The 72,089-nt window shown below is 40.6% G+C and overlaps 2 protein-coding genes across 2 annotated transcripts; both read left to right on the top strand.

Moving 5' to 3' along the window:
* The first annotated feature begins 12,117 nt into the window (after positions 1-12,117).
* On the top strand, positions 12,118-35,097 carry LOC126482241 (proline-rich protein 2-like). Its single transcript, XM_050106220.1, has 4 exons — positions 12,118-12,178; positions 12,332-12,453; positions 14,037-14,330; positions 35,014-35,097. Exons 1-4 carry the CDS (start codon positions 12,118-12,120, stop codon positions 35,095-35,097), a joined length of 561 nt encoding a protein of 186 aa, XP_049962177.1.
* Positions 35,098-38,896: 3,799 nt separating this feature from the next.
* LOC126482240 (uncharacterized) lies at positions 38,897-63,110 on the top strand. Its single transcript, XM_050106219.1, has 2 exons — positions 38,897-39,277; positions 62,976-63,110. Exons 1-2 carry the CDS (start codon positions 38,897-38,899, stop codon positions 63,108-63,110), a joined length of 516 nt encoding a protein of 171 aa, XP_049962176.1.
* The last annotated feature ends 8,979 nt before the right edge of the window (positions 63,111-72,089 follow it).

The following is a 72,089-nucleotide window of genomic DNA, read 5'->3' as shown; positions in this document are numbered from 1 at the left end:
AGGAAGTGAAATGATAATTAAATGGACACCCTAGCTGCAAACAGGCGGTGATGTACTTCATTGGGGAAATGGTGAAAATGTGTGCCCCGACCGGGACTCGAACCCGGGATCTCCTGCTTACATGGCAGACGCTCCATCCATTTAATTATCATTTCATTTCATTTCATTTCTAGCAAAGCTGCATGGTCATCCACGGTAATTGTTCTTTCAGGAACAGATACTACCGTCATATACAGTTAAAATACGGCTTCCCGGCCATTGACCTTCTTGTGCGAACGCACACGCTATGCCCAAACTCGTACGGGACTTGGTAGATTAATTTGCCACGAGTAATGAGTACGATCGGCAAACATCTGTTAGGCACACTACGAATGTAGTGGGGTGGACATGTTGGGAATGTGGATCTCACGGGGAGTGTGCAAGGGATAAGTCCCTGCAGACGCACTATCCTCTGTGCCCGCGGTGGCTCAGATGGATAGAGCGTCTGCCATGTAAACAGACGATCCCGGGAACGAGTCCCGGTTGGGCCACACATTTTCAACATGTCCCCAATGAAGTACATCACCACCTGTTTGCAGCTAGGGTGTCCATTTAATTATTTCATTTCTAGCAAAGCTGCATGGTCATCCATGGTAATTGTTCTTTCGGGAACAGATACTGCCGTCATATATATTATAGGGAGTGGCAGGTAATACTGTTTTGTAAGCAGAATTCATCAGGCAGGGATCTGAGTACACTGAACATGGACTTTTCTTTGCATTACACCTGAATAATTAACACAGGGATGCATTTCAGCCCTTCCAAACTTGCCCAAGTCAACTGTCAGTGATTTGACAGTTGAGTGAAAATGTGAAGGAACAACCAATGCTACATGAAGTCCAGGCACACACAGTATGCTGATGGACAAGTGCTTCTATCATTGTGGTAGGAAATAGTAAAAACCAGCTTGCAGTTAGATGCTGCAGTCACTCTTCAGTTTTGAAGTGCAGCTAGGAGCCCGCTAAGGAAATGGCTGTGTACAGGGAGTTAGAAAAACTGGTTACAATGGCTGAGCAGCTTCTGGAAACAACATTTCTGTTCAACATAAAGTCACACTGACTGTAGCATAAAAACCTATGACTGCTGGTGAGTGGATGAGTGGAAACGAGATTTGGAGTGACAAACAGTGCTATACTCCGTGGGTATCTGACGGAAGAATTTGGATGTGGTGACTACTAAGCGAACATTATCCGCCATTACCTCTACTGCCAACAATGCAGTGCAGAGCAGGCAGTGTAACAATATGCAATTTCTCCTCTTTAACTTGTTCTCCCCTTATTGTACTTCAGGATATGATAAATGCAGAAGGGTAATTACATATTTGACATTATTGTGTACTATACACAGCAGGGGAACAGTTCACAGATAACGACCAATTTGATCAGCTCAATACTTGTACCTCTCATGGATCAGCATTGTTAGGCAAAGGCTTATAACCAGTGGCATTCCTGAAGAAGGTTTGCCTGCCGATGTTCCAACCTGAAAGCAATGGATCGTCTTAGGGATTAGTTATAAATGGCATTTTCACTCCATACCCTGTGTCTAATATTTCTACCTTGTCTGGTATCAGCTATTAAGGAAGAATGGGCTGGCATCCACCCACAGAGATTTCGAAATGTCAAGGTGTCCCCAGAAGAGTTCAAGTCCCCATAAAGGAGAACACAAAATCTTAATGTCCACTAATAGGTGTCCAGATACATTTGATTCTCTAGTGTACAGAGCAGGAATGTAAGCCTCGCACAGTGGGCTCTTACTCTTACTCACCAGGTGACTTTGCTGCAGCTGCAGTACTGGGTCCAGCCTCTGGTGACCGTAGCCGCTGTTGTTCTGCACTGCCTACTATTGTACACACAGAGAGTAAAACGTCTTTTAAGTACTTTATGTACTGCTTTAGTTAAGGCTGCAATTACGTGTAAAGTTACTCTTACTCACCAGGTGACTTCACTGCACGTATGTCCTCAGCCCCAGTACTGGTTCCAGGCTTGGGTGTCTGCAGCCGCTGTGGTTCTGCACTGGATACTATTGTACACACAGAGAGGAAAACATCTTTCAAGCACTTTATGTTCACTTTAGGGACATTCTCTTAAATTATGGCTGCAATTGAGGGTAAATTTGCGTATTTTATCATGGACAATGATGTACTGAGGCTATAACCAATCTCTGAAGCCATAGTTACAAAAAGAAATCCACATTCATGGCATATAGGAAAAAAAAATTTTAAAAAACTTTGGACTGTGTTCACTGGGCGCCATGTTCACAGACTGTGCTTGTACGTACCACTCCAGAGGAGAGATGCACATATCAATGACTTCTTATCAATGAATGCCATTTTGAAAGAAGTTTTGTGTACACATTATGAAAAGAGCAATAGAAAACAACATGTCAAACATAAATGTACAGAAATTGTTCATTAGTGTTATTTCTATTTTGTGTGTGGTGACTTACATCAGGGGACAATATGCACCTTCAGCACTGTACAGCTATCGCAGCAGCTTTGGGTGCCAAACTACATGTGTTGAAATAAGTATTCTGTGGGGTCACCACACTGTCCTGTAAAGCAATAGGCTGCTGAAGGAGTTATTTCAACAACTGATGTATGTTGTGAGACACAGAAGAGGAACCTTCAAAATTATTGTGAGTGTCTCTTTCATACTGAATGAAGGTGATCTTTTAGTGTAGTTCACGAGTGTGATGATGAAGGGAATAAATAATTTGTTAAGTCAAAAGTGACATAGTAAGTTATTTATTTAAATGTGATGCATCAAAGGCATCAATTTTGAATTTTAAAGTAATTATAACAGAGTTTGAGAAGAAGTATAGAAGATAAGGTACAGAATATAATACATCATTGTATTAAATAATTACACCACATGACACCTGACTGCAGTGTTAGGGGACAAACGACATGAAAGGGAAGCTGTGTTGACAGAGGAGTGAGACAAGTGTCAGAGTCCTGCACAACTGAGTAAGCGAGCACAAAATGTGAGATCAGGAGACCACAGCCTAACTTGATAGGCTGCCCACACCACCTGTCATAGACATGCACAGAAGTTGTGACTGAGCCTTATACAATGTACAGATATAGTTTAAGTCCTTTTGGTCACACATATTATAAACTTGCCAGTCAGTACTATAGGCAAAATGTCAAAGGTGGTGGTGTATGCATTTATCTAAATCCCAAGCTTAAATTTAAGATAAGATATGAGGCTAAACCATTAATCATAGAAAAGAAAGTAATTGTTGCAGCAATTTGCAGATCACCATCTGGAGATACTGAAGTCTCTCTTAAGAATTTGGAAGAAATGCTAGACATTTTTCTCAAATGAGAACTCTGCCATAATTCTTTGTGGTGACTTTAATATTAATCAATTGGTCCAGAGTTCAGTAAAATACTTGTTTTTAGACATACTAAAAGCTTCAACTTGTTTCCCCACGTATCAGCTCCCACTAGAACATCAGATTCCAGTGAAAGCCTAATAAATAACATCTTCTCAAATGTGGTCACACATGAAGTTGCAGTTACAAATGTGAATATAGGATTATCAGATCATAATGCACTAACCTTTAATCTCACTGCAACTCCCAAGGAGGGGAAAATAAAAAGGAGTACAAACGATTTTTCTCTACTGAAAATTGTAATCAGTTCAAAAATAATGTTAAAAATGCAGTTTGGCCAGAGGTCTTGGCACAAACAAACACAAAAGATGCTTACAATACATTTGCTTCCACTTTTATGGCATACTTTGAAATGTGCTTCCCAAAAAAGCTTTTGAGTTACAGATCATCTGGATCCAAAGGGACCTTGAGTACATCCGGAATTAAAACATCAAGTGAAACCATGATATTACTAAGTTTTAAGTTAAAAACATGTCATGATCAGCAGTTTGTTGAGTATGTGAGAACATACAAACAGACTTACCGCAAAGTAATATCAAAAGCAAAATTATTAAGTAATGATAGATTAATAAGGCAGGCTAGTAACAAGTCCAGAATGATGAGGTAAAAAAAAAAGAAAAAAAATTTGGGTCAAACTAAAGAACAGGAAATCCATCTTAAAAATAATGAAAGTATCCCCATAGAAAAAACGCCATGGCAAACAATGTAAACAATTATTTTGTTAATATTCCCCTTACTTTAAGCAACAATTAACAGTGATGTCTCCAATGGTAAATACCAGCATGATGGCAATCCCATCAGACGAGCATTAAGTTCTAAAAGTCATTAAATGCTTGAAATCCAAATTGTCCTCTGGTTTGGATGATGTACCTGTATCAATAATTAAAAAATTGTTCCACGTGTTGTCGAACCTATAGTGCACATAGCAAACTTGTCCCTTAGTGAAGAGATATTTCCGGATAAAATAAAATCTCTAAAGTGATACCTCTACACAAAAATGGTGACAGACATAAAATAGAAAATTACCAACCTATATCTCTTCTCCCATACTTCTCCAAAATACTTGAGGAATTTATGAAAATCAGGGTTACAAAATATCTAGAAAAACATAAACTAATAAATAACAGTCAACATGGCACAGTACAGAAACAGCCATATTGCACAGCAATAGTAAGAAATTTTGAGTCAAATAAACAGGTTGTTGGAATTAATCTAGATTTAGCCAAAGCCTTCAATACTGTGAACAATGTAATATTACTAGGGAAACTTGAAGCAATATGAATCAGGGGTACCGTTAAAAATTGGTTTGAATCCTATCTGCAAAACAGATCACAAGTTGTTGAGCTGAGGTCATCCAAGAATCTTCACAATTTTAAACCCATATCTGAACCAAAACAAATTTAAATAGTTGTTTCTCAGGGCAGCATTCTGGGCCCATTGTTATTTCTAGTTTATATCAATGACATACAGGCTCCAGACAGCCCAGCCAAAATTCTACTATTTGCAGATGACACGAGTATCGTAATTAGTGATAAAAAAGAATCACTGTGTACTACAGCAGAAAAAATGCTCTCATACATACAGTCATGGTTTTATTCAAAAAGTGATATCATGCTCCAATGTATTTACATCAGAGACGAAAATGGTAAAATAGGTCTAAGCAATAACCACACATGTAAATTACTAAGAAAGTACTTTGATCAATTCTTGAACTGTAGATAACTGAAGTGTTAGCTAGAATTTCCAGATATTTGATGAAAACATGGAAGCAGATCTACCACCTACAGCAAACAAACAAACAAACAAACAAAAACCCTGAAAAACAACAAAGCCAGTGGAGAAGAAATAAAATCATGTCAACCATAACTGGTGTCAAGCAGAAATGACAACTAACCTTCAGATTATGTCTGAAGAAATATGGGAAACTGAAAAGATTCCAGAAGACTGGAAAGTGGCTCCTATCCATCCCGTGCACAAAAAAGTCATAGGCATTATCTAAATAATTGCACAGGTATGTATCTGTTGCCAGTGGGCTGTATTATATTTTTAACAATATTACTAAACAAGGTAGAAGTAACACTTGACAGCCATTTGGGAAAATATCAGAGTGGATTTAGAAAGATCGAATCTGGCTCAGAACAGAATTTGAACTTTTAGTCCATACAAATTCTAAGACATAGTTTTAACATTTACAGGTTTTAGAAAAGCGTTTGATTGACAGGTAAAGAGTGGGTAAAGTGACTCAAAAACTTGGCATTACACTATACTAGCAAACCTTATTCGTGAAACACCCACACACTGAAGCATAAATAAAGTTTTGGTGTGAAACACCTAAGGCACTCAAAATAACAGGTGAAATGCAGGGTGACAACATGTTTCCACGCCACCTCAACTGCATCTTAGAGGAAATAGTAAGATAATTGAAACAAAAGGCAAAGAACATAAGCTGTCACAATGAGACTGGAGACTTCAGGAAAAAGAGATACTGAAATTCAGTGTCTAGTATTTGCAAATGATTATGCCATTCTTTATAAAAATATAACAAATTCAGAAATACAAATCAACCTCTTAGAAGGAATACCTAACAAAGCAGCTTTAAAAGCTTCTGTAGGAAAAATGTTTTAGGGCAAACATAAAAAAATGACCCAGAAATCCTAGTAACAGGTAATGAACTGATAAAGAGGGTTTATAAATTTAAATATTTGGGAGGAAAGATTCAAGGCAATGGCTTCAAAAATATTAGCTGTAGACAAAATAGTATGTAAAATGGAGAAAGCATATGATATAAACATGAACATTTACAACAAGGTGTGTGTGTCTAAAAATTTGAAAATACAGCACTACAGCACAGTAGTAAAACCAGAATGTCTCTATGCAAGTGAATGTTTAATGTTGAATTATGAGTTATACAAACTTCAAGTCCTAGAATTAAGAATCATTTGAAAAATACTCAGGCTGCTAGGAAATCCATGAGCAGATTGTTAAGCATCTTTGGGACAAGATGTCAACAACAGGACAGATTCAAGTAGTTAGGAAAGATTTGGAAAGAAATACAAGAAAAAGACCCAGCAGAATGATAGGATTTCAAGAAGAAAGTGTTGCAAATGGAAGCATTCCAAGGCAGGGAGAAGAAGAAGAAGACAGGGTCAGAATGGTCTGAGGAAGAAAAAAGGATAGATAGTGAAGATGAAGGAAACCTGGAAGAAGAACAAAGGAGGAAGCATTGAAATTAGTATGTGGTCATTAGATACCCCAAACAGAAAAACAAGAAGAAGAAGAATGTCTGATGTCATTAATATAAAACATCAATATCAAGGGCCCCACACACTTCCTTGGAGCACATCTACAGTTACATCTACAATGTTCCATACAGTTCTATGCAGTGTCCTATGTACCGATATATCTTCAGCCTTGTCACGAAACTCATTTCATTTGTACATATTTTTTATTTAAACTACCCACCATCAATGCATTATGATGTTGGTACATCATTAGAACATTAAATGTTGGGAGCAAAAACAGAGAGACATCTTAAGTGAACACTGTGCACTGTGTTATTGTTACTTATGCAGCCGATACCAATAATGTAAGAGTGAGCACACAATGTATGCTTTAAGTCAGCCTTTCCCATCATTGTGTTTTGTGTTGTTGGGGGCATTACATGTGATCTAAGACAAGTTCATATGCCTAGGGATCAAAGGATACAGTTGTCTTTTCCACCATTTTTACGAAGTACATTACCTTGTTCTCACTTAATGTTGACACATTCTTTTAGGTAAATTGTCATTCTATGAATATTATGTTGACACAAAGCACTGCTACATTTTAATTTAAAATGGCTAAGTCGGCAAAATGAGAACAGTGGAGTTTATGAATATGTGGTTTCAATGGTAATGTTTTCACCATGTATGGTGATAATGCCATGGGACAGAGCATGGCAAGGAAAGATTTTATAATTTAAAGGATGATTGTTTTGACATTATTGACCCTCCATTTTCAGAAAGACCTTCAACATTTGATGAAGATCATCTGGATGCATTAATCCACGATGATGCACATCATTGAACTCAAGAACCAGAAAATGTGATGAAGTATGACCATTCCGTCACTGTGCAGCATTTGAATACAAAGGAGAAGGTTCAACAATAAATCATACGGGTACCACATGCCAAACCATATAAATCAGTGGTTGGCCGTATGTACATTACCCTCTTGCTTGTTCTTGATTAGTGGGTGAATACCACTGACCATTTCTAACCTGTATTGTTACTGATGACTAGAAATTTTGTTTTTATGCTAATGTAAGAGAAAGAACGGAAAGGAATGCTTTAGTCCAAACAGAGCAGCAGTGCCACATAGACATTTGAGCATCCACACAAGATAATGTTATGGATATTGTGCAGAGGTCCGGTGTTAGAATATTGCTGCGGGGTGTGGGAGCCTTACCAGGTGGGATTGACGGAGGACATCGAAAGGGTGCAAAAAAGGGCAGCTCGTTTTGTATTATCACGTAATAGGGGAGAGAGTGTAGCAGATATGATATGCGAGTTGGGATGGAAGTCATTAAAACAAAGACGTTTTTCATTGCGGCGAGATCTATTTATGAATTTTCAATCACCAACTTTCTCTTCTGAAAGCGAAAATATTTTGTTGAGACCAATCTACATAGGTAGGAATGATCATCAAAATAAAATAAGAGAAATCAGAGCTCCAACAGAAAGGTTTAGGTGTTCGTTTTTGCCATGTGCTGTTCAGGAGTGGAATGGTAGAGAGACAGTATGATTGTGGTTGGATAAACCCTTTGCCAAGCACTTAAATGTGAATTGCAGAGTAATCATGTAGATGTAGATGTAGGTGACCATGTGGTGTACTACGAGTTGCTTGCATGAGGTGAAACTTTCCTGTTGGTATTTTTTGTCAACAACAGACATCTTGCAGATATAGTTCCAGAAAAACATCCAGGAAGACTGTGTGAAGTGGTGCTATTCCACAGTAACAGTCACCAGCATTCTGCTAGACTCTCAACAAACACTATAGAACAACTGGGCTGAGAAGTCATTTTGCACCCACCCTTTTCATCTGATCTTGCACCCTCAGATTTCATCTTCTCTGCTCTCTGTTCAATGATCTTGACATACTTCCTTTGGAGTGAAAATACACTTTGAACATGGCTCTTTGCTACAAAACCACATGATTTCTACAGTTGTGGATCCAGAAAGTTATCCCAACAGACTGAAGTGAACAGCGAAACAAATTATATTATTTATGATGATTTAAGTCTCCAGTATGTATAGTCTGAGTCGTTTTAACTTGTAGGAAACACTACAGTGTTATGCATCAGCCTAAGACGTTCGATTGGCCATGAAAGGGTTAATCTGGAAATAAGCAGTAAAAGGCTAAGCCAGGAATTACATTGTTGCGTTCTGTCCCTCTGCCAACCAGATAAATTGGCATAAACCTGCAGGCCAACTGCGTGAGGAGTTGTGATGGACAGATTTAATGCAAATGTCATAGAGGGGATGGGGTGGCAGAGGGTGTAACATAGGAGGTACAGGTACAGGTACAGGTACAGAGCTAGGCACGGGAAAGGGCAGTGTAGGGGTGGCTAGTACTGAGGGAAGGATTGTGAAACTTAAGTTAAGGGGAACTCCAAAATTTTCAAATTAGGGAAGCTGGTATGGGAGTAGAGGGGGCGAGAGGAGTATGAGATGGGTCTCGAGAATGCAGTACACAAGTTGTGAAGCCACCAACAAGTCAGCCACCTTGTACTCAGTAGCATGTTGTCACCGGGTAGTCAACAACACTCTTGGCAGGCGGGGGATTGAGAGTAACTGTGGCACCCAGATGGATCAGGCTATTTCACACATCAGTCAGGTGGCAAAATTCATTACTACTTATCGTAGTGTGCCTATTTGTAATGTTTGCTTAACATTACAATGACAAATTTCTAAATGTCAATTTGGTACTTAAAAATTTGTCTGTTTTCTCTTTGACCACATTTCCCTCACAATCTACCACAGTACACATTTTCAATGCAACTGTACATTTGTAACCAATCTTTCGTAGTTACAATAACACCACCAATTTTCAGTATGAATTATGTATGACATAATTAACATCCAGTGTTAAGTTATAGTATAGAGTTTTTAAAAACTGTTTCACAAAAACTATTTAGCACACCACCAATGGAATATTAATGTCAAAGAAAAAGATGAAAAATAAAGTACCACATAATAAAATATTAAAGTCGTAACTTTAATGTGTAATTAAGCTACTGAAGAAAGCAAATATCTCACCTGCCAACAGCTCCTCCATCCTCAACTTCTGCGGCATCTGCAAAAATATTAAGAAGCTGAATAACTTTACATCAACAGAATTTGAGTGTAAATCAAACATCTTGATATGTGGCAGTGGTTGTCTTCTCACTGCACATGCTCATTTTAATGTCAAGAAGTTGCTAAATTAAAATAGTGATGGAGATTAGGAATCAGGTGCTGTGGCAAGTACATACATGTGGAATTTTATAAAAGTGAGATTGATGAAAACTGCATAATGATCCAAGTGAAGAACCACAAAATATTTTAATTTTAATTGTCTGAATTCATTACAGCTGCCATATGGTTCAAATGGCTCAGAGCACTATGCGACTCAACTGCTGAGGTCATCAGTCGCCTAGAACTTAGAACTAATTAAACATAACTAACCTAAGGACAGCACACAACACCCAGCCATCACGAGGCAGAGAAAATCCCTGACCCCGCCGGGAATCGAACCCGGGAGTGGGAACACAGCTGCCATATACAGCCACTGTCACAGAGAAGGTCAAAGGTGCCCACAAAAAGCAAGGCAACATTGGTGTTTGGAGGCTGGTGTAAGGACACTGCCAGTGACCGAAATAATGGTACAGCTTTGTTTGCTGGAATGAACACCCCTCATGAAAGGGGAAAGGAATAACAGACCATTATAAAATTACAGACTGTCACAGTTACGAGATAGAGAAATTATGTCATGTACAATTCTGATAGTGTCTCCATTGGATTTCAAGTTACTGAGAACCAGCAGATCCCAAAGCGTTGAGCCACAGCAGTTCACGTAGTACACGTCGCAAATGACATGCCATGTAGTGTAGCAGAGTTGTGGCAGCTTACAACTATGTGACTCACTTTCTTTTGTATTAGTAGTGTGATGTTGATAGGAAGCCATAAAGGCCACATGAATACCGAGAATCCTGATCGAAACACTTTAAACTATCTGCAAGTACTGTAATGACTGCATACCTACAAAACTGGAGGACACTGGCCTCAACAATACATTATGATTTTATGAGCTTTGTCTATTTAGGGGTGTACTAACCTGTTCCAGAGTGTTGTTGTGTTAGAGTAATTCTTCATCAAAGTTCATATTTTGGATTCCAACATGCTAATAGCTGCCCCAGAGGTAAGGAAGTTTAATGTGTCGAGGGTATGCCCACAGATACTTAACATGCGTGGCCAGCACATAAGTTTTCATTTCAATTGAGTCACACTACCCTGTTAGGGGGCTTCTTACAGATGCAAGCAGTTCGTTCAAGGTACATTGTTGGTTAGGGTTTGGCTAGTTATTTTCTATGTATTTTGTGTTTATTAGCACATGCTCAGTTAGCCCCCAAACTACACTGAATAGCTCTTGTTGTTCACACTGCTACAGCAGACTGCAATGTGATTGAAATATAGCACTGTAGGCATCCAAATCGCTATTGATGGCATTCTCCTGTAAAAATGCATCAGTGGCAACTGGCATCAGTGTATCAGCCTCACTGATTTGTACCTGTACACACAGAACAAGTGAGACTTGTGTGTTTCATAGTGAATGACTAGGTGGAAGCCACTTCATACTGTGGACAGTGTTAAGGTGATATGCAGAAAAGTATATCTAATTTACAAAGAAGATAGTGTAGGTGTCTTGAAGTGTACTACGTGACATTGGTAGCAATGATATATGGCATCATAAATCACAAATACTGTAACAGCCTAGCACATGTTCATAGCAACACTGCAGAGAGCAACAATGACAGCATGAAGAACCAGCATAAAGGTGTGGGAGTTTAAACAATTGGAAAATTTTATATCCAGCAACTAAAGGAACTATATGCCAATTTGGATACACAGCTTAACCAACAAAACTATCATCAACAAGTGTGGTACTCAGTACTGATGACTTAACATCAGGCATTCCTGTCAGGGACTGCTGTTACAACTTTTACAAGAAACTAATGTAACATTTACACAAAATCCAACTGCAGTGCAAATTTGGATTCCTTGACATGCATAAGGCAAGTCCTACATCACTTGGAGGGGAAAGGAAATTTCAAAACTGAAGTCTTTAAAGTAATCTGTAAGAGCACAGTTTGACAGAACTACAGGCAATGCATCATTATCCCATTTTGGTATATTCGAGCATTTAATTGGGAAGCTGTTAGAGCAGTTGCTGTGGACAATTTTGAAGCAACTTTGTATTTTGGCCATGCATATCTCTGTGGTCATGGCTAACAGGGATGGAAGCTGATATTATGACAGCAGCAACACAATGTGACTAATGTGAACACATCCAATAAAGAGGAAACTGCAAATAAGAATTTTTTGCCGAGTAGTGACTTGAGTAAGAGCATAATTGGACTGGGGCAGCCCAACAACTAGGGTCCCAATGGCAGTCAAAACAAAGGAAATACAAGAAATTAAAATGGAAACAAAAAGTGGTAAAATAGGTAAAAACATCTGACTAAACACGTCCACAAATGTCCATAGCTCATTGAGGGGCTACAGCAGTGGTCTGGAATTAGTCCTCTGAAAGTGAACTAAATGGATTTTGGTCCACTCAGCTTGTGTCAGTTGCTAACAGGATGTGGCTTATCTTCCAGCACTGCAGTACCTCATGAGAAACAAGTACTTTTATTCACTCTGTGAAGGCAGTAAAGAATTCTCTGACCAGTCATTTGCACAGAAGTTGCTGGTGGTGACTGCACTGAAGTCATTCCATGTGGTACTGTGTTACAATCATTACTATATGCCTCCTACCAGATTTAAACACATGATAATGAATTTAATAACGGTTACCGAGAGCCAAGGATGCTTGCACACGGTAGACCAGAGTGGAGAACTGCATCAAACCCCATTCGGACTGACAACAACAACAAGAACAAGAACAAGAACAACTGCAGTCCATAAACTGAGTGAGTATGAGCCTAACACCAAGTGGTGCTTACTTTACAAACTGATTTTCTGCTACATCAGTTCCATACTGACTTCCCTCCTACCTCCCTCCCACCCACCCTACCTCCCTCCTTTCGCACTGCAGTTCTGCAAGTATGAAATGTCTGAGATGAGTGGCAGTATAGTTACTTCCCACTCACCAAATCTATCACTCTTACTGAAGGGTGCAGTGATGTAAGACAGATTGTGATTTAGTAAGCAAATTGAGTGCACGGTCTTGCTATTGTTAGGTACCACTGATTGGGACAAATGACTGACAGTCGAGATCAGATGGCCTCTAACAAAAGCTGTGTTTAGTCAGGCTGTGGAGGATGCATGGGGAAATTACATGATGCAGTGTCCACAGTTGCATTTTTCCTCCATTACATGAAGGAAGAACAATCTGTGGACAAAGTTCATTGCTGTAGCCCAGGATTCAGACAAGAAATAAACACGTTTTGTCCAACAGAAATTAAATGTCATATTGTTTCTCATTCTACATACAGCATGAGGAAACACATGTACTCCATCAAATAAATGCAGCATACAGACCAATTTCTATATATAAACACGATTTAGAAACTACAAATTATCCCACTGCCCTGTTTTCTTATTTGGTAATGAGAGACTTTCCAATTTGTAATTTGCCTGAGTGTGTGTGTGTGTGTGTGTGTGTGTGTGTGTGTGTGTGTGTGTGTGTGTGTGTGTGACAAAAAATAGCCCTAAAAAGGGGCACTCTTGATTTATTCATTTAATGTATATAGGCAGAGAGCAAGTAAAGAGAATGTAATACTCAAAATATTAAATTAAAATAAATTTATTTCAGGTACAAGGATAATGCCAACTAGAACTAGCTCAAATTTCCTTCTCTCATCTTTGATATTTTTCCGTCACCAAGAGATTTTGTGCTGGCTCTCACTGGCAGAACACTGCACAGCAGAACAAGGAAAGAAAGTAAAATGATCTCAGTCCATAACATTTTATCCAGAATGCCCCATTATTTCTGACTTCAGTCATTCACCCTGGCAATGAATCTGTGAGGCATTGGACCCATTTGTCAGAAGAGGCAACCCCACCGAGGCTTCAAAAAAAAGCAGTCCAAAAGAGCATCAGCCATAAATGGTGTGTTTCACAGCCAGTTCTCTGTGTGTTCCTGCTACTTACACACACATAATTTCCATTGTGTTCAAGTGAGCAGTCTCTCACAGCCAGTCCATTACATTAATGGATATCTTGGACAGCTGCAGTTGAATGAGCATACCTATACACAAGTGAATATTCTTCCTGTAGCATGAGATCCCCTCCACAATATAGCATTCACACTAAATGCAGCACCACTTTCTTAAAAATGTGGGCATACGGACTGCTACTGAGGCGGGGAAACCGGCGCCCCCGGCGGGGAAACCGGCGCCCCCGGCGGGGAAACCGGCGCCCCCGGCGGGGAAACCGGCGCCCCCGGCGGGGAAACCGGCGCCCCCGGCGGGGAAACCGGCGCCCCCGGCGGGGAAACCGGCGCCCCCGGCGGGGAAACCGGCGCCCCCGGCGGGGAAACCGGCGCCCCCGGCGGGGAAACCGGCGCCCCCGGCGGGGAAACCGGCGCCCCCGGCGGGGAAACCGGCGCCCCCGGCGGGGAAACCGGCGCCCCCGGCGGGGAAACCGGCGCCCCCGGCGGGGAAACCGGCGCCCCCGGGAAACTGGCAATCGGCTAGTACTACCTGTTGTCACCACTTATTTGCCATTATGTCTGGACCCTCGCGGCTGCTAAACTACTGTTTGGTCTTGGTAAGACAACTTATCTGTGAAAAAATACATTTTTTCACATTGCATTCAGATGTAGCTCTGTGGCTGCCAGCCAGTGTAACATTTCCTCACTGAGTTCCTGTTTTATAGTGGATCATTGTGCGTGCAGTACACCTTTCCTTGGCCCTCAACTAACTGCATCATTGGAACTGGGAAGTTGGTCACTCACTACAACTGCTTCGTATCTAGGGGAGGGATTAGTTGGCTCTTACAGGCAAGGTATGTGTTATCCTGCTGTGTGCTCAGTGTCTTGAGCCAGGCATTCTGCTGATAGTGCCTCCTTCAACAAAATTCTTTAAAATTCTGTTTACAGTAGGGGTAGACTTCTGACATTCCAAAGATTCATCAATCACACAGGTTGATATTTTATCCAAAGTTCCCAATACTCAGGCAACTTCCACTCCCATAGTCACCCTTGGGGTGAATTTGTATAGCTTTAAAAATGCACGTTACTACCCCTTAATATTTGTCATGTCAACACAGGATACACAGAAATTCACGACTCTGCCAGATATGTGACAAGCATGGATGGAAAGCCAAATCATCTGCATACTGCAGACGTTTGCTTAACCTTGCACAGCTTACACTGAGGACAGGCCACATATTTGAACAAAATTTCCTTAAACATTTTTGCCATTTATCAGCATGACAAGAGAGAAATCAGCATTGGACTAATATGCCATTTCTGATGACTAACACCTCTGACAATACCCCAATTACAGTCATCCACTCACAAGCAGCACCACAGAAATATCACAGTCAAGCAAACATTAATGGTTTGAGTTGGAGCCAGGGCATGGGTAACGACAATCAAAGGTGTATTCATTTCTTTCTTATGTCTGTTACTTGTAATTAGGGTCTCAGTGATGTTCTAAGGCCTTCCATGACATCTTCCACTGATCTGTGCCCGCAACTATTGTTGCTATGATGGTCTAACACAAGACTGCAACTCACCTCGCCATCATCTTCCTTATCTTCCCCTTCTCCCTGTTCCCGTTTTCAAGCACGATATGCAGTACACTAGGACTCCCGTACAAGACAAACATTGTGTGATGAAAACCTGAATAGTATTGTAAACCCCGTGAAGAAATTTGATCTCTTTTTGCTGTAGAAATGTTTGTGGAAGCGCACTTCACAATGTTGATATTGTGCTGGACTATACACAAGCACTGTAATGGAAAGTGAAGTTATAGTTTGGCACATGTGACAGATGAGATCTGATGGAATATGATCAAATGTTTTGTTGCAACACTTGGCTTACCTAGGCCTGCAACTGGATGATACTGTGAATCATTCGTTTTACTGTTTCTATTCTTTGCCATGAGGTCTGGTTTGTGTTCAAATAATTATATCAAACTTGGCACCCATTCTACATCTACATCAGTAAAGGCACATAATTGAGTACTTAAGATGCCAGCATCCGAGTTCAAATGCATCTGGAAGCTTTTAATTGTTGGCATTCTTTTTTCTGGTAGTTTATAATAGATTTAATAGATTATAGTTAATATTCTCTGACAAGTAGCTGACCCAGTAATGTTGATAACTAATTTGATAATGCTGCATGCCCATTCATTAGAGCTTTAATGGCTGTATGTAGGTGCAAAAGTACATCATTATTTGTTCACACTTTGTCAAAGTACTCTGGGAAATTTTAACCACTGCTTTAAACATTTAAGGATGGTAAGTATTAAGTGTGGTTATAGTAGTGTGTAACATTTCTTATCATGAACTGTTCAAGGTATCATGTTTCATTCTGTCTTTTAAGAAGAGCTCTTCAAATGTTGCTTTTGTTGTTGGTTATTTTCTCTATCATAAAACATTATAACTTTCATGACTTTAGCTACAGGTAGTTTAATAAATGTATCTGAAACAGAGTGAAGCCCATACACAACAAGAGCAGCTATTTCATTACTCAGACACACAATTCCATTATTTGCATAAATGTCAAAAAAATCTGTCTCTCTTTCTAGTGAATTTGCAAAAACAATTAAAAAATGGAAATGTGTAGCTTTGAACTCTGCACCTTCAGGTTACCGTGCAATGCTTCTATCATTTCACCATGGAGAATGGATTTGGGAAGAGCAGGTAATTTTGAGGCCTTAACCTTCATTCTAAATCATGCAGAGATATATTTTCAAGCTGCAAAATGAAGAATATGAGTGGCAGTGGAATACAAAAAACTTGTTTGTAAAACTGGTCTTCCATTCTTAGTTGCTTGAATGGTAGACAGTGAGCACTTAGAATCTGAATGCCAATAAATATACTAAGGCTAAGAGTGTGCTTATGTCAGTGATTTGAACCTTCTGAGAGTCAGGTCCATAACCTATGCAGTTAAGTAAGCGATCACTAGCATATGGGGCATACATGAATACTGAGTATCAGACACCTCACATTTACCACACCAATGACACTCATCTCCCCAAGATCAATCCCTGGTCTGGTTTTTACGGCACTATTACCAAATGGTCTGATCTTTCCTGGCTTTTGTCTAATAAGGCACAATTGTTTGTTTGCTGATGAGTGTACACTGACCCCTACCTCAGCACCTCAATGCCTCGAGCCATCGCAATTCTTCAGAAATGAATTTAACAATACCATGGAAAGCACACAGGCACGACAAAAAAAAAAAAAAAAAAAAAAACTGTAAGAAAGTGAGCTCTCAGTGAACAAGGCCTCTGTTATATATAGATAACATACACTCACATACTCACGCAAATGCAACTCTCACACACGTGATCACACTCTCTGGCAGCTGAAGCCAGGCTGCGAGCAGTTGCACATGATTAAACAGGCAATCACGTGGGGGTAAGGAGGAGGCTGGGACAAGGTGTGGGAGGGTAACAGGGTAGAGGTGAGCAACAGTAGATTGCTGGAGATGACCTGCAGGAGACAGGACATAATAAGGTTAAAGGCAATAGCAAAGAGGGTCACACTCAAATCAGTACCCTGAGGCACACCAACTTCCTGGTAAAGGTGTCTGACAAGGCAGTACCAACATCCCTTGAAAAATCAATACTTTAAAAATACCTGAAGGACATGGGGCATGTGACCTCAGAAGTGCCACATGTAGAGAGATCAAGAATACCCATCCTTCAGAAGGTGTTTTAGGCTTTCTGCAAATTTAAAAACACTGGCAGTGTCTGATATATCCACAGAAAACCATTCGCGACACACGTTGACAAAGTGATGAGATGGTCAGCTGCAGGACGGCCAGATCAAAATCCGCACAGTACAGTGGTCAGTGAATTGCCACACTCTAGTCACTATACCAGCCAGGCATGAATTACATGTTTCATCAGTTTGCAAACACAGCTTGTGGGAGAAATGGGGCAGTAACTAGAAGGAAGGTATTTTTCCGTACTGGGCTTGGGTATGGGTATGGGAATGACAGTGTCTTTATGCTGGCATCTGGCAAACGGCGCCCTCTGCCCAGATGCAGTTGTACATAAGAAAGAGCAAGTGCTTGCCCACAAAAGAAAGGTTTAGCAACATCTGAATGCAAACATCGTCCAGCACTGTGTTGGAGGATCGATAGGAAGTGAGAGCAAGTTCTCGCCCCCTCATACTAAAGGCAGCTTGTAGCACTCGCTAATCTGTCAAAATAAGGGTACTTCCCAAGCTTCCTCCACTTGTTTCTGGTGGAGGAAGGCAGAATGATAGTGGGTGGAGCTTGAAATCTCCGCAGAATAGCAGCCCAATGGATCTTGGTCCTGCAGGGCCCATACAACAGATGAGATAGTGGAACTGTTAGAAGAACTAGTTAAGGAAATCTAGCTAGATTTTTGCTATCCTGAAGGGTGCAATGACACTGTGCATGCAACTGTTCATAATGAATGCAGTTTGCCATCATAGAATGATGGTTAAAAACATGGAGAACACATCTCTGCATGTGAGTTGAGTCACAACACAGCTCAGTCAATCAAGGCACTGGGACATGGCACAGTAAAGATGAAGGGCGAGAATGGAATATTGTGTGGTGGTAATGATGGCATTTGTAAGATACTCTACCTGGCCATCACAACTGGAGAAATTATGTTACTCAAAGGGTGCCAGGGAACAGTAAATCTCGAGTCATCCCTAGAAAGTTGCCATTTGGGTGTGCATATATGTGGCGTAGGAGTCAGAAAATGGATAGCAAATGGTAAATGGTTGCTCGAGTACATACTAGAGACAGTGATGAGATGATGGGCAAATTGGGCAGTGCAGGAGATTTCCAGATATGGGTAGGAGTGCATGTGGTATAAAAGGAAGATGGGTACTCCCACGATAAGGCAAATGAGGTTAAGGTGACAGAAGTTCAGCCTAGAGGGCACCTCTCTGTCAGGTTCTGGGAGATTTCCAAAGAGAATGGTGTGCATTACAGTCAACGAGCAGCAGAAAGGGGTTAGGGAGTTGGCCAGTAAGGTGGATGAAGATTGTCCACGACACCGAATGACTGAGGGATGTAAACAGTACATATGGAAAAGTTCAGGAGAGGAATGTAAAACGCGGACAGGAATAGCTTCAAGCTGGGTAGTCAGGGAGAAAGGTTGACTTTGAACGTCCTTCCACATGAGCAGCATGACTCCCCTCTCTCCTCCTACGATATGGAATGCCATCTTTGGAGAGAGGGAGTCAAAGCAGACTGGGAAGAAACACAAAAGCTCAAATCAGTCAGGAGGATGCAATTTTGTTTCCTGCAGGCAGAGAACTAGCAGAGGCTGCGATTCCAAGAGCAGCCGCAAGTCATCTTTTTGGATTGAAGGCCACTAATATTCCATTGGAATAATGTCATGATTAGGAAAGAGGAGGAGGGAAGGAATGGAGAGGTGGCACCTCAGCGGCCATTCCTGTGTTACATTCTTGACTGCATTTACATAAACTTATGGCTCCTCTTTTTTGGTTTCTTAAACATTTTATTTTATCTGACACATTCCTGACCTTTAAGATTTGTGCCACATATTGGTCCTAAACAACAAGATGTATGAAAAAGAAACCACTTACTGGATAAAGGACTGTTTGCCATGGTCATGGGAGCTGGCAAGTAAGTCAATGCAAGATCTGAAAGATCACAAGAATGATCATTCAATTCTGTTTAATGTACCAGAGACCTATATTAATGTTACTGAAAGAAAATCCCTAACGACAAAAGTAACTAAACAGTTACTTTGAAATCACACTGCACAATTTGTGATGCACGTGCTTAAGTACACTAAGGTAGTTTTATTGAATTACTAATCAACACGTGTCAAACATAACAAACACTATGACAAGTATACCTCTCAAAGTAGTTTACTTGGTAGTTATTTCACAAGCAGGAGAGTATTTTCAGAAGAGTTTAGGAAGTTGGATAGGCCATGAATGTATGAAGGAGAATGAGTCTGATATCATTCTAGAAAGGTACTTTGAAATGTGTTTGCAATTGCGAGTACCTGTCATTTGTGTTTGTGATATTTGCTCAAAAATGGAGAAATCTCAGTTCCCAACTGCAATCAGTAAGCATTTTAGACAACAGTAAGTGATAAGTGTCGATTTTAAGGAATATTTATTGTCATGTTTAATGAGTATCAACTATGGTGTAACACATCGCTTTGGGAAAGGTGTACATCTCACAATGCCTATAGTACCGATGAACAATGGTCACCACCACAAAGTGATTATTTTTTTTTTTAATTCAAATGATGTCTTTAAACTTTTATACCCTTCTCTGTTGTGCATAATGTGGTGTCACCACCAGACACCACACTTGCTAGGTGGTAGCCTTTAAATCGGCCGCGGTCCGGTAGTATACGTCGGACCTGCGTGTCGCCACTATCAGTGATTGCAGACCGAGCGCCACCACACGGCAGGTCTAGAGAGACTTCCTAGCACTCGCCCCAGCTGTACAACCGTCTTTGTAGTGATGGTTCACTGACAAAATACGCTCTCATTTGCCGAGACGATAGTTTAGCATAGCCTTCAGCTACCTCATTTGCTACGACCTAGCAAGGGGCCAAAAACAGTTACTATTGATATTGTGAATCATGTACCATCAAGACAGACATTCATCATTAATCCATTAAAGTTAAGTATTCCACCAGTTAAGTCAGTTTTTCTAAATTCTAATTTCCTTGTCCTGTTCCAGACCTCACGCCAGCCTGCGTGAGTTAAAACGCATGCATTTTGGCCTCCTCTAGTAACACCTGCCAACCACAACACACAAAATCTAGTGGAGATTGCTGCAGCATATCTGCAGGGTGGGATAACGATAATTAGTTTATCGTTCTTCACAGTTCATGATGATTTCAGTGTTTTATTCAATCATGATGATGATGATGATACCTGGTTAGGGGGCACTCAATGGCGTGGTTATCAGCATCCACACGAATCCCCAAATTTTACATGGTCCAGCCATGCCACTTTCACAAATGATGATGGCAACACAAACAACCAGTCCATGGGTTTATTCCTTGCTGTCTCATTCTTGTTCAGCAATGTGCCTTCCCCCTAGATCTGTCAGCATCATGACAACTGCCATTACATCAGGAGAACGAAGATGAAGTCGAGCTGTCAGTAAGATTCTGTACACTAACCAATGACACATGACTTGACATTAATAATTAAAGAGAGTTACTTGTTTTAAATTAAGAGCCAGTATATGAGTGGTCTTTGAGATATTTTTTGGTTCATTTAGCAAGTAATTTAGACTTGAGATAGCATTTCAGTTAACAGTGCTAAAGAAGTTGCAAAGTTTGTGATGTCAGGAAACAGACTGCCATGAGAGATGCAATGAGACTGAAATGGAGATGAATAGGATATTAATAAAGGAGTTTATTTGATTAAGCAAGTTGGTAGTGTGCAGAGTAGCTCAGAATAGGAGGAAGTATTCTAACGGTTCAAAGCCCTGAGCTGATGAAATATGTCCTCACCCTGGGAGGAGGACAGGAAGCAGTGTGGGGTTCATTACATGCCACAGAACCAAACTTTATATGCTACTGGTGAAAATCACACTTGCTCTGCCAGTCTCATACGTGCATCCACTACTTTCACTCACCTGAGCGATGGGGCGCGTGCCTTCCTCCTCAGCAGGGCCTGATTGACAAAAAAAGAATTTGCGTGTTAATATAAAAAATACTTTATCTGCACAAGTAAAACAAACTAGTGATAAACTAAGTGTGTTTCAACATGACCTGATAAAGAACAGAATCAATTGTTTCTATCTTTTAGAAAAAGTACGGATCAGTGTATAATTGAGCATCTAATCTACTCAATTATAAACAACCATCAATATTATCGAGTTCCAGAAAGCGAGAACTTTATTCCGGTTGCACGCTTGCTATCTGAAGACTGGCAGGGACAAATAAATGTTTATTGTCATCATTTCACATAATTATTGATCAAATTTTAAAATCTGCTTAATAAAATATACAATCTTATGTTACACAGTTAACACAGTGTCACATTTAACATTTAGGAACTGTGTGTAAGCTTGTTTATGCACCTTCACTAATTGCATTCATGTACCGACATTATATTCATCCAGTATTTGGCAATGAGAGCACTTAGTGTTTTGCAGAAAACTTCACCATAATTTTAAATTATCATGAATTTCTCTCACAGATACCCCACAGAAAGTAATAGCAAAAATGTTTATCACTTACCACATTTTTGCTGTTTGTGCAGTAATAATGCCACATCAAACACATTCAATGTAACACTCCTTTCTTTACTTACAGATGGGTACAAGTAGTGAGGAGAATGAGTGGCAGGTGAGGCAGATTATTTCTCAGGTGGATATTTTGTAGAGGTGAGACAGAAAGAAAATCTGATGCGTATGGGAACAGGATGGATTAGGAGACATAGTAGGAATGAGGTGGAAGTGGGTTGTGTAGCATCTGGCTGGTGCTTTACAATCCTGCCTTATGCCACACAACAGAGGTATGTCAGTTGCTGGCATCTTAACAGGCTTGAAACTGAAACTCACCCTCAGTGCAGCGGATCTTGCCAATGACAGACACTGCACGGTTTCCACCCTGGAGCCATGCGACACTGGACAACTTAACAGTATTTCTCCGCTACATAGCCTTTGTAGGGGAATGTACAGTGGCTCACCAGCCAACCCAAGTTCCAGACTCGACATCAACTATCTACTTTGGAATGCATGACTATATTAATAAGAATGCGGCCCACAATATTGGCATTGCCAGTGCTACCTACAGCAGTGTTTGTCAGTTGTTACAGACAGAGTGCTCAACTGGAAGCTTCAAGAATAGTTTTCATATTAGTGGCAATCTTTTCATGCATCAGGGCATTCTCTTCCTTGCCTTCATCAGAAAGTTGTTTCATTTGCTTCATGTTGGCATGTACCATCTGTGCCACAATGAAACACTCTTCCTCTTGTCCACTCAGGAACATCTCTCTTCTAGTGCTTTTATAATTCCTTTTTTGTGTCTGGAAGCTTTTTACCAGTGTCTTGTGATCCATTAGGTAGCCTTCATCTCTGTGTTCAAGTGCTTCTGCATAGTGTTTGAATGGTTTTGCTCCGTGTTCAAATGCCTTGTGCCACTTCTTTCTTTCATCCTGGTATCTTTCTGCCTGCACCATTCCACATCATCATCCCTCCTTACTGATGTCTTGGCCCAATTTCTGTATTTTTCATCCAGGTGTGTGCCTCATGGTTGACACTGCCATCTCCTCCATGGGGATGACAGTTCATACTTTTGGCTGCTGTTACAGTCAAGACTTTTCCTCTGAGCACAGCAACATTGGAATCTAGGACATCATCAGTGCAGCTTGCAGTGCTCAGCTTAGCTCATATTAGTGACAACCTTACAGCATATCAGGAGTATTTTTATGTTGCTTGCACTAGGAAGCTGTTTCACTTGCCCAACATTATCATGTGCCTTCTGTGTTCCAATGAAGTTCTAATGTTCATGGCTACCTGAGCACATCTCTCTCCTTGTGCATGGATCATCCACATTAGGTGGGACATATGACCACGAGTGTGGGTGGCAGATGGGGCAAGGCAGCTCCCTGCTGGACTCCCTGTAGAGAGGTGAGGCAGAAAGATGAACAGATTGGTCTGGGATCAAACTGTAGTGAAAGTCTTGATGGGAAATATTTTATGAACAAAGGTACTGGCACCAGAGACAAATCTAGTGAACAGGAAGTGATACTGTATTATCAGCCATTCTCTCCAAAAGCATTGACACATTCATCCCACATGCTTCAGTTGTTTTCACTCTACTATACACTCCCAGCACCTTCATTTCAGAGGTGATCAGCTTTCATATGTTATAAAGTAGATCATAGAAACCTTATTTCTGCTGACTGTATTCTTCATAACCACCCTCCCCGTAATTCAAAAGACAGCTCCATAAATAATTGTAAACAATTAATTCCAAGAAACTATTGAGACATTCAAGACAAAATAAGGAAAAGAAAACAAATGTCTCCAGTACACTATCTCATGAGAAAGAAGAAAAACAGTACATCAAAAGAACAGTATCTGTACATTTGTGGTGGTAGATTTCCAACTACAGTCACGATTTTTATATGATTTTCATTAATAAAGACATGCATTAATTTTAGTTACAAGACACAGACATCAGTTTTCTTTAAGAATGAGTTATCAGTGAAAATAGATGTCAAATAGTATATACGTAGCAAATAATGTAACAAAGATAAATAATATCTACACTGTCTTTGCCATCCACAATTAAGCCAAAGATAGGAAGCTCCTTCTACAAAACATACTGTACTCACTTCTGTACCAACAAAGAAAAAAACACATTCTAGCATCACCTGTCAGCTTCGGGGTTCTAATTGTACATAAACTGAACAACAGATTACAGTACACAATGAAATGGAACATTCCTATGGTTGTGCAGATTCTGAAACAAACATTTTGGCAGGACCTTTATGTCTGATTGACCACAGAAAGGTTAAGGGAGTCCCTGAAAATGTTAGTATCAAATAACTTATGGTAGTGCTGAACGCATCAGCTATGACCATTTATAAACTAGATTCACACCCCAATATTTCCATTTAAGTTACTACCCTAATAGGGTGTACAAAAAGGTTCAGTTTTGAAATACAAATCATCCTCAGTTTCTTCTACTCACATCATTCATTCATTCATTCATTGGAGTCCCACTGTTTGATTAAGCCTCTTCCCTGGCTTCTCCTGGTATTCTGGTCTCAAGCTACAGGCATTGCAGCTTGTAGTCCATGTAGCCTGATATCCACTCAATGCCTCTCACCAGACTGTCACCTCAATGTTCCCCCCACTCACCTCTCTAGGATAGGAGCATGTAATTGTCTTATCCTATCTGTCACTCACCCCATCACTACATTTGTCACTCATCTCCACTACCTCCCCACTACGTCTCCTACTCCTGCCTGTTCCCTGTCCATTTTTCTGTTTCCTTTTCCCTCCCTGTAATTCTCAGCACACATATTTCCACAGCTATATAGGTAAACTTTGTATTTCTGTAAGTCAGTAAATACTCGCCCCAAATCAAAGTCCTCAATATTCAAAAACATAAATATAATAAAATATATTGTAATTTCTGGATTCTAATTAAATTGTGTATGGTGGACTGACTAAGGGGTTGCAGAAATCACATAGATAAGAACTATAAACCCACTATCCAATCAAAATACATGGGCACCCTTATGTAATGGGCAACTGAGCATTTTAATTCAATGAGAGGTGGAGCTACTGTTATAGGAAGTGAAATGATAAATGGACACCCTAGCTGCAAACAGGCGGTGATGTACTTCATTGGGGAAATGTTGAAAATGTGTGCCCCGACCGGTACTCGAACCCGGGATCTTCTGCTTACATGGCAGACGCTCCATCCATTTAATCATCATTTCATTTCTAGCAAAGCTGCATGGTTATCCATGGCAATTGTTCTTTCGGCAACAGATACTGCCGTCATATATATTATAGGAAGTGGCAGGTAATACTGTTTTGTAAGCAGAATTCATCAGTCAGGGATCTGAGTACACTGAACATGGACTTTTCTTTGCATTACACCTGAATAATTAACACAGGGATGAATTTCAGCCCTTCCAAACTTGCCCAAGTCAGCTGTCAGCGATGTGACAGTTAAGTGAAAATGTGAAGGAACAACCAATGCTACATGAAGTCCAGGCACACACAGTATGCTGATGGACAAGTGCTTCTATCATTGTGGTAGGAAATAGTAAAAACCAGCTTGCAGTTAGCTGCTGCAGTCACTCTTCAGTTTTGAGGTGCAGCTAGGAGCCCGCTAAGGAAATGGCTGTGTACAGGGAGTTAGAAAAACTGGTTACAGTGGCTGAGCAGCTTCTGGAAACAACATTTCTGTTCAACATAAAGTCACACTGACTGTAGCATAAAAACCCATGACTCCTGTTGAGTGGATGAGTGGAAACGAGATTTGGAGTGACAAACAGTGCTATACTCCGTGGGTATCTGACGGAAGAATTTGAATAGAGTGACTACTCAGTGAACATTATCCGCCATTAACTCTACTGCCAACAATGCAGTGCAGAGCAGGCAGTGTAACAATATGCAATTTCTCCTCTTTAACTTGTTTTCCCCTTATTGTACCGAGCGAGGTGGCGCAGTGGCTAGCACACTGGACTCGCATTCGGGAGGACAGCGGTTCAATCCCGTCTCCGGCCATCCTGATTTAGGTTTTCCGTGATTTCCCTAAATCGTTTCAGGCAAATGCTGGGATGGTTCCTTTGAAAGGGCACGGCCGATTTCCTTCCCAATCCTTCCCTAACCCGAGCTTGCGCTCCGTCTCTAATGACCTCGTTGTCGACGGGACGTTAAACACTAACCACCACCACCACCACCACCACCTTATTGTACTTCAGGATATGATAAATGCAGAAGGGTAAGTACATATTTGACAGTATTGTGAACTATACACAGCAGAGGAACAGTTCACAGACAACGACCGATTTGATCAGCTCAACACTTGCACCTCTCATGGATCAGCATTGTTAGGCAAAGGCTTATAACCAGTGGCATTCCTGAAGAAGGCTTGCCTGCCGATGTTCCAACCTGAAAGCGATGGATCGTCTTAGGGATTAGTCATAAATGGCATTTTCACTCCATACCCTGCGTCCAATATTTCTACCTTGTCTGGTATCAGCTATCAAGGAAGAATGGGCTGGCATCCACCTACAGAGATTTCGAAATGTCAAAGTGTCCCCAGAAGAGTTCAAGTCCTCAAAGGAGAACACAAAATCTTAATGTCCACTAATAGGTGTCCAGATACATTTGATTCTCTAGTGTACAGAGCAGGAATGTAAGCCTGCCACAGTGGGCTCTTACTCTTACTCACCAGGTGACTTCGCTGCACCTGCAGTACTGGGTCCAGCCTCTGGTGACCGTAGCTGCTGCTGTTCTGCACTGGATACTATTGTACACACAGAGAGTAAAACGTCTTTTAAGTACTTTATGTACTGCTTTAGTTAAGGCTGCAATTACGTGTAAATTTACTCTTACTCACCAGGTGACTTCACTGCACGTATGTCCTCAGCCCCAGTACTGGTTCCAGGCTTGGGTGTCCGCAGCCGCTGTGGTTCTGCACTGGATACTATTGTACACACAGAGAGGAAAACATCTTTCAAGCACTTTATGTTCACTTTAGTGACATGCTCTTAAATAATGGCTGCAATTGAGGGTAAATTTGCGTATTTTATCATGGACAATGATGTACTGAGGCTATAACCAATCTCTGAAGCCATAGTTACAAAAAGAAATCCACATTCATGGCATATAGGAAAAAAAAATTTTAAAAAACTTTGGACTGTGTTCACTGGGCGCCATGTTCACAGACTGTGCTTGTACGTACCACTCCAGAGGAGAGATGCACATATCAATGACTTCTTATCAATGAATGCCATTTTGAAAGAAGTTTTGTGTACACATTATGAAAAGAGCAATAGAAAACAACATGTCAAACATAAATGTACAGATATTGTTCATTAGTGTTATTTCTATTTTGTGTGTGGTGACTTACATCAGGGGACAATATGCACCTTCAGCACTGTATAGCTATCGCAGCAGCTTTGGGTGCCAAACTACATGTGTTAAAATAAGTATTCTGTGGGGTCACCACACTGTCCTGTAAAGCAATAGGCTGCCGAAGGAGTTATTTCAACAACTGATGTATGTTGTGAGACACAGAAGAGGAACCTTCAAAATTATTGTGAGTGTCTCTTTTATACTGAATGAAGGTGATCTTTTAGTGTAGTTCACGAGTGTGATGATGAAGGGAATAAATAATTTGTTAAGTCAAAAGTGACATAGTAAGTTATTTATTTAAATGTGATGTGTCAAAGGCATCAATTTTGAATTTTAAAGTAATTATAACAGAGTTTGAGAAGAAGTATAGAAGATAAGGTACAGAATATAATACATCATTGTATTAAATAATTACACCACATGACACCTGACTGCAGTGTTAGGGGACAAACGACATGAAAGGGAAGCTGTGTTGACAGAGGAGTGAGACAAGTGTCAGAGTCCTGCACAACTGAGTAAGCGAGCACAAAATGTGAGATCAGGAGACCACAGCCTAACTTGATAGGCTGCCCACACCACCTGTCATAGACATGCACAGAAGTTGTGACTGAGCCTTATACAATGTACAGATATAGTTTAAGTCCTTTTGGTCACACATATTATAAACTTGCCAGTCAGTACTATAGGCAAAATGTCAAAGGTGGTGGTGTATGCATTTATCTAAATCCCAAGCTTAAATTTAAGATAAGATATGAGGCTAAACCATTAATCATAGAAAAGAAAGTAATTGTTGCAGCAATTTGCAGATCACCATCTGGAGATACTGAAGTCTCTCTTAAGAATTTGGAAGAAATGCCAGACATTTTTCTCAAATGAGAACTCTGCCATAATTCTTTGTGGTGACTTTAATATTAATCAACTGGTCCAGAGTTCAGTAAAATACTTGTTTTTAGACATACTAAAAGCTTCAACTTGTTTCCCCACGTATCAGCTCCCACTAGAACAACAGATTCCAGTGAAAGCCTAATAAATAACATCTTCTCAAATGTGGTCACACATGAAGTTGCAGTTACAAATGTGAATATAGGATTATCAGATCATAATGCACTAACCTTTAATCTCACTGCAACTCCCAAGGAGGGGAAAATAAAAAGGAGTACAAACGATTTTTCTCTACTGAAAATTGTAATCAGTTCAAAAATAATGTTAAAAATGCAGTTTGGCCAGAGGTCTTGGCACAAACAAACACAAAAGATGCTTACAATACATTTGCTTCCACTTTTATGGCATACTTTGAAATGTGCTTCCCAAAAAAGCTTTTGAGTTACAGATCATCTGGATCCAAAGGGACCTGGAGTACATCCGGAATTAAAACATCAAGTGAAACCATGATATTACTAAGTTTTAAGTTAAAAACATGTCATGATCAGCAGTTTGTTGAGTATGTGAGAACATACAAACAGACTTACCGCAAAGTAATATCAAAAGCAAAATTATTAAGTAATGATAGATTAATAAGGCAGGCTAGTAACAAGTCCAGAATGATGAGGTAAAAAAAAAAAAGAAAAAAAATTTGGGTCAAACTAAAGAACAGGAAATCCATCTTAAAAATAATGAAAGTATCCCCATAGAAAAAACGCCATGGCAAACAATGTAAACAATTATTTTGTTAATATTCCCCTTACTTTAAGCAACAATTAACAGTGATGTCTCCAATGGTAAATACCAGCATGATGGCAATCCCATCAGACGAGCATTAAGTTCTAAAAGTCATTAAATGCTTGAAATCCAAATTGTCCTCTGGTTTGGATGATGTACCTGTATCAATAATTAAAAAATTGTTCCACGTGTTGTCGAACCTATAGTGCACATAGCAAACTTGTCCCTTAGTGAAGAGATATTTCCGGATAAAATAAAATCTCTAAAGTGATACCTCTACTCAAAAATGGTGACAGACATAAAATAGAAAATTACCAACCTATATCTCTTCTCCCATACTTCTCCAAAATACTTGAGGAATTTATGAAAATCAGGGTTACAAAATATCTAGAAAAACATAAACTAATAAATAACAGTCAACATGGCACAGTACAGAAACAGCCATATCGCACAGCAATAGTAAGAAATTTTGAGTCAAATAAACAGGTTGTTGGAATTAATCTAGATTTAGCCAAAGCCTTCAATACTGTGAACAATGTAATATTACTAGGGAAACTTGAAGCAATATGCATCAGGGGTACCGTTAAAAATTGGTTTGAATCCTATCTGCAAAACAGATCACAAGTTGTTGAGCTGAGGTCATCCAAGAATCTTCACAATTTTAAACCCATATCTGAACCAAAACAAATTTAAATAGTTGTTTCTCAGGGCAGCATTCTGGGCCCATTGTTATTTCTAGTTTATATCAATGACATACAGGCTCCAGACAGCCCAGCCAAAATTCTACTATTTGCAGATGACACGAGTATCGTAATTAGTGATAAAAAAGAATCACTGTGTACTACAGCAGAAAAAATGCTCTCATACATACAGTCATGGTTTTATTCAAGAAGTGATATCATGCTCCAATGTATTTACATCAGAGACGAAAATGGTAAAATAGGTCTAAGCAATAACCACACATGTAAATTACTAAGAAAGTACTTTGATCAATTCTTGAACTGTAGATAACTGAAGTGTTAGCTAGAATTTCCAGATATTTGATGAAAACATGGAAGCAGATCTACCACCTACAGCAAACAAACAAACAAACAAACAAAAACCCTGAAAAACAACAAAGCCAGTGGAGAAGAAATAAAATCATGTCAACCATAACTGGTGTCAAGCAGAAATGACAACTAACCTTCAGATTATGTCTGAAGAAATATGGGAAACTGAAAAGATTCCAGAAGACTGGAAAGTGGCTCCTATCCATCCTGTGCACAAAAAAGTCATAGGCATTATCTAAATAATTGCACAGGTATGTATCTGTTGCCAGTGGGCTGTATTATATTTTTAACAATATTACTAAACAAGGTAGAAGTAACACTTGACAGCCATTTGGGAGAATATCAGAGTGGATTTAGAAAGATCGAATCTGGCTCAGAACAGAATTTCAACTTTTAGTCCATACGAATTTTAAGACATAGTTTTAACATTTACAGGTTTTAGAAAAGCATTTGATTGACAGATAAACAGTGGGTAAAGTGACTAGAGAACTTGGCATTACACTAAACTAGCAAACCTTATTCGTGAAACACCCACACACTGAAGCATAAATAAAGTTTTGGTGTGAAACACCTAAGGCACTCAAAATAACAGGTGAAATGCAGGGTGACAACATGTTTCCACGCCACCTCAACTGCATCTTAGAGGAAATAGTAAGATAATTGAAACAAAAGGCAAATAACACAAGCTGTCACAATGAGACTGGAGACTTCAGGAAAAAGAGATACTGAAATTCAGTGTCTAGTATTTGCAAATGATTATGCCATTCTTTATAAAAATATAACAAATTCAGAAATACAAATCAACCTCTTAGAAGGAATACCTAACAAAGCAGCTTTAAAAGTTTCTGTAGGAAAAATGTTTTAGGGCAAACATAAAAAAATGACCCAGAAATCCTAGTAACAGGTAATGAACTGATAAAGAGGGTTTATAAATTTAAATATTTGGGAGGAAAGATTCAAGGCAATGGCTTCAAAAATATTAGCTGTAGACAAAATAGTATGTAAAATGGAGAAAGCATATGATATAAACATGAACATTTACAACAAGGTGTGTGTGTCTAAAAATTTGAAAACACAGCACTACAGCACAGTAGTAAAACCAGAATGTCTCTATGCAAGTGAATGTTTAATGTTGAATTATGAGTTATACAAACTTCAAGTCCTAGAATTAAGAATCATTTGAAAAATACTCAGGCTGCTAGGAAATCCATGAGCAGATTGTTAAGCATCTTTGGGACAAGATGTCAACAACAGGACAGATTCAAGTAGTTAGGAAAGATTTGGAAAGAAATACAAGAAAAAGACCCAGCAGAATGATAGGATTTCAAGAAGAAAGTGTTGCAAATGGAAGCATTCCAAGGCAGGAAGAAGAAGAGGAAGACTGGGTCAGAATGGTCTGAGGAAGAAAAAAGGATAGATAGTGAAGACGAAGGAAACCTGGAAGAAGAACAAAGGAGGAAGCATTGAAATTAGTATGTGGTCATTAGATACCCCAAACAGAAAAACAAAAAGAAGAAGAATGTCTGTGATGTCATTAATATAAAACATCAATATCAAGGGCCCCACACACTTCCTTGGAGCACATCTACAGTTACATCTACAATGTTCCATACAGTTCTATGCAGTGTCCTATGTACCGATATATCTTCAGCCTTGTCACGAAACTCATTTCATTTGTACATATTTTTTATTTAAACCACCCACCATCAATGCATTATGATGTTGGTACATCATTAGAACATTAAATGTTGGGAGCAAAAACAGAGAGACATCTTAAGTGAACACTGTGCACTGTGTTATTGTTACTTATGCAGCCGATACCAATAATGTAAGAGTGAGCACACAATGTATGCTTTAAGTCAGCCTTTCCCATCATTGTGTTTTGTGTTGTTGGGGGCATTACATGTGATCTAAGACAAGTTCATATGCCTAGGGATCAAAGGATACAGTTGTCTTTTCCACCATTTTTACGAAGTACATTACCTTGTTCTCACTTAATGTTGACACATTCTTTTAGGTAAATTGTCATTCTATGAATATTATGTTGACACAAAGCACTGCTACATTTTAATTTAAAATGGCTAAGTCGGCAAAATGAGAACAGTGGAGTTTATGAATATGTGGTTTCAATGGTAATGTTTTCACCATGTATGGGGATAATGCCATGGGACAGAGCATGGCAAGGAAAGATTTTATAATTTAAAGGATGATTGTTTTGACATTATTGACCCTCCATTTTCAGAAAGACCTTCAACATTTGATGAAGATCATCTGGATGCATTAATCCACGATGGTGCACATCATTGAACTCAAGAACCAGAAAATGTGATGAAGTATGACCATTCCGTCACTGTGCAGCATTTGAATACAAAGGAGAAGGTTCAACAATAAATCATATGGGTACCACATGCCAAACCATATAAATCAGTGGTTGGCCGTATGTACATTACCCTCTTGCTTGTTCTTGATTAGTGGGTGAATACCACTGACCATTTCTAACCTGTATTGTTACTGATGACTAGAAATTTTGTTTTTATGCTAATGTAAGAGAAAGAACGGAAAGGAATGCTTTAGTCCAAACAGAGCAGCAGTGCCACATAGACATTTGAGCATCCACACAAGATAATGTTATGGATATTGTGCAGAGGTCCGGTGTTAGAATATTGCTGCGGGGTGTGGGAGCCTTACCAGGTGGGATTGACGGAGGACATCGAAAGGGTGCAAAAAAGGGCAGCTCGTTTTGTATTATCACGTAATAGGGGAGAGAGTATAGCAGATATGATATGCGAGTTGGGATGGAAGTCATTAAAACAAAGACGTTTTTCATTGCGGCGAGATCTATTTATGAATTTTCAATCACCAACTTTCTCTTCTGAAAGCGAAAATATTTTGTTGAGACCAATCTACATAGGTAGGAATGATCATCAAAATAAAATAAGAGAAATCAGAGCTCCAACAGAAAGGTTTAGGTGTTCGTTTTTGCCATGCGCTGTTCAGGAGTGGAATGGTAGAGAGACAGTATGATTGTGGTTGGATAAACCCTTTGCCAAGCACTTAAATGTGAATTGCAGAGTAATCATGTAGATGTAGATGTAGGTGACCATGTGGTGTACTACGAGTTGCTTGCATGAGGTGAAACTTTCCTGTTGGTATTTTTTGTCAACAACAGACATCTTGCAGATATAGTTCCAGAAAAACATCCAGGAAGACTGTGTGAAGTGGTGCTATTCCACAGTAACAGTCACCAGCATTCTGCTAGACTCTCAACAAACACTATAGAACAACTGGGCTGAGAAGTCATTTTGCACCCACCCTTTTCATCTGATCTTGCACCCTCAGATTTCATCTTCTCTGCTCTCTGTTCAATGATCTTGACATACTTCCTTTGGAGTGAAAATACACTTTGAACATGGCTCTTTGCTACAAAACCACATGATTTCTACAGTTGTGGATCCAGAAAGTTATCCCAACAGACTGAAGTGAACAGCGAAACAAATTATATTATTTATGATGATTTAAGTCTCCAGTATGTATAGTCTGAGTTGTTTTAACTTGTAGGAAACACTACAGTGTTATGCATCAGCCTAAGACGTTCGATTGGCCATGAAAGGGTTAATCTGGAAATAAGCAGTAAAAGGCTAAGCCAGGAATTACATTGTTGCGTTCTGTCCCTCTGCCAACCAGATAAATTGGCATAAACCTGCAGGCCAACTGCGTGAGGAGTTGTGATGGACAGATTTAATGCAAATGTCATAGAGGGGATGGGGTGGCAGAGGGTGTAACATAGGAGGTACAGGTACAGGTACAGGTACAGAGCTAGGCATGGGAAAGGGCAGTGTAGGGGTGGCTAGTACTGAGGGAAGGATTGTGAAACTTAAGTTAAGGGGAACTCCAAAATTTTCAAATTAGGGAAGCTGGTATGGGAGTAGAGGGGGCGAGAGGAGTATGAGATGGGTCTCGAGAATGCAGTACACAAGTTGTGAAGCCACCAACAAGTCAGCCACCTTGTACTCAGTAGCATGTTGTCACCGGGTAGTCAACAACACTCTTGGCAGGCGGGGGATTGAGAGTAACTGTGGCACCCAGATGGATCAGGCTATTTCACACATCAGTCAGGTGGCAAAATTCATTACTACTTATCGTAGTGTGCCTATTTGTAATGTTTGCTTAACATTACAATGACAAAGTTCTAAATGTCAATTTGGTACTTAAAAATTTGTCTTTTTTCTCTTTGACCACATTTCCCTCACAATTTACCACAGTACACATTTTCAATGCAACTGCACATTTGTAACCAATCTTTCGTAGTTACAATAACACCGCCAATTTTCAGTATGAATTATGTATGACATAATTAACATCCAGTGTTAAGTTATAGTATAGAGTTTTTAAAAACTGTTTCACAAAAATTATTTAGCACACCACCAATGGAATATTAATGTCAAAGAAAAAGATGAAAAATAAAGTACCACATAATAAAATATTAAAGTCGTAATTTTAATGTGTAATTAAGCTACTGAAGAAAGCAAATATCTCACCTGCCAACAGCTCCTCCATCCTCAACTTCTGCGGCATCTGCAAAAATATTAAGAAGCTGAATAACTTTACATCAACAGAATTTGAGTGTAAATCAAACATCTTCATATGTGGCAGTGGTTGTCTTCTCACTGCACATGCTCATTTTAATGTCAAGAAGTTGCTAAATTAAAATAGTGATGGAGATAAGGAATCAGGTGCTGTGGCATGTACATACATGTGGAATTTTATAAAAGTGAGATTGATGAAAACTGCATAATGATCCAAGTGAAGAACCACAAAATATTTTAATTTTAATTGTCTGAATTCATTACAGCTGCCATATACAGCCACTGTCACAGAGAAGGACAAAGGTGCCCACAAAAAGCAAGGCAACATTGGTGTTTGGAGGCTGGTGTAAGGACACTGCCAGTGACCGAAATAATGGTACAGCTTTGTTTGCTGGAATGAACACCCCTCATGAAAGGGGAAAGGAATAACAGACCATTATAAAATTACAGACTGTCACAGTTACGAGATAGAGAAATTATGTCATGTACAATTCTGATAGTGTCTCCATTGGATTTCAAGTTACTGAGAACCAGCAGATCCCAAAGTGTTGAGCCACAGCAGTTCACGTAGTACACGTCGCAAATGACATGCCATGTAGTGTAGCAGAGTTGTGGCAGCTTACAACTATGTGACTCACTTTCTTTTGTATTAGTAGTGTGATGTTGATAGGAAGCCATAAAGGCCACATGAATACCGAGAATCCTGATCGAAACACTTTAAACTATCTGCAAGTACTGTAATGACTGCATACCTACAAAACTGGAGGACACTGGCCTCAACAATACATTATGATTTTATGAGCTTTGTCTATTTAGGGGTGTACTAACCTGTTCCAGAGTGTTGTTGTGTTAGAGTAATTCTTCATCAAAGTTCATATTTTGGATTCCAACATGCTAATAGCTGCCCCAGAGGTAAGGAGGTTTAATGTGTCGAGGGTATGCCCACAGATACTTAACATGCATGGCCAGCACATAAGTTTTCATTTCAATTGAGTCACACTACCCTGTTAGGGAGCTTCTTACAGATGCAAGCAGTTCGTTCAAGGTACATTGTTGGTTAGGGTTTGGCTAGTTATTTTCTATGTATTTTGTGTTTATTAGCACATGCTCAGTTAGCCCCCAAACTACACTGAATAGCTCTTGTTGTTCACACTGCTACAGCAGACTGCAATGTGATTGAAATATAGCACTGTAGGCATCCAAATCGCTATTGATGGCATTCTCCTGTAAAAATGCATCAGTGGCAACTGGCATCAGTGTATCAGCCTCACTGATTTGTACCTGTACACACAGAACAAGTGAGACTTGTGTGTTTCATAGTGAATGACTAGGTGGAAGCCACTTCATACTGTGGACAGTGTTAAGGTGATATGCAGAAAAGTATATCTAATTTACAAAGAAGATAGTGTAGGTGTCTTGAAGTGTACTATGTGACATTGGTAGCAATGATATATGGCATCATAAATCACAAATACTGTAACAGCCTAGCACATGTTCATAGCAACACTGCAGAGAGCAACAATGACAGCATGAAGAACCAGCATAAAGGTGTGGGAGTTTAAACAATTGGAAAATTTTATATCCAGCAACTAAAGGAACTATATGCCAATTTGGATACACAGCTTAGCCAACAAAACTATCATCAACAAGTGTGGTACTCAGTACTGATGACTTAACATCAGGCATTCCTGTCAGGGACTGCTGTTACAACTTTTACAAGAAACTAATGTAACATCTACACAAAATCCAACTGCAGTGTAAATTTGGATTCCTTGACATGCATAAGGCAAGTCCTACATCACTTGGAGGGGAAAGGAAATTTCAAAACTGTAGTCTTTAAAGTAATCTGTAAGAGCACAGTTTGACAGAACTACAGGCAATGCATCATTATCCCATTTTGGTATATTCGAGCATTTAATTGGGAAGCTGTTAGAGCAGTTGCTGTGGACAATTTTGAAGCAACTTTGTATTTTGGCCATGCATATCTCTGTGGTCATGGCTAACAGGGATGGAAGCTGATATTATGACAGCAGCAACACAATGTGACTAATGTGAACACATCCAATAAAGAGGAAACTGCAAATAAGAATTTTTTGTCGAGTAGTGACTTGAGTAAGAGCATAATTGGACTGGGGCAGCCCAACAACTAGGGTCCCAATGGCAGTCAAAACAAAGGAAATACAAGAAATTAAAATGGAAACAAAAAGTGGAAAAATAGGTAAAAACATCTGACTAAACACGTCCACAAATGTCCATAGCTCATTGAGGGGCTACAGCAGTGGTCTGGAATTAGTCCTCTGAAAGTGAACTAAATGGATTTTGGTCCACTCAGCTTGTGTCAGTTGCTAACAGGATGCGGCTTAAATTCCAGCACTGCAGCACCTTTGAGAACAAGTACTTTTATTCACTCTGTGAAGGCAGTACAGAATTCTCTGACCAGTCATTTGCACAGAAGTTGCTGGTGGTGACTGCACTGAAGTCATTCCATGTGGTACTGTGTTACAATCATTACTGTATGCCTCCTACCAGATTTAAACACATGATAATGAATTTAATAATGGTTACAGAGAGCCAAGGATGCTTGCACAAGGTAGACCAGAGTGGAGAACTGCATCAAACCCCATTCGGACTGACAATAACAACAACAAGAACAACTGCAGTCCATAAACTGGGTGAGTATGAGCCTAACACCAAGTGGTGCTTACTTTACAAACTGATTTTCTGCTACATCAGTTCCATACTGACTTCCCTCCTACCTCCCTCCCACCCACCCTACCTCCCTCCTTTCGCACTGCAGTTCTGCAAGTATGAAATGTCTGAGATGAGTGGCAGTATAGTTACTTCCCACTCACCAAATCTATCACTCTTACTGAAGGGTGCAGCGATGTAAGACAGATTGTGATTTAGTAAGCAAATTGAGTGCACGGTCTTGCTATTGTTAGGTACCACTGATTGGGACAAATGACCGACAGTCGAGATCAGATGGCCTCTAACAAAGCTGTGTTTAGTCAGGCTGTGGAGGATGCATGGGGAAATTACATGATGCAGTGTCCACAGTTGCATTTTTCCTCCATTACATGAAGGAAGAACAATCTGTGGACAAAGTTCATTGCTGTAGCCCAGGATTCAGACAAGAAATAAACACGTTTTGTCCAACAGAAATTAAATGTCATATTGTTTCTTATTCTACATACAGCATGAGGAAAAACATGTACTCCATCAAATAAATGCAGCATACAGACCAATTTCTATATATAAACACCATTTAGAAACTACAAATTATCCTACTGCCCTGTTTTCTTATTTGGTCATGAGAGACTTTCCAATTTGTAATTTGCCTATGTGTGTGTGTGTGTGTGTGTGTGTGTGTGTGTGTGTGTGTGAGAGAGAGAGAGAGAGAGAGAGAGAGAGAGAGAGAGAGAGAGAGAGAGAGAGAGAGAGAGGTATTTTGCACATTTTTGGCCGAGGCTGATGGGTGGCAATAGAGTGGGAGAGAGATGAATTTGACATAACAAAAAATAGCCCTAAAAAGGGGCACTCTTGGCTTATTCATTTCATGTATGTAGGCAGAGAGCAAGTAAAGAGAATGTAATACTCAAAATATTAAATTAAAATAAATTTATTTCAGGTACAAGGATAATGCCAACTAGAACTAGCTCAAATTTCCTTCTCTCATCTTTGATATTTTTCCATCACCAAGAGATTTTGTGCTGGCTCTCACTGGCAGAACACTGCACAGAAGAACAAGGAAAGAAAGTAAAATGTTCTCAGTCCATAACATTTTATCCAGAATGCCCCATTATTTCTGACTTCAGTCATGCACCCTGGCACTGAATCTGTGAGGCATTGGACCCATTTGTCAGAAAAAACAACCCCACCGAGGCTTCAAAAAAAGCAGTCCAAAAGAGCATCAGCTATAAATGGTGTGTTTCACAGCCAGTTCTCTGTGTGTTCGTGCTACTTACACACACATAACTTCCATTGTGTTCAAGTGAGCAGTCTCTCACAGCCAGTCCATTACATTAATGTCTATCTTGGACAGCTGCAGTTGAATGAGCAGACCAATACACAAGTGAATATTCCTCCTGTAACATGAATTCCCCTCCACAATATAGCATTCACACTAAATGCAGCACGACCTTCTTCAAAATGTGGGCATACGGCCTGCTGCTGAGGAAGCATTCCACGCCCCCGGCGGGGAAACCGGCGCCCCCGGCGGGGAAACCGGCGCCCCCGGCGGGGAAACCGGCGCCCCCGGCGGGGAAACCGGCGCCCCCGGCGGGGAAACCGGCGCCCCCGGCGGGGAAACCGGCGCCCCCGGCGGGGAAACCGGCGCCCCCGGCGGGGAAACCGGCGCCCCCGGCGGGGAAACCGGCGCCCCCGGCGGGGAAACCGGCGCCCCCGGCGGGGAAACCGGCGCCCCCGGCGGGGAAACCGGCGCCCCCGGCGGGGAAACCGGCGCCCCCGGCGGGGAAACCGGCGCCCCCGGCGGGGAAACCGGCGCCCCCGGCGGGGAAACCGGCGCCCCCGGCGGGGAAACCGACGCCCCCGGGAAACTGGCAATCGGCTAGTACTACCTGTTGTCACCACTTATTTGCCATTATGTCTGGACCCTCGCGGCTGCTAAACTACTGTTTGGTCTTGGTAAGACAACTTATCTGTGAAAAAATACATTTTTTCACATTGCATTCAGATGTAGCTCTGTGGCTGCCAGCCAGTGTAACATTTCCTCACTGAGTTCCTGTTTTATAGTGGATCATTGTGCGTGCAGTACACCTTTCCTTGGCCCTCAACTAACTGCATCATTGGAACTGGGAAGTTGGTCACTCACTACAACTGCTTCGTATCTAGGGGAGGGATTAGTTGGCTCTTACAGGCAAGGTATGTGTTATCCTGCTGTGTGCTCAGTGTCTTGAGCCAGGCATTCTGCTGATAGTGCCTCCTTCAACAAAATTCTTTAAAATTCTGTTTACAGTAGGGGTAGACTTCTGACATTCCAAAGATTCATCAATCACACAGGTTGATATTTTATCCAAAGTTCCCAATACTCAGGCAACTTCCACTCCCATAGTCACCCTTGGGGTGAATTTGTATAGCTTTAAAAATGCACGTTACTACCCCTTAATATTTGTCATGTCAACACAGGATACATAGAAATTCACGACTCTGCCAGATATGTGACAAGCATGGATGGAAAGCCAAATCATCTGCATACTGCAGACGTTTGCTTAACCTTGCACAGCTTACACTGAGGACAGGCCACATATTTGAACAAAATTTCCTTAAACATTTTTGCCATTTATCAGCATGACAAGAGAGAAATCAGCATTGGACTAATATGCCATTTCTGATGACTAACACCTCTGACAATACCCCAGTTACAGTCATCCACTCACAAGCAGCACCACAGAAATATCACAGTCAAGCAAACATTAATGGTTTGAGTTGGAGCCAGGGCATGGGTAACGACAACCAAAGGTGTATTCATTTCTTTCTTATGTCTGTTACTTGTAATTAGGGTCTCAGTGATGTTCTAAGGCCTTCCATGACATCTTCCACTGATCTGTGCCCGCAACTATTGTTGCTATGATGGTCTAACACAAGACTGCAACTCACCTCGCCATCATCTTCCTTATCTTCCCCTTCTCCCTGTTCCCGTTTTCAAGCACGATATGCAGTACACTAGGACTCCCGTACAAGACAAACATTGTGTGATGAAAACCTGAATAGTATTGTAAACCCCGTGAAGAAATTTGATCTCTTTTTGCTGTAGAAATGTTTGTGGAAGTGCACTTCACAATGTTGATATTGTGCTGGACTATACACAAGCACTGTAATGGAAAGTGAAGTTATAGTTTGGCACATGTGACAGATGAGATCTGATGGAATATGATCAAATGTTTTGTTGCAACACTTGGCTTACCTAGGCCTGCAACTGGATGATACTGTGAATCATTAGTTTTACTGTTTCTATTCTTTGCCATGAGGTCTGGTTTGTGTTCAAATAATTATATCAAACTTGGCACCCATTCTACATCTACATCAGTAAAGGCACATAATTGAGTACTTAAGATGCCAGCATCCAAGTTCAAATGCATCTGGAAGCTTTTAATTGTTGGCATTCTTTTTTCTGGTAGTTTATAATAGATTTAATAGATTATAGTTAATATTCTCTGACAAGTAGCTGACCCAGTAATGTTGATAACTAATTTGATAATGCTGCCTGCCCATTCATTAGAGCTTTAATGGCTGTATGTAGGTGCAAAAGTACATCATTATTTGTTCACACTTTGTCAAAGTACTCTGGGAAATTTTAACCACTGCTTTAAACATTTAAGGATGGTAAGTATTAAGTGTGGTTATAGTAGTGTGTAACATTTCTTATCATGAACTGTTCAAGGTATCATGTTTCATTCTGTCTTTTAAGAAGAGCTCTTCAAATGTTGCTTTTGTTGTTGGTTATTTTCTCTATCATAAAACATTATAACTTTCATGACTTTAGCTACAGGTAGTTTAATAAATGTATCTGAAACAGAGTGAAGCCCATACACAACAAGAGCAGCTATTTCATTACTCAGACACACAATTCCATTATTTGCATAAATGTCAAAAAAATCTGTCTCTCTTTCTAGTGAATTTGCAAAAACAATTAAAAAATGGAAATGTGTAGCTTTGAACTCTGCACCTTCAGGTTACCGTGCAATGCTTCTATCATTTCACCATGGAGAATGGATTTGGGAAGAGCAGGTAATTTTGAGGCCTTAACCTTCATTCTAAATCATGCAGAGATATATTTTCAAGCTGCAAAATGAAGAATATGAGTGGCAGTGGAATACAAAAAACTTGTTTGTAAAACTGGTCTTCCATTCTTAGTTGCTTGAATGGTAGACAGTGAGCACTTACAATCTGAATGCCAATAAATATACTAAGGCTAAGAGTGTGCTTATGTCAGTGAATTGAACATTCCGAGAGTCAGGTCCATAACCTATGCAGTTAAGTAAGCGATCACTAGCATGAATACTGAGTTGGTATCAGACACCTCACATTTACCACATCAATGACACTCATCTCACCGAGATCAATCCCTGGTGTTGTTTTTACGGCACTATTGCCAAATGGTCTGATCTTTCCAGGCTTTTGTCTAATAAGGCACAATTGTTTGTTTGATGATGAGTGTACACTGACCCCTACCTCAGCACCTCAATGCCCCGAGCCATCGCAATTCTTCAGAAATGAATTTAACAATACCATGGAAGGCACACAGGCACAACAAAAAAAAAAAAAAAAAAAAAACTGTAAGAAAGTGAGCTCTCAGTGAACAAGGCCTCTGTTATATATAGATAACATACACTCACATACTCACGCAAATGCAACTCTCACACACGTGATCACACTCTCTGGCAGCTGAAGCCAGGCTGCGAGCAGTTGCACATGATTAAACAGGCAATCACGTGGGGGTAAGGAGGAGGCTGGGACAAGGTGTGGGAGGGTAACAGGGTAGAGGTGAGCAACAGTAGATTGCTGGAGATGACCTGCAGGAGACAGGACATAATAAGGTTAAAGGCAATAGCAAAGAGGGTCACACTCAAATCAGTACCCTGAGGCACACCAACTTCCTGGTAAAGGTGTCTGACAAGGCAGTACCAACATCCCTTGAAAAATCAATACTTTAAAAATACCTGAAGGACATGGGGCATGTGGCCTCAGAAGTGCCACATGTAGAGAGATCAAGAATACCCATCCTTCAGAAGGTGTTTCAGGCATTCTGCAAATTTAAAAACACTGGCAGTGTCTGATATATCCACAGAAAACCATTCGCGACACACGTTGACAAAGTGATGAGATGGTCAGCTGCAGGACGGCCAGATCAAAATCCGCACAGTACAGTGGTCAGTGAATTGCCACACTCTAGTCACTATACCAGCCAGGCATGAATTACATGTTTCATCAGTTTGCAAACACAGCTTGTGGGAGAAATGGGGCAGTAACTAGAAGGAAGGTATTTTTCCGTACTGGGCTTGGGTATGGGTATGGGAATGACAGTGTCTTTATGCTGGCATCTGGCAAACGGCGCCCTCTGCCCAGATGCAGTTGTACATAAGAAAGAGCAAGTGCTTGCCCACAAAAGAAAGGTTTAGCAACATCTGAATGCAAACATCGTCCAGCACTGTGTTGGAGGATCGATAGGAAGTGAGAGCAAGTTCTCGCCCCCTCACACTAAAGGCAGCTTGTAGCACTCGCTAATCTGTCAAAATAAGGGTACTTCCCAAGCTTCCTCCACTTGTTTCTGGTGGAGGAAGGCAGAATGATAGTGGGTGGAGCTTGAAATCTCCGCAGAATAGCAGCCCAATGGATCTTGGTCCTGCAGGGCCCATACAACAGATGAGGTAGTGGAACTGTTAGAAGAACTAGTTAAGGAAATCTAGCTAGATTTTTGCTATCCTGAAGGGTGCAATGACACTGTGCATGCAACTGTTCATAATGAATGCAGTTTGCCATCATAGAATGATGGTTAAAAACATGGAGAACACATCTCTGCATGTGAGTTGAGTCACAACACAGCTCAGTCAATCAAGGCACTGGGACATGGCACAGTAAAGATGAAGGGCGAGAATGGAATATTGTGTGGTGGTAATGATGGCATTTGTAAGATATTCTACCTGGCCATCACAACTGGAGAAATTATGTTACTCAAAGGGTGCCAGGGAACAGTAAATCTCGAGTCATCCCTAGAAAGTTGCCATTTGGGTGTGCATATATGTGGCGTAGGAGTCAGAAAATGGATAGCAAATGGTAAATGGTTGCTCGAGTACGTACTAGAGACAGTGATGAGATGATGGGCAAATTGGGCAGTGCAGGAGATTTCCAGATATGGGTAGGAGTGCATGTAGTATAAAAGGAAGATGGGTACTCCCACGATAAGGCAAATGAGGTTAAGGTGACAGAAGTTCAGCCTAGAGGGCACCTCTCTGTCAGGTTCTGGGAGATTTCCAAAGAGAATGGTGTGCATTACAGTCAACGAGCAGCAGAAAGGGGTGAGGGAGTTGGCCAGTAAGCTGGATGAAGAGTGTCCACGACACCGAATGACTGAGGGATGTAAACAGTACATATGGAAAAGTTCAGGAGAGGAATGTAAAACGCGGACAGGAATAGCTTCAAGCTGGGTAGTCAGGGAGAAAGGTTGACTTTGAACGTCCTTCCATATGAGCAGCATGACTCCCCTCTCTCCTCCTACGATATGGAATGCCATCTTTGGAGAGAGGGAGTCAAAGCAGACTGGGAAGAAATACAAAAGCTCAAATCAGTCAGGAGGATGCAATTTTGTTTCCTGCAGGCAGAGAACTAGCAGAGGCTGCGATTCCAAGAGCAGCCGCAAGTCATCTTTTTGGATTGAAGGCCACTAATATTCCATTGGAATAATGTCATGATTAGGAAAGAGGAGGAGGAGGAAAGAGATGGAGAGGTGGCACCTCAGCGGCCATTCCTGTGTTACATTCTTGACTGCATTTACATAAACTTATGGCTCCTCTTTTTTGGTTTCTTAAACATTTTATTTTATCTGACACATTCCTGACCTTTAAGATTTGTGCCACATATTGGTCCTAAACAACAAGATGTATGAAAAAGAAACCACTTACTGGATAAAGGACTGTTTGCCATGGTCATGGGAGCTGGCAAGTAAGTCAATGCAAGATCTGAAAGATCACAAGAATGATCATTCAATTCTGTTTAATGTACCAGAGACCTATATTAATGTTACTGAAAGAAAATCCCTAACGACAAAAGTAACTAAACAGTTACTTTGAAATCACACTGCACAATTTGTGATGCACGTGCTTAAGTACACTAAGGTAGTTTTATTGAATTACTAATCAACACGTGTCAAACATAACAAACACTATGACAAGTATACCTCTCAAAGTAGTTTACTTGGTAGTTATTTCACAAGCAGGAAAGTATTTTCAGAAAAGTTTAGGAAGTAGGATAGGCCATGAATGTATGAAGGAGAATGAGTCTGATATCATTCTAGAAAGATACTTTGAAATGTGTTTGCAATTGCGAGTACCTGTCATTTGTGTTTGTGATATTTGCTCAAAAATGGAGAAATCTCAGTTCCCAACTGCAATCAGTAAGCATTTTAGACAACAGTAAGTGATAAGTGTCGATTTTAAGGAATATTTATTGTCATGTTTGATGAGTATCAACTATGGTGTAATACATCGCTTTGGTAAAGGTGTACATCTCACAATGTCTATAGTACCGATGAACAATGGTCACCACCACAAAGTGATTATTTTTTTTTTAAATTCAAATGATGGCTTTAAACTTTTATACCCTTCTCTGTTGTGCATAATGTGGTGTCACCGCCAGACACCACACTTGCTAGGTGGTAGCCTTTAAATCGGCCGCGGTCCGGTAGTATACGTCGGACCCGCGTGTCGCCACTATCAGTGATTGCAGACCGAGCGCCACCACACGGCAGGTCTAGAGAGACTTCCTAGCACTCGCCCCAGCTGTACAACCGTCTTTGTAGTGATGGTTCACTGACAAAATACGCTCTCATTTGCCGAGACGATAGTTTAGCATAGCCTTCAGCTACCTCATTTGCTACGACCTAGCAAGGGGCCCATATCAGTTACTATTGATATTGTGAATCATGTACCATCAAGACAGACGTTCACCATTAATGGATTAAAGTTAAGTATTCCACCAGCTAAGTCAGTTTTTCTAAATTCTAATTTCCTTGTCCTGTTCCAGACCTCACGCCAGCCTGCGTGAGTTAAAACGCATGCATTTTGGCCTCCTCTAGTAACACCTGCCAACCACAACACACAAAATCTAGTGGAGATTGCTGCAGCATATCTGCAGGGTGGGATAACGATAATTAGTTTATCGTTCTTCACAGTTCATGATGATTTCAGTGTTTTATTCAATCATGATGATGATGATGATACCTGGTTAGGGGGCACTCAATGGCGTGGTTATCAGCATCCACACGAATCCCCAAATTTTACATGGTCCAGCCATGCCACTTTCACAAATGATGACGGCAACACAAACAACCAGTCCATGGGTTTATTCCTTGCTGTCTCATTCTTGTTCAGCAATGTGCCTTCCCCCTAGATCTGTCAGCATCATGACAACTGCCATTACATCAGGAGAACGAAGATGAAGTCGAGCTGTCAGTAAGATTCTGTACACTAACCAATGACACATGACTTGACATTAATAATTAAAGAGAGTTACTTGTTTTAAATTAAGAGCCAGTATATGAGTGGTCTTTGAGATATTTTTTGGTTCATTTAGCAAGTAATTTAGACTTGAGATAGCATTTCAGTTAACAGTGCTAAAGAAGTTGCAAAGTTTGTGATGTCAGGAAACAGACTGCCATGAGAGATGCAATGAGACTGAAATGGAGATGAATAGGATATTAATAAAGGAGTTTATTTGATTAAGCAAGTTGGTAGTGTGCAGAGTAGCTCAGAATAGGAGGAAGTATTCTAACGGTTCAAAGCCCTGAGCTGATGAAATATGTCCTCACCCTGGGAGGAGGACAGGAAGCAGTGTGGGGTTCATTACATGCCACAGAACCAAACTTTATATGCTACTGGTGAAAATCACACTTGCTCTGCCAGTCTCATACGTGCATCCACTACTTTCACTCACCTGAGCGATGGGGCGCGTGCCTTCCTCCTCAGCAGGGCCTGATTGACAAAAAAAGAATTTGCGTGTTAATATAAAAAATACTTTATCTGCACAAGTAAAACAGACTAGTGATAAACTAAGTGTGTTTCAACATGACCTGATAAAGAACAGAATCAATTGTTTCTATCTTTTAGAAAAAGTACGGATCAGTGTATAATTGAGCATCTAATCTACTCAATTATAAACAACCATCAATATTATCGAGTTCCAGAAAGCGAGAACTTTATTCCGGTTGCACGCTTGCTATCTGAAGACTGGCAGGGACAAATAAATGTTTATTGTCATCATTTCACATAATTATTGATCAAATTTTAAAATCTGCTTAATAAAACATACAATCTTATGTTACACAGTTAACACAGTGTCACGTTTAACATTTAGGAACTGTGTGTAAGCTTGTTTATGCACCTTCACTAATTGCATTCATGTACCGACATTATATTCATCCGGTATTTGGCAATGAGAGCACTTAGTGTTTTGCAGAAAACTTCACCAATAATTTTAAATTATCATGAATTTCTCTCACAGATACCCCACAGAAAGTAATAGCAAAAATGTTTATCACTTACCACATTTTTGCTGTTTGTGCAGTAATAATGCCACATCAAACACATTCAATGTAACACTCCTTTCTTTACTTACAGATGGGTACAAGTAGTGAGGAGAATGAGTGGCAGGTGAGGCAGATTATTTCTCAGGTGGATTTTTTGTAGAGGTGAGACAGAAAGAAAATCTGATGCGTATGGGAACAGGATGGATTAGGAGACATAATAGGAATGAGGTGGAAGTGGGTGGAGTAGCATCTGGCTGGTGTTTTACAATTCTGCCTTATGCCACACAACAGAGGTATGTCAGTTGCTGGCATACTAACAGGCTTGAAACTGAAACTCACCCTCAGTGCAGCGGATCTTGCCAATGACAGACACTGCATGGTTTCCACCCTGGAGCCATGCGACACTGGACAACTTAACAGTATTTCTCCACTACATAGCCTTTGTAGGGGAATGTGCAGTGGCTCACTAGCCAACCCAAGTTCCAGACTCGACATCAACTATCTACTTTGGAATGCATGACTATATTAATAAGAATGCAGCCCACAATATTGGCATTGCCAGTGCAACCTACAGCAGTGTTTGTCAGTTGTTACAGACAGAGTGCTCAACTGGAAGCTTCAAGAATAGTTTTCATATTAGTAGCAATCTTTTCATGCATCAGGGCATTCTCTACCTTGCCTTCATCAGAAAGTTGTTTCATTTGCTTCATGTTGGCATGTACCATCTGTGCCGCAATGAAACACTCTTCCTCTTGTCCACTCAGGAACATCTCTCTTCTTGTGCTTTTATAATTAACTTTTTGTCTCTGGAAGCTTTTTACCAGTGTCTTGTGATCCATTAGGTAGCCTTCATCTCTGTGTTCAAGTGCTTCTGCATAGTGTTTGAATGGTTTTGCTCCGTGTTCAAATGCCTTGTGCCACTTCTTTCTTTCATCCTGGTATTTTTCTGCCTGCACCATTTCACATCATCATCATCCCTCCTTACTGATGTCTTGGCCCAATTTCTGTATTTTTCTTCCAGGTGTGTGCCTCATGGATGGCACTGCCATCTCCTCCATGGGTATGACAGTTCATACTTTTGGCTGCTGTTACAGTCAAAACTTTTCCTCTGAGCACAGCAACTTTGGAATCTAGGACATCATCAGTGCAGCTTGCAGTGCTCAGCTTAGCTCATATTAGTGACAACCTTACAGCATATCAGGAGTATTTTTATGTTGCTTGCACTAGGAAGCTGTTTCACTTGCCCAACATTATCATGTGCCTTCTGTGTTGCAATGATGTTCTAATGTTCATGGCTACCTGAGCACATCTCTCTCCATGTGCATGGATCATCCACATTAGGTGGGACATATGACCACGAGTGTGGGTGGGAGATGGGGCAAGGCAGCTCCCTACTGGACTCCCTGTAGAGAGGTGAGGCAGAAAGACGAACAGATTGGTCTGGGATCAAACTGTAGTGAAAGTCTTGATGGGAAATACACTCCTGGAAATGGAAAAAAGAACACATTGACACCGGTGTGTCAGACCCACCATACTTCCTCCAGACACTGCGAGAGGGCTGTACAAGCAATGATCACACGCATGGCACAGCGGACACACCAGGAACCGCGGTGTTGGCCGTCGAATGGCGCTATCTGCGCAGCATTTGTGCACCGCCGCCGTCAGTGTCAGCCAGTTTGCCGTGGCATACGGAGCTCCATCGCAGTCTTTAACACTGGTAGCATGCCGCGACAGCGTGGACGTGAACCGTATGTACAGTTGATGGACTTTGAGTGAGGGCGTATAGTGGGCATGCGGGAGGCCGGGTGGACGTACCACCGAATTGCTCAACACGTGGGGCGTGAGGTCTCCACAGTACATTGATGATGTCGCCAGTGGTCGGCGGAAGATGCACGTGCCCGTCGACCTGGGACCGGACCGCAGCGATGCACGGATACACGCCAAGACCGTAGGATCCTATGCAGTGCCGTAGGGGACCGCACCGCCACTTCCCAGCAAATTAGGGACGCTGTTGCTCCTGGGGTATCGGCGAGGACCATACGCAACCGTCTCCATGAAGCTGGGCTACGGTCCCGCACACCGTTAGGCCGTCTTCCGCTCATGCCCCAACATCGTGCAGCCCGCCTCCAGTGGTGTCGCGACAGGCGTGAATGGAGGGACGAATGGAGACGTGTCGTCTTCAGCGATGAGAGTCGTTTCTGCCTTGGTGCCAATGATGGTCGTATGCGTGTTTGGCGCCGTGCAGGCGAGCGCCACAATCAGGACTGCATACGACCGAGGCACACAGGGCCAACACCCGGCATCATGGTGTGGGGAGCAATCTCCTACACTGGCGGTACACCACTGGTGATCGTCGAGGGGACACTGAATAGTGCACGGTACATCCAAACCGTCATCGAACCCATCGTTCTACCATTCCTAGACTGGCAAGGGAACTTGCTGTTCCAACAGGACAATGCACGTCCGCATGTATCCCGTGCCACCCAACGTGATCTAGAAGGTGTAAGTCAACTACCCTGGCCAGCAAGATCTCCGGATCTGTTCCCCATTGAGCATGTTTGGGACTGGATGAAGCGTCGTCTCACACGGTCTGCACGTCCAGCACGAACGCGGGTCCAACTGAAACGCCAGCTGGAAATGGCATGGCAAGCCGTTCCACAGGACTACATCCAGCATCTCTACGATCGTCTCCATGGGAGAATAGCAGCCTGCATTGCTGCGAATGGTGGATATACACTGTACTAGTGCCGACATTGTGCATGCTCTGTTGCCTGTGTCTATGTGCCTGTGGTTCTGTCAGTGTGATCATGTGATGTATCTGACCCCAGGAATGTGTCAATAAAGTTCCCCCTTCCTGAGACAATGAATTCACGGTGTTCTTATTTCAATTTCCAGGAGTGTATTTTACGAACAAAGGTACTGGCACCAGAGACAAATCTAGTGAACAGGAAGTGATACTGTATTATCAGCCATTCTCTCCAAAAGCATTGACACATTCATCCCACATGCTTCAGTTGTTTTCACTCTACTATACACTCCCAGCACCTTCATTTCAGAGGTGATCAGCTTTCATATGTTATAAAGTAGATCATAGAAACCTTATTTCTGCTGACTGTATTCTTCATAACCCCGTAATTCAAAAGACAGCTCTATAAATAATTGTAAACAATTAATTCCAAGAAACTATTGAGACATTCAAGACAAAATAAGGAAAAGAAAACAAATGTCTCCAGTACACTATCTCATGAGAAAGAAGAAAAACAGTACATCAAGAGAACAGTATCTGTACATTTGTGGTGGTAGATTTCCAACTACAGTTACGATTTTGATATGATTTTCATTAATAAAGACATGCTTTAATTTTAGTTACAAGGCACAGACATCAGTTTTCTTCAAGAATGAGTTATCAGTGAAAATAGATGTCAAATAGTATATACGTAGCAAATAATGTAACAAAGATAAATAATATCTACACTGTCTTTGCCATCCACAATTAAGCCAAAGATAGGAAGCTCCTTCTACAAAACATACTGTACTCACTTCTGTACCAACAAAGAAAAAAACACATTCTAGCATCACCTGTCAGCTTCTGGGTTCTAATTGTACATAAACTGAACAACAGATCACAGTACACAATGAAATGGGACATTCCTATGGTTATGCAGATTCTGAAACAAACATTTTGGCAGGACCTTTATGTCTGATTGACCACAGAAAGGTTAAGGGAGCCCCTGAAAATGTTAGTATCAAATTATTTATGGTAGTGCTGAACGCATTAGCTATGACCATTTACAAACTAGATTCACACCCCAATATTTCCATTTAAGTTACTACCCTAATAGGTTGTACAAAAATGTTCAGTTTTGAAATACAAATCATCCTCAGTTTCTTCTACTCACATCATTCATTCATTCATTCATTGGAGTCCCACTGTTTGATTAAGCCTCTTCCCTGGCTTCTCCTGGTATTCTGGTCTCAAGCTACAGGCATTGCAGCTTGTAGTCCATGTAGCCTGATATCCACTCAATGCCTCTCACCAGACTGTCACCTCAATGTTCCCCCCACTCACCTCTCTAGGATAGGAGCATGTAATTGTCTTATCCTATCTGTCACTCACTCCATCACTACATTTGTCACTCATCTCCACTACCTCCCCACTACGTCTCCTACTCCTGCCTGTTCCCTGTCCATTTTTCTGTTTCCTTTTCCCTCCCTGTAATTCTCAGCACACATATTTCCACAGCTATATAGGCAAACTTTGTATTTCTGTAAGTCAGTAAATACTCGCCCCAAATCAAAGTCCTCAATATTCAAAAACATAAATATAATAAAATATATTGTGATTTCTGGATTCTAATTCAATTGTGAATGGTGAACTGACTAAGGGGTTGCAGAAATCACATAGATAAGAACTATAAACCCACTATCCAATCAAAATACCTGGGCACCCTTATGTAACGTGCAACTGAGCATTTTAATTCAATGAGAGGTGGATCTACTATTATAGGAAGTGAAATGATAATTAAATGGACACCCTAGCTGCAAACAGGCGGTGATGTGCTTCATTGGGGAAATGTTGAAAATGTGTGGCCCAACCGGGACTCGAACCCGGGATCTTCTGCTTACATGGCAGACGCTCGATCCATTTAATTACCATTTCATTTCTAGCAAAGCTGCATGGTCATCCAAGGTAATTGTTCTTTCAAGAACAGATACTACCATCATATATAGTTAAAATACGGCTTCCCGGACATTGACCTTCTTGTGCGAACGCACACGATATGCCCAAACTCGAACGGGACTTGGTAGATTAATCTGCCACAAGTAATGAGTATGATCAGCAAACATCTGTTAGGCACACTACGAATGTAGTGGTGTGGATATGTTGGGAATGTGGATCTCACGGGGAGTGTGCAAGGGATAAGTCCCTGCAGACGCACTATCCTCCGTGCCCGCGGTGGCTCAGATGGATAGAGCGTCTGCCATGTAAACAGACGATCCCGGGAATGAGTCCAGGTCGGGACACACATTTTCAACATGTCCCCAATGAAGTACATGACCGCCTGTTTTCAGCTAGGGTGTCCATTTAATTATCATTTCATTTCTAGCAAAGCTGCATGGTCATCCAGGGTAATTGTTCTTACGGGAACAGATACTGCCATCATGTATATTATAAGAAGTGGCAGGTAATACTGTTTTGTAAGCAGAATTCATCAGTCAGGGATCTGAGTACACTGAACATGGACTTTTCTTTGCATTACACCTGAATAATTAACATAGGGATGCATTTCAGCCCTTCCAAACTTGCCCTAGTCAGCTGTCAGCGATGTGACAGTTAAGTGAAAATGTGAAGGAACCATCAATGCTACATGAAGTCCAGGCACACACAGTATGCTGATGGACAAGTGCTTCTATCATTGTGGTAGGAAATAGTAAAAACCAGCTTGCAGTTAGCTGCTGCAGTCACTCTTCAGTTTTGAAGTGCAGCTAGGAGCCCGCTAAGGAAATGGCTGTGTACAGGGAGTTAGAAAAACTGGTTACAGTGGCTGAGCAGCTTCTGGAAACAACATATTTCTGTTCAACATAAAGTCACACTGACTGTAGCATAAACACCTATGACTGCTGGTGAGTGGATGAGTGGAAACGAGATTTGGAGTGACAAACAGTGCTATACTCTGTGGGTGTCTGACGGAAGAATTTGGATGTGGTGACTACTAAGTGAACATTATCTGCCATTACCTCTACTGCCAACAATGCAGTGCAGAGCAGGCAGTGTAACAATATGCAATTTCTCCTCTTTAACTTGTTCTCCCCTTATTGTTATTCAGGATATGATAAATGCAGAAGGGTAAGTACATATTTGACAGTATTGTGTACTATACACAGCAGAGGAACAGTTCACAGACAACGACCAATTTGATCAGCTCAACACTTGTACCTCTCATGGATCAGCATTGTTAGGCAAAGGGTTATAACCAGTGGCATTCCTGAAGAAGGCTTGCCTGCCGATGTTCCAACCTGAAAGCAATGGATCGTCTTAGGGATTAGTTAAAAATGGCATTTTCACTCCATACCCTGTGTCCAATATTTCTACCTTGTCTGGTATCAGCTATCAAGGAAGAATGGGCTGGCATCCACCTACAGAGATTTCGAAATGTCAAAGTGTCCCCAGAAGAGTTCAAGTCCTCAAAGGAGAACACAAAATCGTAATGTCCACTAATAGGTGTCCAGATACATTTGATTCTCTAGTGTACAAAGCAGGAATGTAAGCCTGCCACAGTGGGCTCTTACTCTTACTCACCAGGTGACTTCGCTGCACCTGCAGTACTGGGTCCAGCCTCTGGTGACCGTAGCTGCTGTCGTTCTGCACTGGATACTATTGTACACACAGAGAGAAAACATCTTTCAAGTACTTTATGTTCACTTTAGTGACATGCTCTTAAATTATGGCTGCAATTGAGGGTAAATTTGCGTATTTTATCATGGACAATGATGTACTGAGGCTATAACCAATCTCAGAAGCCATAGTTACAAAAAGAAATCCACATTCATGGCATATAGGAAAAAAAAATTAAAAAAACTTTGGACTGTGTTCACTGGGCACCATGTTCACAGACTGTGCTTGTATGTACCACTCCAGAGGAGAGATGCACATATCAATGACTTCTTATCAATGAATGCCATTTTGAAAGAAGTTTTGTGTACACATTATGAAAAGAGCAATAGAAAACAACATGTCAAACATAAACGTACAGATATTGTTCATTAGTGTGATTTCTATTTTGTGTGTGGTGACTTACAGCAGGGGACAATATGCACCTTCAGCACTGTACAGCTATCGCAGCAGCTTTGGGTGCCAAACTACACGTGTTAAAATAAGTATTCTGTGGGGTCACCACACTGTCCTGTAAAGCAATAGGCTGCTGAAGGAGTTATTTCAACAACTGATGTATGTTGTGAGACACAGAAGAGGAACCTTCAAAATTATTGTGAGTGTCTCTTTTATACTGAATGAAGGTGATCTTTTAGTGTAGTTCACGAGTGTGATGATGAAGGGAATAAATAATTTGTTAAGTCAAATGCGACATAGTAAGTTATTTATAAAAATGTGATGCGTCAAAGGCATCAATTTTGAATTTTAAAGTAATTATAACAGAGTTTGAGAAGAAGTATAGAAGATAAGGTACAGAATATAATACATCATTGTATTAAATAGTTACACCACATGACACCTGACTGCAGTGTTAGGGGACAAACGACATGAAAGGGAAGCTGTGTTGACAGAGGAGTGAGGCAAGTGTCAGAGTCCTGCACAACTGAGTAAGCGAGCACAAAATGTGAGATCAGGAGACCACAGCCTAACTTGATAGGCTGCCCACACCACCTGTCATAGACATGCACAGAAGTTGTGACTGAGCCTTATACAATGTACAGATATAGTTCAAGTCCTTTTGGTCACACATATTATAAACTTTAATATTAATCTATTGGTCCAGAGTTCAGTAAAATACAAGTTTTTAGACATACTAAAAGCTTCAACTTGTTTCCCCACGTATCAGCTCCCACTAGAACAACAGATTCCAGTGAAAGCCTAATAAATAACATCTTCTCAAATGTGGTCACACATGAAGTTGCAGTTACAAATGTGAATATAGGATTATCAGATCAAAATGCACTAACCTTTAATCTCACTGCAACTCCCAAGGAGGGGAAAATAAAAAGGAGTACAAACGATTTTTCTCTACTGAAAATTGTAATCAGTTCAAAAATAATGTTAAAAATGCAGTTTGGCCAGAGGTCTTGGCACAAACAAACACAAAAGATGCTTACAATACATTTGCTTCCACTTTTATGGCATACTTTGAAATGTGCTTCCCAAAAAAGCTTTTGAGTTACAGATCATCTGGATCCAAAGGGACCTGGAGTACATCCGGAATTAAAACATCAAGTGAAACCATGATATTACTAAGTTTTAAGTTAAAAACATGTCATGATCAGCAGTTTGTTGAGTATGTGAGAACATACAAACAGACTTACCGCAAAGTAATATCAAAAGCAAAATTATTAAGTAATGATAGATTAATAAGGCAGGCTAGTAACAAGTCCAGAATGATGAGGTAAAAAAAAAAGAAAAAAAATTTGGGTCAAACTAAAGAACAGGAAATCCATCTTAAAAATAATGAAAGTATCCCCATAGAAAAAACGCCATGGCAAACAATGTAAACAATTATTTTGTTAATATTCCCCTTACTTTAAGCAACAATTAACAGTGATGTCTCCAATGGTAAATACCAGCATGATGGCAATCCCATCAGACGAGCATTAAGTTCTAAAAGTCATTAAATGCTTGAAATCCAAATTGTCCTCTGGTTTGGATGATGTACCTGTATCAATAATTAAAAAATTGTTCCACGTGTTGTCGAACCTATAGTGCACATAGCAAACTTGTCCCTTAGTGAAGAGATATTTCCGGATAAAATAACTAGGGAAACTTGAAGAAATATGCATCAGGGGTACCGTTAAAAATTGGTTTGAATCCTATCTGCAAAACAGGTCACAAGTTGTTGAGCTGAGGTCATCCAAGAATCTTCACAATTTTAAACCCATATCTGAACCAAAACAAATTTAAATAGTTGTTTCTCAGGGCAGCATTCTGGGCCCATTGTTATTTCTAGTTTATATCAATGATATGCAGGCTCCAGACAGTTCAGCCAAAATTCTACTATTTGCAGATGACACGAGTATCATAATTAGTGATAAAAAAGAATCACTGTGTACTACAGCAGAAAAAATGCTCATACATACTGTCATGGTTATATTAAAATAAGCTGACATTAAATAGAAAGAAAACGAACTTTATACAGTAAGGGAGAAAGTGACAAGGGGAATATATGTGCCTTATGCTGGATAGCAAAGAAATAGAAAAAATGTGCACCACGAAGTTTCTGGGAATGCGAATTGACCAAGATTTTAACTGGAATGAATACAGTTTTTATATTACTCAGGAACTTGGCTCAGCATGTTTTGCCTTAAGAATAATATCCAAGGTATGTAGCAAGGAATATATTAGAGCGGTGTACTTTAGTTATTTCCGATCAGTTGCTAGCTGTGGCACAAGCTTTTGGGGAGAAAACCAGGTCAAGACTAAATGACATTTTTATTATGCAAAAAAGAGCTATTCGTATCATGACACACAGCCCACCACAAACTCACTGTAGACCCTTATTCAGACAACTGAAGATACTGACAATACCATTGATATATGTCTTTAAATGCCTGGAAACGGTCAGTAAAAATAACTGCGATCTCCAAATCAACTCAAGCTACCATGATCACAATACAAGGCATTGTAAAGACTTCCACATTCCCTATGTAGCAAAAACTAGAAGTCAGAAACATGTTAGGCAATTAAAGAATTGAAAGCTAAAAATAATTAAAGCATTAAGTAAAAAAAAATACTTGATGGAAAAATGCTACTAGAGTAAGCAAAGACCTGTCTCAAACTGTGGATTGAAACCTGTACTTACTTTTTAAAAAATTTAAACTAATTTAATTGTGTTTTCAACTTCATAATTATGGTACTTATGAAAAATCTGTTAATCATCTGTAATACATTTTGTGTACAAGGCGTAGTTCATGGTCTGTGATTGTTTATCATGAGCACGTACTTTTGTTTTTGTGTAATAAGTTCTTGTACACTACTTATGTACTATGTGTATGTAATTTGTTTGGCTGTTTGTATATGTTCGTCCATTTATTTTGTGTATGTGTTGTTATGAGTTACGTGTAATCAAATGACAAATCCTGTATCACGTGTGTGATCTATTGGACGCTAAATAAATAAATAAATAAATTAATTAATTAATTAATTAATAGACATCCAAAGGAACAGACACCACACTTTTATAAATATTCATGCCTGATGTAATATTGGCCTTTCAGTCCAAATGCACTGCAATGTCAGATATCCCACAGAAATATAGTAGACCCGCAAGCAAAGAAGGCTAATATACAGGGTACACTACTGTGGAGATTTGGGTTAGGAAGGAAACAGACTGATACCCAGAGTGCAAAAGAAATTTTTATGTGTCACTATTCAGTTGTTTCAATGTGCTATTGCAGTAGAAGTCAAATTTCTTTCATCAGGCCTCGATAATGTTTCACTCTGAAGACATTCAATATGTCTATAATGCTTGGCTACATCCAGTAATGTCTTCTCATGTATGTGTAAATAATCCTGCAACATGGGACAGCCAATGCAGTGAGCAGTAAGACTGGAATCAATGCATACACATTGAGGAAGTAAATAGGGGGGAACTAATCAGTGAAGTATAGAGTACAATTTGATTGGTTAGCGATGGAAACATCACGTCTAGTAGGTACGTATTCCACATATACAGCTTTGCATTATTTTGTTTCCAGTCAGGAACCACTCATTTAAAGCAACACATTTGTGATAAAACCCACACTGACACAGCTCCTTCAGAGATAGCGGAAGTAATAAACAACAGTATAGCACAGAAGTGTGTTGCAATGTGTGCCAAAGACACGAGTCCTCAAAGCTGTTTCTGATGAAGGTTGCAAAGAACTAGGCCAATGATTAACACATTTAGGTGCACAGTATATAGAATTCTGTAGTTCAGATGCCATACTGCATGCCATCTCTTGTGAACTTTGTTTTCTTTACACCTAAATTTCTGGATTTAGGAGCACACAAGTAAATGCTATGAAAATCAAAGGAGAGTAATGCTGTGTAGAACATTTCACTGGACATGTTTCATAATTTTCTTACTGTCTCCAACCAGGATACCAGAACAATAAAACTTTTTGGAAAACTGCAAAAGGATTTTTTGTTTTGTTCTGATCTCTATGTTGTTTGTTATAATTGAAAATTGAAGTAATCACTGAATAAAACAGGATTCTCAGTCTTTTACATTTATTAACCTTCAAAATAAGCAAGGTGTTCCACCAAAATAGCAGGGTTCTCAGTGTTCCATAACCGCCATAAACCACTCTGAACTAGAATGATCACACCATTCCCCTCCCCACCCTTTCCCATGTGCTGAAATCACAATAATTTGTTTCAAGACAAAATTCTCATAAACAGTAAAAATCAGATAATGTGACTCATTTGTGGAACATCTGCAGTGCTTACCATAATCAGGGTCCCTGGCGAGCACACGAAGTATAATTAATTTCTTAAGCTGCTTTACTCGCATTTCCTTCTCATCTATCTCATTAATTTCAGAACAGCATGCTTCACAGAGCATTCCTTTTCTGTCAATTTCTACGTTCCTCATATGTATAATTTCAGCCAGCCTCTGGCTGAAGCTAATTCTGCTGGTGTTGGTGAGGGCAGTCATGGGAGTCCCTGTAATCCCCACCACTTCACGGCATAAAAAGCAGCTGCTTGCACTGGCTGGTAGATGTTCTTGAAACTGGAAGTAAAAGCATACACAAACCTGTGTTAAGTATTTGTCAATATTCATTTGTGTTACATTGGACTACAGTACTGCATACCCTAAAAGGAGTGCCTGTAACTACTATAACCAGTTATATTTGTGACAGTCTTTTTGTTGTGCCTATCTCCAACTCAGCATCTCTGTTTAATGGTGAGTAGCAACTTTCCTTTCCAGGTCAACTTGGGGACAAGCTACTTAATTTTAGGCGTATGTGTAATGCTGTGCTCTAATATGAAAAGTCACAGTGAACTACTTATCCAATTCTTTGACATGAGCTCTTCTATCCTACAGTGTTTTAACTACGCCATTGAAACTCCACATTTTGGAAGACACACCACAGTCCACCTCTAAGTTTACACTGGAGCAGTAGGTGACTATTTCATTCTTCTTGCAACAAAATTCAACCATATGAGGCTCATCACGTAAATATACATTTCACATGGCAATCTAGCACATAGTCAGTTAGCTTGAGCATCAACATGAACTGCATAAAAGAACATGTTTGACCTGCTGCTGGAAGGTATGTTGCTGCTCACAGTGTTCATCCTCACACAATAGCCACACTGAAGACAACCTTGGAAGAAAGTGGCACTGTCTCCCACTTTGGAGGTCAGTAAGACAACCCTGCAGTCGTCATATAGGCTAAATCAGTAAATATAAATGAAATATTGAAATCATCTTTAAAAATTCAGTCAATGCCAATGACAAATTGGGACAGGCAGTACAAAGTTTTCATGATCTCAGATGAGAATCTGAATGCAGAAGAGAGACAGGAGGCCAAATGGAGGAGTAAAACAACAAACTGGTAGTGTGAGAGAGCTGACAGGAAAACAAGATCGAAATCCTGTCAGAGACACTGATTTTATATGATGGTACTTACTGTCTTTCAATGTCCTGCCACTTCACTAAGTTTAAAAAGGAATTTCAATTTGTTGAGTCTTAGTTAGAGAAACATGACACCATTGAATGAATATATCCAAGCTTAACAACTTATACGAACTAAACACATTTTTGCAGTAAGAATTAATGTTTTGTGGATTTAATAATGTGCTAGTAATTCAAATCATCTTATATTATTCATTAAAAAGACAATATCCAGAATTAAAATCAGTTATATTGCTACAAGTCCAATTGTGATGAAGAAGTAAGATGGATCAGCATAGATCTGCTTGGTTTTCCTGAAAGTCTGTAAGAGGGGTGGCCCGGAGGCAGATGGCTAACAATCTAATGCCATGCAACTGTCACTTACAGTACAATGCTGATTTATAATAAACTTAGTCTTCAGTGCATGTGTCAAGAGTAACTGTTATGCAGAGAATTCAAGGCTGTTCAGCAATACTGTCGTTGTTAAAAGGCAAAGGACTGATAATTAAATATTTATTGCAAAATATATTCCAATTTGCTCAATTTTACCACTACAATGTAATAGAACAAATATCTTATTGCAGTTTATGAACTATTTTACTTTTAAATTATCTATGTATGTCATTTAGCCAAGTACATCATTCACATATTTTTTTCCTTTACTCTTCCCCTAAAAAATGGTTATAGTAAAAGGATTTTAAGCCATAAGTTATGGCCACAAAGGGGCAAGAAGGTTCTAAAAATACAGATCAAAAGGTGCCAATGGAATTACTTTATTTGATTTACATCAGCTACATTAACTATTTTTGTCCCATGTCCAGGGTTCTGTTGTATCAGATTACACAAATCACTTCAGTTTTCACTTCAAGTCATGGACACTGAGTTCAATAGTTCCTTATACATGAAGAAACACTGCTTCACTTCTAAAGAACCCAATTGTGCATTTCCTGTCAGCACTCATAAAGGGAGCCCAGTCAAAGTTGCAAAAGGTTTCCACATCTCAAATCTTCATTAAACTCAATTTGAATTTGAATTTGTTTTTAGAAACCCCATCAAGTATGTTCTTAACACTTTGATTGTTTTATTTGTTTTATTCTAGGGCATAAGAACAACTAAGGTCATATGTACCCATGTCAGAGCATCTGAAAACTAAGACAAAAAAGAAGTTAAAAGTAAGTGCACGTTAAGTCGAATCTACAGAAGAGAGACAGTTAAAACTGAAAAATTCCTTGTGGAGAAAGTTGCATAAAATTTTCCATAGAGACAACAGAGGTCCTGAACTAAATATTAAATGTCATTTGCTGTATTGCTACAATAGATTAAAGGTAAGACAGGGTCAACCGCCTTTGGAGCTTTCGCTAAAATGGGTAATAACTCAGGCAGCAAACATAAATGAGAAGATAAGTGGTTGAAAAAAGGGAATTCTGTCAGGAAATGCCAAACTGTCAAAGGCTGATGACAAGCAGCTGGACTTTGCTGGAGCTTGTTCCCATGAAGGGGGGACCAGTGGTGATGCCCAAGGGTACCACCTGCGGACTGATGGCAACACAGAGATCATCAGACGGTATGGAAGAACTAACAGGCTGAGGTAGTCTGTTGCCTTGGCAGCAACAAGAGAAGCTGCGTTTCTGATCAGACCGACATGACCAGGTACCCACATAAACATCACAGTAGCTCCATAAAGAGTGAGCAAGTGGAAGCTTTCTTGAACCAGTTGCACTAAGGGATGGACCTTGTGCAGCACAGGGGATCTGAAGGGATATGAGAGAACTGGAGCAGATAACAATTGAAAAGCCTGTGTTGCCAAATGTAATGCGTGGCTTGATACAGAACAAAGAGCTCTGCTGTAAATACTTAGCTGTGTTTTGGAAGCTGGTACCGAAATTTGTCAATGCAAATGACAAAGGCACACGTGATACCACAATCAGTCTTACTGCCATCAGTGTACACAAATGTACTATTGCTACGTTCTGTGCGAAGGTTGAGAAACTTAAGCAATAGATCAAATCTGGATTAGTGTTCTTATGAAGTCTGGAGTGAACACAGGCTGCCGCAAGAAGCCGAGGTTGGGAAAGTGTCAGGTAGCATGTATTTAAGCAGCTGGAGCAGCAGCCAAAAGGGAAGTAACAGAAGAAGGATGCACCGAACACTGGTGGTGAAAAGAATCATCAAAAAAGAGGGGAGAGGATGGGTAGCCAGGCATGGCAGACAAACATCATGTGCACCTGTTGAGGAGAACATCACACCAGTATGACTGTGGTAATTCAGCAGCTTCTGCATTCATACTCTCAATTGGGCTAGCGTAAAATGCTTCAGTAGCCAAACAGATGCCATGATGGTGCAAGATGGATGCATAAAAAGAACACCAATAGCCTAGTTTTGAATGGACAAGGGATCTGTTGGACTGGAGGAGGAAGGTCCAATCCACTCCCCAGGAAGTGCTGTTGATGGGACATTGAGGGACAGGGTATAGCAGGCAGCCAAGTAAGATGTGGGAGGACTAAGAAAATTTCCTATCAAGCATGAGCCCCAGGAATTTCACAGTTTCAGCAGACAGAAGAGCAACAGGCTCAAGATGTAAAGACAGTGGAAGAAACCCATTGCACTGCCAGAAATTCCTACAAACCGTTTTGTCAGTGGAAAAACAAAAGCCTTTGTCAATGCTCCGTGAGTAAAGACAATCACTGAAGACGCTGCTCAATGAGACCAGTCTGTGGGAGAATGCAATAGATCGAAAAATCATCAATGAAAAGGGAGCCCGATATGCCCTGCGAGATACAGGCCATAACAGTATCAAAGGTGACAGCAAGGAGGACAACACTCAGGACGGATCCCTGAGGCACAGCATTTTCCTGGATAAATGGGGTTGACAAGCAAAACCCTTATGTACCTTGAAAGTTGTCTTTTAAAAATTCCTGAAGGGAATGGTGCAGGCAGCCTCAGAAGCCCCATGTGTAGAGAGTACGGAGTATACCAGTCCTCAAGCAAGTATTTTACATTTTCTCCGGGTCAAAAAATGCACGTACAGTGTTATTTCCGCAGAAATGACACGGGTTGACAAGGTTATGAGATGGTCAACTGTAGGATGGTGTGTTGGAAATTCACATTGTGCAGTGGTTAGTAGATTGCGAGACTCTAGCCACCACACCAGGCACCCAGCTCTGACTGGACATCACGTTGTATAACCCCACTAGATATCAAATTATGTTTGCAATCGACAAACTATGTGGCTGTGCGTTCCTTGGTGTTTTCCATGTTAGCAGGTCATCCTTACCCTATCCCACACTACTTACCAGCAAAAATGTGAGATTACTGTCACAAAGACAAATTGAAATGTTGGTTTGTCCATTCTTGAACCATTCCCTAATCTTTCTGTTCTCGCACTGTAGCTCACTAAGCAAATTCTGGTCAGCACACTGAGCTTGTTGCTATCTAGGCCTTAACTCTCCTTCATTTTGGTTTCTCAGTTTTCAAGCAATGCTCACCACCAGCATTACATTAAATTCTGCTGAGTAGACAGTTAACTATTCAACATCCTTTCCAAAGAAACTACAATGAAATGTTATACGATAGTGTCAAGACTGTGGTGAAGTAATTTTTTCAAAGTAATTTGACAAAGATGTGTGTAAATGATTTTTTACAGCATAATACAGTTATGAAGAGCTTCCCAGAGGGCACAGTCAGTCATCAGAGCATACTGATGACAGCCAACCTCTCACTACTGACATGGGAACTATTGCAAGTTCATACACCTACAGCCAACTACAAACATACTTAAAACATGGTGACACACCCCTCCAAGTGGCCATCGATAGTATTCACCCATAACAACACATATTTGACTGCTAGCATCAGTGTACTGGCCTCACTGCATTGTAACTGTACGCACAGTACAAACGAGGCCGCTGCTGTATTTGGTAGTGTATCAACAGATGGAAGTCATTTAAACCGTAACTCAAGAGGTGACTTTTCTGTAACGTATGCCACGAGCTCCACAGCTCATGGTCTCACTGTGGCGTTCTCGCTTCTTGCTGTATTTGGTAGTGTATCAACAGATGGAAGTCATTTAACCCATAACTCAAGAGGAGACTTTTCTGTAACGTATGCCACGAGCTCCACAGCTCATGGTCTCGCTGTAGCATTCTCGCTTCCCAAGCATTGGGTCCCAGGTTTGATTCCCGGCGGGGTTAGGGATTTTTCACCTGCCCCGAGATGTTTGGGTGTTGTTGTGTCCCCATCATCATCATCATCATCATCATCATCATCATCATCATCCCATTACAGTTGGAGGAAGGCAATGGCAAACCACCTCCATTAGGACCCTGCCTAGTATGGCGGTGCAGGTCTCCTGCATTGTTCCCATATGCTCTGTCATGAAGCATGGGAAATTTTTTCCATTTCATACCACAAGGAGGGGTCTCTGGGAGCCCGATGTTTAAACTGGGATCAAGGCAAAAATGATTTGAAATTTTTAATTTATGCTACACAACATTTATTTTTACAATTAAATAAGTGTTGTCTAAATGCTTCTAGTTTATTTTACTGCACTAAACAAAGCCTGCAGCATTTGACTATTCATCACACAAAAGCATATAATTTTGTGTGGTTCATTTAAATAGTACACATAAACAGACTGTTAGAGTACTGAGTGTTACATCCCGTAAAATTATACAATCTCCGTAGGAAATAAATTTACAAATAAAACTAATGTCCAGGGTTTAAAATTGCACATAAAAAGTCCACCTGATAGGGACAAAAAACCTTTTTCAAACTGAAATTAATTGCTAGGAACAATTTTTTCTTATCACCACTCCACTAACACGTTCCTCCATAGACCAACTAACAACTACTACCACACAGGCCATCATGTGCTCTCCAGTGGATAGCTGGGAGAAGTCCTGGGCTGCAAATTGATAAATCAATGACCGAGTAACTACCATGAGCCACAATGAAATGTGTGGTGGACCCAGTATGTAAGAGGAGGAGGTCGAATTGCAACAGTAAAGTTTTGAGATCTCTGACCTTGCCAGTGAGCGTAGTACCAACCCACAAGGGGTTATGGGCATTAAAATCTCCCAGAAGTAGGAGAAGTTTAGAGAGTTGATCAATCAGTGCAACTAATACATTCAGGGGTACTGCACCATCTGGAGGAAGGTATACATTGCAGACAGTTATTTCCCACATCATCCTTATTCTGACAGCCAGAGCTTCAGCTACAGACCAAGTTTAGGACATAAATGCCAATTCCACCTGACACTATTGTAGTCGCTATGGTTCATGTAATATCCCTTATATCTGTGGAAGGCAGGAATCTGCATTTCTGGGAACCATGTTTCCTGGAGAGCAATGCAGGTAGCAGGTGTAAAGTGCAACAGTTGCCGTAGCTCTGCCACCACTGGAGGATGACATCGTGAGACTGGGAAGGCATGGAACATTTAATGAGGCAGTTTACGCCTCAGAGTCATGCGCTGCCTCTGATTTATTGCCTGAGCAGTCTATATCCATTGTGTCTGAGGTTCTGGCGAGATCTAGGTCCTCAGCAGACACCAAAACCTCCACCCCATCCTCAGCCACAGAGCTTGTAGGTAGCAGTGGTTTGGGTGCCACCACAGTTTCCTTGGTCTTGGGAGTTTTCATTTTGGATTTCTCTCGCTGCTCCTTGGGTTTCCCTGGCTGGGAGGACTTCACTGGCTCAGTCTCCGGGACTGGGTATGAGCATGAAGCCCTACAGCTAGCTGCTTTTGGGCTCTTCAGACACTGGCGGGTGTCATCTTTCCCACTAGAAGAAACCTGGGAATGGAGTGTCCCAGGGGACCCTTCCTAGTGAGAGAACCCGAAGACGACTTACGCTCCTCCAGCTTAGAAATGGGGACGGATGTCCCTGATGGTTGAGGGGGTGTTGCTCCTGAAGTAGGTGGTGCAGGAGCAACAGGGACAGAAATGCCCCCACTGTCAAGGGGGCAGGTGTACTATTCTTGCTCCGAGAGGCGACCTGGGTTGGCGGAGCTGATGGTGCCAAAACTGTTGTAGCGGCAGCATAAGACGATGTCATACGCACAGGCAGCAGATGTTCAAATTTTCTCTTAGTCTCAGTGTAGGTCAGTTGGTCCAGGGTCTTGTACTCCATGATTTTCCTTTCTTTCTGGAGAATCCTGCAGTCAGGGGAGCAAGGCAAATGGTGCTCTCCGCAGCTGACACAGATGGGAGGCGGGGCACATGGAATATTGGGATGTGATGGGCGTCCGCAATCTTGGCATGTTATGCTGGAAGTACAGCAGGAAGACACATGACCAAACTTACAGCACTTAAGGCACCGCATTGGGTGAGGGATATAGGGCTTTACGTCACACCGGTACACCATCACCTTGACCTTCTCGGGCAACATATCACCCTCAAAGGCCAAGTTGAAGGAACTGGTGGCAACCTGATTATCCTTCCAACCCCAGTGGACACACTGGATGAAATATACACCTCGCTGCTCTAAATTGGCGTGCAGCTCATCGTTGGACTGCAAAAGAAGGTATCTGTGATACCCTGGACCATATTTAAGCTCTTATGGGGCGCGATGGCTACAGAAACATTCCCCTCCATGTCAGAAGTGAGTAACTCCCGTGACGTGGCAGAGGACTCTGTTTTGATCAAGACTGACACAGATCTCATTTAAGCCCTCCACCTCCCTGAACTTGTCCTCTAAATGCTCAACAAAAAACTGAGGCTTCATCGTCATGAAAGTTTCCTCATCAGCTCTTGAACATACAAGGTACCGGGGCGAATAAGATCCGCTGCCATCTTTAGCCTCATGTTCCTCCCATGGTGTGGCCAGGGAGGGGAATGATTTGTGGTCATACTTCTGTGCATTTAATCGAGTTCGTCATCGCTTAGAGACTGCTGGTGTTTCACCACCAGCAAGAGATGATGGACTACACTTCATCACGTGTGATCTGCCCTGATGCCACCCACTCCAACCAGGGGCCCTCCCCATGGGCACCGCCTAGCTGCAGCAAAGGCCACCTGTCAGGATGGCCATTATCGGGAGTCCTGGTGCCCCAGGGGGCTGGGCGTCTACCCCTTGGCATACATGGGGAGTTAACGGCGCAGGCATCATCAGCAGAGCAATCCCTGTGTGGTCAGGGGACTACAACAAACAGGGTACATGGTGGCCCCACCACTACGGACTGGCTACCATGCTGGCTATCAGGTGCAAAGAAGTCCATGTTCATTGTCGATGCAGAAATCGATGCTGCATAGTGAATTGTGGAAAATGCACGCAGGAAGGTATCCTCTCCCATGAGATGGAGAATGGGCAGGACTGCAATGCGACGACAAGAAAGTGTGCTAAAGATGTCAATGCATGATGGACACGATACGCCTTGTAAGGTGCCCTTCCCCAATTGGTTCGCTCTTTGAAAAAATTTTGTAGAATGGAGGTCAAACCTTGTTTAGATTGAAGTCAACTGGTAGGTATTTCTGCTTAATGGAAGTCTCTCTAACAAAGAAACCACATTCTACAAAGCTTGGGTATCCGATTAATGAGGGAATTAGTATATTTCATCAAAATATACAAGGTATTAGAGATGAAGTTAGTGAACTGCTTATAGATGTTGACTCTGAAATTATTGGTATATCTGAACACTTCTTAAATAAGGAGATAATTCAGAGGCTTCCTTTACCAGGATACAGGTTGGCTGGCAGCTTTTCTAGGAGCTCTTTGCGGTGTGGGGGAGTAGCCATGTATGTAAAAAACGGTATCTCATTTGAGTCAATTGATGTTTCAAAGTACTGCACTGAAAAGGTGTTTGAATGTTGTGCAGGTGTGGTTAAATTTAGTGGAGCTAAACTTCTTGCTACTGTTATTTATAGATCCCCAGACTCCGATTTCACAACATTTTTGCTAAAGCTAGAGGAGGTTCTTGGTTCACTTTATAGGAAATACAAGAAGTTAGTTATATGTGGTGACTTCAATATTAATTGTATAAGTGATAATTCATATAATCTTATGCAAACCATATTCTTTCCAATGAGAGTGCAGGGGAACAGTAGAACAACCATAGACAATATTTTTGTTCATTCGTCATTATAAGAAGGGCATTCTGTTAGCAAAAAGGTGAATGGCCTTTCAGATCATGATGCACAAATTTTAAGTCTAAAAGATTTTTGTGCTGCAACGCATGTTAAATATAGTTACCAACTTTTTAGGAAAGCTGATCCAGTTGCTGTACAGACTTTTGTAAACCTTATCAAGGAACAAGAGTGGCAAGATGTTTATAGTGCTGATACAGTAGACGATAAATATAATGCTTTCCTCAAGACTTTTCTCATGCTCTTTGAAAGTTGCTTTCCATTAGAATGTTCAAAACAGGGTACTAGCACAAACAGGCAGCCTGGGTGGCTGACTAATGGGATAAGAATATCTTGTAGAACAAAGTGGCAATTATATCAAAACGTTGGAAACAGTCAAAATCTAAGTGCAGCAGCCCATTACAAACAGTATTGTAAGGTGCTTAAAAAAGTTATTTGGAAGGCAAAAAGTATGTGGTATGCAGATAGAATAGCTAAGTCTCAGGATAACATTAAAACCACATGGTCAGTCGTAAAGGAAGTGGCTGGTCTGCAGAGACAGGTCGAGAATATAGAATCAGTGCGTAGTGGGGATGTCCATGTTACTGATAAGTCGCATATATGTACAGTTCTTAATAATCACTTTCTGAATATAGCAGGTGAACTAAATAGAAACCTAGTCCCAACAGGGAATCATATAGCGCTCTTAGAAAAAAGTGTTCCGAGACTGTTACCTGAAATGCTCCTCCATGATACTGACAAGAGGGAGATTGAGTTAATAATTAAATCACTAAAGACCAAGAACTCTCATGGATATGACGGGGTATCTAGCAGAATACTGAAGTATTGTTCCACGTATGTTAGCTCAGTACTTAGCCATATCTGTAACTTTTCCTTTAGGAGTGGTCGGTTTCCTGACCGATTAAAGTACTCAGTAGTGAAGCCACTTTATAAAACGGGAGACAGGGATAATGTTGACAATTATAGACCTATTTCTATGCCATCGGTGTTTGCTAAAGTTATCGAGAGGGTTGTATATACAAGGTTACTGCAGCATTTAAATTTACGTAATTTGCTGTCAAATGTACAGTTTGGTTTTAGAAATGGCTTAACAACTGAAAATGCTATAGCCTCTTTTCTCTGTGAGGTTTTGGACGGATTAAATAAAAGGTTGCGAACGTTAGGTGTTTTCTTTGATTTAACGAAGGCTTTTGACTGTGTTGACCACAAAATATTACTGCAGAAGTTGGAACATTATGGAGTAAGGGGAGTAGCTTACAATTGGTTCGCCTCCTACTTTAAGAACAGAAAGCAGAAGGTAATCCTCCGCAATATTGAGAGTGGTAATGATGTTCAGTCCCAATGGGGCACTGTTAAATGGGGTGTTCCCCAAGGGTCGGTGCTGGGGCCACTGCTGTTTCTTATTTATATAAATGATATGCCTTCTAGTATTACAAGGTGATTCAAAAATATTTCTGTTTGCTGATGACACCACCTTGGTAGTGAAGGATCTTGTGTGTAATATTGAAACATTATCAAATAATGTAGTTCATGATATAAGTTAGTGGCTTGTGGAAAATAATTTGATGCTAAATCACAGTAAGACTCAGTTTTTACAGTTTCTAACTCACAATTCAACAAGAACTGACATTTTAGTCAGACAGAATGGGCATGTTATAAGCGAGACGGAACAGTTCTAGTTCCTAGGCATACGGATAGATAGTAAGCTGTTGTGGAAAGCCCATGTTCAGGATCTTGTTCAGAAACTAAATGCTGCTTTACTTACCATTAGAACAGTATCTGAAATAAGTGACATTTCAACACGAAAAGTAGTATACTTTGCATATTTTCATACGCTTATGTCATATGGTATTATTTTGTGGGGTAATTCTTCTGATTCAAAAAGGGTATTTTTGGTTCAAAAATGAGCTGTTTGAGCTATGTATGGTGCAAGTTCGAAAACCTCTTGTCGACCCCTATTCAATAGTCTGGGAATTTTGACACTGCCCTCACAGTATGTATTTTCTTTAATGTCGTTTTTTGTTAGCAATATTAGCTTATTCCCAAGAGTTAGCAGCTTTCACTCAGTTAATACTAGGCAGAAATCAAATCTGCATGTGGAATGCACTTCCTAGACTCTTGTGCAGAAAGGAGTGCAGTATTCTGCTGCATCCATTTTCAATAAGCTACCACAAGAACTCAAAAATCTTAGCAGTGGCCCAAACGCTTTTAAGTCTAAACTGACGAGTTTCCGCATGGCACACTCCTCCTATTCTGTCGAGGAGCTCCTGGAATAGCTAAAAAATTAAGCAAATTCCATTGCTACAGTCTTGATTTTCTTTATTTAAACTAACGACTTGTCGCCTGAATATATTTCTTATATTTCATTTTATCTGTTTCTACAATTGTGTTATAATTTCATGTATTGACTCGTTTCATGACCATGGAGACTTCTCCTAAATGTGGTCCAATGGAACAATAAATAAATAAACCCTACAGGGGACCATCACATAGAGGCTGAAATGTGTGAAACTCCTTTTAGTCACCTCGTATGACAGGCAGGAATATCTCGGGTTCTAGCCCCCAGACCCACAGAGGGGCTGGTCTGTTCTGATACTCCGTAAGCTCGAATTTCCCCTCCCCCCCCCCCCCCCCCTTTTCATTAAACGGCAATGCAGAAAGCTATGAAATGCCCTACTGAAGTCAAGGAACATAACATCAGCATGAGCGCCATTGTCCACTGCGCTGTGATCTCGTGGAGACACAGAGCCAGCTGAGTTTTGCACGATCTGTGTGGAATCCATGTTGATTTTCTTCCAAGAAGTCAATTTTTTAGCGTAAAACATGTTCCATAATTCTACAACAGATTGACATCAATGATATAGGTCTATAATTATGTGGATCTGTCTTACAGCCTTTCTTATTAAACAGGAATGAGCTGCACTTTTTTCCAGTTGCTAGGTACCTTTCATTGTTCGAACGATCTATGATGAATTACTGCTAGGAAGGGAGTAAGTGCTTTTGCATAATCTTTACAGAATCTCACAGGTGTCTCATCTGGTCCTGCAGCCTTTCCACTACTAAGCAATTGTAGCCGCTTTTCAATACCGCTATCAATTACCTCAATATCTCCCATTTCATTTCAACGTTCGCACAATGATTGAAAGGATGGACAGTGTTATGATCTTCCATGGTGAAACAACTTTGGAAGACTGAATTCAGTATTTTGGCCTTCTCTTTGTTATCTTGCGTTTTGGTGCCAGTGTGGTCACTGAGAGAATAGTAGATGATTTTGACCCACTTACTGATTTTACATACCAAAATCTCTCATGGTTTTTACTCGGGTTGGTTGACAACATCTTACTTTTGAAATCATTGAACACTTCTCTCATTGCTCTCCTTACGCTCATTTTTGCTTCATTCAGCTTTTGTTTGTCAGCTAGGATTTTACTTCTCTTGAATCTGAGATGAAGTGCTGTTTGTTTACATAGCACTTTTCTAACATGGCTATTAAACAATGATGGATCTTTCCAATCCCTTAAAACCTTACTCAGAACATACTTGTCTAGGGCATATTGAATGATGCCTTTGAATTTTTTTCCATTTGTTCTCCAGCTCTTCATCCTCATCACTGATTATTTGTTGCACACTGCTGAGTATCTTGAAATTTGTATCCTGTCTGCCTTGCCAAAGAAATATATCTTCCTACCTTTCTTGACATTCCTTGTACGACCTGTCGTCATAGATGCTGTCTCAGCCTTGTCAAAGTGGGCAGAGGAGTTGACAGATTTTCAGAGCACTCTCTTGTCCTTGAGTACGAAGCTGCTCCTAAAGGTGAAAGAATCAGCAATGATCAATGTCATGAGGATGCAGAAGACAATGGAAACCTCTGTATTAAATACATGTAGTGTGAATTCACAGAACATGTGGCCTGTAACTGAGATAGTGTCATGATCTCTCCAATGCCAAAATATTCTGGACTAGTCCTCCATTCGGATCTCCAGGATGGGACTGTTAAGGGGGAGATGACCATGAGAAAAAGATTGAATGATCAATTAAAGGATAACATCCTGCATCCCACGGCATGGAATGTAAGAAGCTTGAATGTGGTAGGGAAGCTAGAAAATCTGAAATGGGAAATGCAAAGGCTCAATCTAGATATATTAGTGGTCAGCGAAGTTAAATGGAAAGACAAGGATTTCTGGTCAGATGGGTATAAGGTACTACAAACAGTGGCAGAAAATCGTATAATAGGTGTAGGATTCATTATGAATAGGACGGTATGGCAGAGAGTGTGGAATAGTGAACAGTTCAGTGATAGGTTTGTTCTTGTCAGAATCGACAGCAAATTGACACCAGCAACAATAGTTCTGGTATACGAGGTGCGGCTAGAAAAAAACCATACTGCTGCTGGAAAAAACATTTATTTACAATTATTTACAATTTCATGTTATCTCCTTCAATGTATTCTCCTCCTCGGTCTCTACACCGCTCCATACGAATTTTCCACTGTTCATAGCAATGCTGCAGATCATTTTCGGTAAGTCCATACATTACTTCCGTCGCTTTTTCTTTTACTGCTTCAACAGTCTCAAATCTAGTTCCTTTCAAAGCTGACTTGACTTTAGGGAAAAGAAAAAAGTCACAGGGGGCCAAATCAGGTGAGTAGGGTGGATGATCTAAGATGGGAATGTTGTGT

The sequence above is a fragment of the Schistocerca serialis genome, chromosome 5, assembly GCF_023864345.2.
Source record: "Schistocerca serialis cubense isolate TAMUIC-IGC-003099 chromosome 5, iqSchSeri2.2, whole genome shotgun sequence".
Taxonomy (NCBI): Eukaryota; Metazoa; Arthropoda; class Insecta; order Orthoptera; family Acrididae; genus Schistocerca; species Schistocerca serialis.
Note: the sequence above shows the minus strand (reverse complement) of the source record. Positions and strands in the feature narration are given on the sequence as shown.

Excerpts from the sequence above, each read along its gene's own strand:
- LOC126482240 (XM_050106219.1), top strand. The coding sequence starts at position 38,897 with ATGTGGGCATACGGCCTGCTGCTGAGGAAGCATTCCACGCCCCCGGCG. Across the intron at positions 39,278-62,975 it reads CGGGGAAACCGGCGCCCCCG|CATAATACAGTTATGAAGAG; the intron begins GCGGGGAAACCG and ends GATTTTTTACAG.
- LOC126482241 (XM_050106220.1), top strand. The coding sequence starts at position 12,118 with ATGGCAGTCAAAACAAAGGAAATACAAGAAATTAAAATGGAAACAAAA. Across the intron at positions 12,179-12,331 it reads AACAAAAAGTGGTAAAATAG|CACTGCAGTACCTCATGAGA; the intron begins GTAAAAACATCT and ends CTTATCTTCCAG. Across the intron at positions 14,331-35,013 it reads CGGGGAAACCGGCGCCCCCG|CTGCCATATACAGCCACTGT; the intron begins GCGGGGAAACCG and ends AATTCATTACAG.